Source organism: Gossypium raimondii, chromosome 3, assembly GCF_025698545.1.
Source record: "Gossypium raimondii isolate GPD5lz chromosome 3, ASM2569854v1, whole genome shotgun sequence".
NCBI classification, from domain to species: Eukaryota; Viridiplantae; Streptophyta; class Magnoliopsida; order Malvales; family Malvaceae; genus Gossypium; species Gossypium raimondii.
In genome coordinates this window covers 27,135,217-27,207,305 of record NC_068567.1, presented here as the reverse complement: position 1 = coordinate 27,207,305, position 72,089 = coordinate 27,135,217, and the positions used below count along the sequence as shown (strand labels likewise).

Below are 72,089 nucleotides of genomic sequence, written 5' to 3'. Positions count from 1 at the left end.
AAGAAACGAGAAATATCATTGAAAAAAAAAACAAAGAAGGATCACCTTTCGAACTTCTTTCTTTTCAATTTCTCTGAATTTTTTTTACAATATGTGTGTGTGTGTTTTTTGTATGTTTTTTTTCTGTGTGTTTGTAACCGATTACAAAATCTTGTCCCTTTTTCTTTTATAGGCCAAAAAAACTAAACTAAAAAAATCAAAAGAATACAAATTTCTTTTTCTTATTTTTTCTTATTTTTTCTTTTTCTACCGATTTCTGCCCCTCTTTTCGTTCGTTTTCTATTTTCTGCTGCGCGGTTGCTCGTCTCTTGCAGGTACAGAGAGCAGAGGTGCGGACGTGGAGGTACGGAGGCGATGGCGCATGCGTGAGGGCCAAAGCTTGGCACGTGCGGGGAAGCTAGGGCTGCTGCGGTGCTGGGGCTTACTTGCTGCTAGGGTTTCGGCCTTGATTTGGGCTGGGTATTGGGCTGGTGTTTGGTTTGTAATGTTTGGGCTTAGTGGGTCTTGAAACTTTAGGCTAGTTGGGTCTACTAGGATTTGGGCTTGTTGATGTAAAGGACTGGACTGTGTTAATTTTTGGACTTTTAATTTTTAATTTGGTTTTATTTTATTCATTTGTTTATTTGGTTTATTTCACTAACGGGCCGGACAGATTGGGCCTATTACAATTTTTATGTCCTAATTTCATATTTTCACATATTTCATTAATTTATTAAATAACTACCTAGTTTTAACAACAGATTTAACTAAAAAGGTGATAAATTGCATAGGAAAAATCATATATAGTTTTCCGTTTACACATCCCCAAACTTAAATCATTGCTTGTCCTGAGTAATGTTTATGCACAGAAAAATGTCTTGCTAAGTCAAAATTGCTAATTGTGTAAGCAACATGAATCTTTGTCCCATAATCATGCATTAATAACTTCATGCTTATCGATCTTCTTTATTAACAAGTAATTTATATACAAACATTCCTTAAGATTATACTAAGCTTCAAAATATGCCAACACGAATCATAGTTTGCATGTATGTCACAGCCATAGATAACATTCTTCATTCAACATAATTTTCTATAATCAAGCAAACAATCACAAGGCTTATTTATGATCTTCATATGTTGAACTTAGGACTTCCTCTCCACTAATGTAGGTGACATAATCATCAAATACACAGGTCTTTTATAAGGTTGTAATGGGGCTCGGTTAAAGGTAGGGATTTTAAGAGATGGAACATTTCAGTTTAAAAATCTTAACCTTTAACTTTGTCTTAGTTTTCTCGTAATACAACCTTTTTCTTTAAGTGAACTTTGGAACATTTTGAACTCGAACTCATACATTTTTCCTTTTTTTTTGGAGACTGAATGAACTTTTCTTCGCTTTTTTTTAACGCATGAGCACATACATCTTTATGAAAATTTCCTCAAATGTTGATTCCTAAGCCAACTTTAGTTAAGATAGGTGCACAAATTTAGGATAAATTTAAAAAGATGATAATTGGCTTATAATGTAGGCTCATTGCAAAAAAAAAAAAGGCCTTTAAGCTCACAATTATTGTTTCAATGGTCTAATATCATAGGGTTGGCTTGAAAAGGCTCAAACGATCCAAAGAAATAGTGCCTATATCATTAAAGATATAAACCTTCATGCATGTTTAATCTCAAAAGAACTAAGTTTTCATGGCAAACATTACTAAGGCTAAGATCATACAAGTGTTCCATTCTTTATGATAACATACTTTCACTTAGATAAAATCATCATTCATACTTGCATACAAAAAATCTTAGTAACAAGAATATCTCTAAACATTCATTTATTAAAACATACTTATGAAAGAAATGATTAAAACATACTTGAAAAATTTAAAAGTTTAAGCAATTTATTTGCCTTACCCCCTTTAAAAAGAAGCAATGTCCTCATTGCAAGAACAAAGTAATGAATGAAAACTGGACACCAGGTAGGGTTGTAAAGAAAGAGAGGTGAGTCATTAAGACTGCTTAAGTATCAAGTCTTCCCTAATAACCCAATACTAGACATGTTCATTCCCATTAACACATCATTTAGTCTTATTCTTTCTAAAGAAGTGCTAAGTTTGTTCATGCTTGCTAAGTTTTATTCTGCAGAAATTAAATCCTAATTATGAAACAAATAAATTCCTAAGGACTTAAAAATAATTAAATAAATAACAGGACAAGAATCCCCCTTTTATTTTTTCGACTCATTCCCTTGTATTTTTTAGCTCTATCTCTACTTGCATCGTCAGTATCTTCCGTCCATGTCTCAAAGATAGTATCTGAGAACTCAGGAACAAAAGTATTAGAGATATTCTTAAAAGTATTTTGAATTGAGTCATCTTTAATTTTTGCATATTTCCAGTAAGTTTGTTTTTGATTATGCATGAACTTACACATATCCATCAACATTGACAACTCCGATTTCCTTGAAGTACTTGCAGAAGTCGGTATGACAGTTGTAATTCAGGTTCAACACTTAGCTTGACTGGTTCTCCTTTTGGCTCAACATTTAGTTCAGGAATGTTTGGTTCCTTATCAGATTCTTCCTCTTCAGTGTCTGTGATAGAATTAGCTTCAGTTTCAGTTCCATCTGTTGACTCCTCTGTATCCAGTTCAGTTGGCTCTTTTTGCTTGCCTTGATTCAGTTCATGCACCCTCTCTACTAATCTTTCAAGATCATAATTTGTAATGCATCCTTGAATATATTGCCCCTTCAAATTTGCTTGTGTTTTAACACGGGCCTTTAAGCAAAGTGAAGTGATTAATGATGGGAAATAAGCACTTCCTGCCTTCATTGAGAATAATTTTCCCAACATGAATGGACTTTTCTGTCAAAATTCCATATAACAAAAGCATCCGTTCCATTGAAATGGTGGAACTATGTGAGATAGACATAAAACTGTCGTGAACGAAATAAAATCATACCTTTGCTACTGGTTTTAAGTATTCTCTTTGACAAGAATGGCTCCCATACTTTCTTATAATCCATTGGGATCCCGAATTTGTCACAACATTAAGCACTTGTTGAAGAAAATCCCAATTGATATTGTTCATCATAGGGTAGTACTCATCTTTTTCAACATCAGGTAAATTAAACAAATCATTGATGGACTTAGAAGTAAGAGGTACCTTTTTCTTTCGAACGATAACTTCAGTAGCATCTTGCGTAGTCAAACTAGCATAGAATTCTTTAACTAGTTCATCATCGGGAAGTGAAGGAGCATCACAAAATCATTCCCACTTGAGAGCATTGGTTTTCTTTCTAATTGGTACTGTCGAAGCCATTTTTTGATAATGGTGATCGACTTTTATTTTGAAAATGAAAATGAAAAAACGAGAGTCACCACCGACATTTTTTGAGGTGTGATCGGATTTCCTTGCAATTTAATCGTTTTAATAAAATGTTTCGATTTTATTAAAACAGTGATTTTAGTCTGCGAAATTCGAGAAAAATAGATTCGGGAGTCGGTTAAATGCGAGGAAGGATTAGCACCCTCGTCACGCCCAAAACTGGTACATAATTGATTAATGAATGTCTTAATGTCAAAAATTGAAAATTTCGAAGAGATTCAAAATACGATCCTTTTATTAAAATTGCTTAATTGATTTTTTTTAAAAAGGGCGTATTTTATGTCAATCGAGAAAAGAATTATATCCCATGAGTTAGGACACAATATCTTAAATCTTGAAACGAGAATAAACACCAAAAGTTTTATTTATTTTAAAGACATTTGATTATCTCGGGTTTAAAAAGAAATCATATTCCATAAGTTAGAACACGATCTTTTTATTCCCGAGATTATTTAAAAAATATGTTAAAAAGAGGGTTCGTATATTCAAATTTATTGAGAAAAATTGAAACCACATAAGTTAGGGAACGACTTTTCAATTCCAAAATACAAAATATTGCTTATTTCTTTTAAAGGTTTTTGAATAACATCGAATGCGACATTTAAACGATGTGTATTTATTTTGTTTGGAATATAACAATGAATAGATATGGCTAAATACAATTCAAGATATTATTAGAATAATAATAGAATGACAACTCGAATAAAATTGATGAGAACATAAGATAAATAGAAATTTGATTAAGGATTGAAATGATGCAAATAAATAAACAAATTAAACAATTTGAAATAATACAAAATTTTAAGATAAATAGATACACACGTAATATTAAATTTAAATATCTTAAAAGTAAAAATGAACAAATAGATAAAATAATATTAAACTTAGATATTTTAGAGTAAAAAATGATAAATCAAGTGTGAATGATGTTGAATCTAAATATTTTAAAATAAACAAAGAAAAACCAAAAAATAAATAAAAATTATTATTAAATTATGGTATATATAAAAACACAAACAAACAATAGTAATAAATAGATAATGAAACTAAACATATCAGGTTCAAATTGAAATAAAAAAATTAAAGGCTTAAATCGTAATAAATTAAAATAGAAGTGGCAAATAGGGGACCAATTGGAATGCGCGCAAAATAAAGGGGACTAACTGGGAAATTATCCCAGGTCCTCTAATCGCGCCATTCTGTAAAGGATCTGAATGAAATAAAAATAAAATTATGAGGGGAGATTAAAAATAGAAAAAAAGAAATGGGACCAAATCGCAACAGCCCATAAAACCGGAAGGGGCCAGTGCACAAATAACCCATTTTACAAAAAAATGCAGATCCTCTAACAGGGGAGGGTCGAAAATCGGGTTAGGCCAAAATGACGCTGTTTGGCCCTGCTGTATAAACCAAAATTTTTTTAAATCCTTCATTTCTGCTTGAGTTATTCTAAAAGCCCGTTTGAAACCCGTCACACGTGGAGCAAGGGTCTGAGGCCAAAACCCCCGAAAACCCGGCCAAATCCGATGGAGCAAGAAAGAAATGCGTCGTTTTATTTCCTTTTCTGGCATGGCCTTCGGCGATGAGTTTTCTTCCTTTTTTTTAGAAAAAGAAATAAAATAACCAAAAATGAAAAATAAAATTAAAAAGGAATAAACAACTACCTCTAATTTTTTTTTTGTTTTTTGATTGCTATTTCGGTCTCTGTCTACATTGATCGTGTGTAAAAAATTACATTCAGTTAGGGCCTTTCTTATAGCTAAAAATTACAACTGTTATTTTGTTTTCTTTGTTGTTGTCGTGTTGTTATTTGCTTGAAGATACAGAGGCCGTACGATGGTGACATGGAGGAGCGACACGCGTGGGAGAGGCAGCGGCTGTGATTTGTTGTTTGGTTGCTATTTAGGGTTTTTTTTTTGTTTTCAATTTGGTATTAGGGTTTTTTTGTTGTATTGGGCTATAATTGGGTTGGGTATGTAAATGGACTTAAAGAAAGTTTTAGCTTTATTATGTTTTATTTTTTGATCTGGACCAGGTCAAAATTGGCCTATTACAGCTGCCCCTCTTTGCTCATTGTCGTGTAACGAGAATGGAGCAAAGAAAGAAGGGTCAATTTTACCTGGTCGTGCCGAATCTCAAATTTTTGGTGATTCTTTTCTTCACGTAGCCTCGTTCTAACATGCTGCAATTTCAGGGAGAAGAGATTTGCAGCTTCGATCTACTCCGCTGGAACTTTAAAAGATAAGAATTTGTAACTTCAATTTGCTCCACTGCAACTTCAAGGAGATAAGGCTGGTAGCTTAAATCTGCTCCACTACAACTTCAGGAAGATAAGATCTGTCATAGTTTGTAGCTTTAATCATTCCATCGCAGTTTAGGAAATAAAATCCATTGCCTTCGTCTACTCATTGTAAATTTAGGGAGATAAGGCTGGTGGCTTCAATCTGCTCCACTGCAACTTCAGGAAAATAATATCCACCATAATTTTTAGCTTTAATCTATTCCACTGCAACGCCAGGGAAATAAGATCCGCTATCTTCAGTCTGCTACGCTGCAACTTCAGGGAGACAAGGCTGGTGGTTTCAATCTGCTCTACTGCAACTTTAGAAAGATAAGATCTGCCATAATTTGTAGCTTTAATCTGTTCCACTGCAACGCCAGGGAAATAAGATCCACTGTCTTCAGTCTGCTCCGCTGCAACTTCAGGGAGATAAGGCTGGTGTCTTCAATCTGCTCCACTACAACTTCAGGAAGATAATATCCGCCAAAATTTGTAGCTTTAATTTGTTCCACTACAACACTAGGGAAATAAGATTCGCTATCTTTAGTCTGCTCTGCTACAACTTCAGGGAGATAAGGTTGGTGGCTTCAATCTGCTCCACTGCAACTTTAGGAAGATAAAATTTGCCATAATTTGTAGCTTTAATCTGTTCCACTGCAACGCCAGATAAATAAGATCTGCTGTCTTCAGTCTGCTCTGCTGCAACTTCATGGAGATAAGGCTGGTGGCTTCAATCTGCTCCACTGCAACTTCAAGAAGATAAGATCTGCCATGATTTGTAGCTTTAATCTGTTCCACTGCAATGATAGGGAGATAAGATTCACTGTCTTCAGTCTGTTCCGCTGCAACTTCAGGGAGATAAGGCTAGTGGCTTCAATCTGCTCCACTCCAACTTCAGGAAGATAAGATCTGCCATGATTTGTAGAGTTAATCTATTCCACTGTAACTCCAGGGAGATCAGATCCACTATCTTTAGTCTGCTCTGCTGTAACTTTAGGGAGATAAGGCTGGTGACTTCAATATGCTGCACTGCAACTTTAAGAAGATGAGATTTGCCGTAATGACTTCAATCCATCCCACTGCAACTTCAGAGATATAGGATTTGTAACTCCACTGATCTGTTCTCTAGGGAACATGACTTGTAGAATCCATTTCACGGGCATATTTATGCTAAGTGATTAGGATGTCATGATCAGAATGAATCAAATGCTCCTATCTGGATGTGTACAGAATGTTATTTTTGGAGAACGATCCCTTGTTAATGCTTAGGTTATCATTGCTCTTTGTTCATCAAAGTTCTATCACTGACGCATTAACCTAACTTCTTGTTCGGCTGGTATCTTCGATAGAAAACCCAAAGAAATAGTCTCAATTTAGACTATTCTTTCTCAAATGTTTCCAACACTTAATTTTGGTTAGTTCTAAATAATAGTCCTATTTCAGGCCCTCGTACTATTTAGAAGCTTTCAGAGTAATATGCAGAACTCCTTTTGTTTGAATATTATCAGTCTATTAATCGTTATTTCAATGAAAAATGCTTGAAGAGGATTATCATAATGGACAAGATAAAATTTTATTAAGAGCAAAGCTCAAAATGAATAAAGTAATCTAGATAGAAAATGTTGTTGAGATACAAAATGAATATTATAAAAATAGGTGCCCCAGATATCGTAGCATGAGTTTTTCCGCACAAACTTCTTGAGGACCCTTTTGAACTTGATATGTGTTTCGAAGATTCAAAATGTTTTGTTGATGCCCCAAGATGTAGCATCCCTCCTTGTTAATTTGAGGAAGACAAGACTACCACATGCCCTATCTTTGATCAAAATTTGAGTCGCCCTTTTTAGGTTTTCAACTCAAACCCCTTTGGTCTCAAGGTGCCGTTTGTGGGTTTTTGCCTTGGCCTCTCCTTTTTTTTTGGGGACTCAAAGCACTCTTTGAGGGTTTTTGCCTGTCTTTTCCCCCTTTTTAGGTGAAGTTGTTCTTAAGTGAATCTGAATTTAAAGGATTAGGCAAGTTTTTACCATCCATCTCGGCAAAAATCAGCACTCCTCCGAAAAGGCCTTTTTTACCACATAAGGTCTTTCCCAATTTGACATTCATTTCCCTCTAAAATCCTTTTATATGGAAAGAATATTTTTCAATAATAGGTCCCCCTCATGGAATTCTCTCAGGACGAACCTTTTTGTCATAAGCTCGCATCAGTCGTTTTTGGTACATCTGACCATGACAGATAGCCCTCAACCTCTTTCCTTTGGTCAAGTTCAACCGAATCCATTTTGCTTCTTTTAATTTTAGTTCTGAAAAACTCAGAGAGAAGGAATCTCGACTTTAATGGAAAAATTGGGATAAGCTAAAGAGAAAGTCGTTGCCCCGGTAGAGGTTTTTGTTTTTTTTTGTTTTTGTCCTCTACTGCCGTTTATTTTAGTGTGATAGGGCAATGAGTTATGGTGTCTGATCTTGAATTGACTGCAGACCTCCACTATTATGCTATTGTTCAAATTCAGGCCATTATCAGATATGATTCTTTCTGGCATTCCATACCAACATATGCTCTCATTTTTCAAGAATTTGCTGACTGTCGACATATGAAGCAACTTCCACCCACTTAAGAAAGTAATCGATGACCACAAAGATGAATCGATGACTGCTAGAAGCTTTTGGCGACGTCGGCCCAATGACATCCATGCCCCACATAGGGAAAAGCCATGGATTCCACTGATTCTTTGTAAGGTATGATCTGTTCCTCAACTTGTTCTAACATCTTTAACAAAGCAGGAGATAAGTTACAGTCTTGGTCATCTTAAAAGCCTTGAGGTTCCTCTAGACACATATCTTGCTCAAAAGGAGGTTCTGAGTCAATAGCAGTGTCACTCATATCATTGATATCTGGAGACATATTATAGGGACGAAGGAAGATCCAAAGAACAAAAGAATCTAAGAATATTTATCTGTATAGTATGATTATGAATGAAACGTAAACAATAAAAGAAGATTTGCTCGAAGTGAGAAACAAAGATGCATTTTATTAAAATAAAGATGTTAGACATAAGCCTATCTCACCAAAGCATTCTTATTGCCCCTAAGCTTAGAGAAATAAGTGTGTTTTGGACATTACTCCGAATTAGCTCTAAAAAATACAGGGATCCCTTCCACAGTCCCATTTTTCAAAACACTCCCAGGTACAAAGGGTTAATGCCTGAAAAAATTTCTCTTCCAATTCTTTCTTCGGATATAGCATTGACGCTTCAATTTCAGAACATTCTTTTTGAGCCTTTAGTATATTCAAAGAATTCTAGTTCCTTATTATCTATCAGGCCTTGCACCAAGGCTCAGAATTTATTGCACTTTTCAATCTCGTGCCTCTATTCATCATGCAACTCACAGTAGTTCCTTGCTTCTCTAGGTTTCTCCCCTAAATCCTTTGTGATTAATCCTCCTTCTACAATTTCTTCCCAAACCTCTCTCAGCAGGGTTTTCAATTCTGCGATATTCTCTTTGATTCTCCTCTCCGTGTGCTGAGCTATTGTGTTTACTCCCTTATCAACATGGTTGGGTAATGGATTTTCTGCACAAACGGATCATCAAATTTGACAATGCCTATATTGATGAGCTTTTCGACCATATTTTTGAAAGTGGTGGAGTTTTCTATCCAGTGCCCCGTGATTCCTACACGGTATTCACATTGGGCATTTGTGTCATACGATTTAGGGTATGGGGGTTGTATAGGTGTTAGGTAGAAAGGGGATACTACATGTGCATCAAATAAACTTTGGCACAACTCCCCAAACGTGATTGGGATAGGTGTGAATCGAAGTTTTTCTGAGTTTGGTCTTGGATTAGATTCTTGCCACGAGGAGATCCAATGGCTAGTAGTAATCGTCCTTAGCTAGCTTGCCGTAATCGGCTTTGAATAGCCCTTATTATATTATTCACCTCATTTTTCCTCCTCATCGGGGCCTTTAAAGTATTGATTTGGGAGCTCCACTCTCACCTTTTTTGTTTGTAACGATCTTCAAATTGTTTTGGGAGCTCCACTCTCACCTGTTTTTGTTTCTGCTAGACCATCAAGGACAACAGGATTGGTTAGATTATCCCCCGGGTTAGAACCTGAACTTGTCGGAAAGTTCACCAGTGTTGAGGTACCAGTCTGGTATTGGGGTCTGATGTTAACAGACACCCTTTGTGGATACGCATCTAGTTGTGCTTGGCTGTTTATTGGGGTAAAGCCTGGAGGATTAGCAGGGTCCATGTTATTGTCCCTAGAATTGACCGCAAGGCTCTTTCCTTTTTCAAACCCTCCAACCAGCAACTGGGTTAACTGGGTCATCATATTTCTTTTTAATTCTAGCATCTGATCCCTCATATCTTGTTGAATTTGGGCCAATTACTTTTGCATCTGTATTTTCATTTGCTCTAATCTCTCTAACCTTTGGTCCAATTCTTTAGTTTTACGGCGGGTACCATAGCAATATTTTGTTGGTGGATTTTTGTTAGTTTCTTGGGTAACTGTAACAATTTTGATTAATTACGGTCCTTTTATGAAATTTTGCATGGAATGAAATGTAATGCAGATGAATCGAATGAATGCAAAAAGAGACATTGATTCTTGATTCAATTCTGTTAGAACAACTTTACTACAAAATAAACCTCTTTACATAAAGCGAATATATATACGGATTTTCCCTAATACTCTAGGCGAAGACATTGATCCTTTCCTTCATCCAGATGTTAAGATAAACCTTGCGAATTTTCCAATGGATGTCTCTACTACTCCTTTTTGCTTGATCTGGGTCGCGACTCATTACTCACTCATCCTCGTGATGCTTATTAGCTTCTTTAAAAAGGTCGGGACGTTGACAAATGTTGAATAATCTTTGTCAACTTGAATCTTCGGGCAACGAAGTAAAGTCATGTATTTCTCCGTTAGACTATCACCCTTCTCTCGTTATGTTTTCTCGAAACATATTCGGACAGCCGTATTATCTTCCACTTTATCAAGAAATCCATTTTCCATGACAAGCTCTCTATTTAGCAACTGAACGTGAACCATCACCTCTTTTCTATGATGAAAATGCAATGCAGTCATAACCAGAACAAAATGAAACAGGTTAGTACCAAGCAAAAGCAAGCAAGAAAAAAATAAAAATAAATAGAGCACCTATTCGGGTGACCACTAGGGGTTCGGCGTGGTTCTACCTAGGGTAGGCTCTTTGGGCTTATTATATGTGGTTCGGTTCTAAAGTAAAGGTACCTAAACCAATAGATTCCTCGATCCTCACCCGTTATAGGCTCATACAGACCGAGTTTAGTTCAGGGGAATACATTTCCCTATGACTATACGGAGATGAAAATCTCACGAAGGTATAGGTACGGATGTATCCCGAAAGCAGTCCACTATCCTATACGAAGGTGAAGACCTCACGAACGAAGAGGTTCTCACTCCCACTTAAAAGGGTATAATCGAGTGATCATGTAATGCAATGCAATCTGCTCCACTACAACTTCAGGAAGATAAGATTTGCCGTAATGACTTCAATCCATCCCACTGCAACTTTAGAGATATAGGATTTGTAACTCCACTAATCTGTTCTCTGGGGAACATGACTTGTAGAATCCATTTCATGGGCCTATTTATGCCAAGTGATTAGGATGTCATGATCAGAATTAATCAAATGCTCCTAACTGGATGTGTACAGAATGTCATTTTTCGAGAACGATCCCTTGTTAATGCTTAGGTTATCATCGCTCTTTGTTCATCAAAGTTCTATCACTGACGCATTAACCTACCTTCTTGTTCAGCTGGTATCTTCGATAGAAAACCCAAAGAAATAGTCCCAATTTAGACTATCCTTTCTCAAATGTTTCCAACCCTTAAGTTTGGTTAGTTCTAAATAATAGTCCTGTTTTAGGTCATCGTACTATTTAGAAGCTTTCAGTGTAATATGCAGAACTCCTTTTGTTCGAATATTATCAGTTCATTAATTGTTATTTCAACAAAAAATGCTTGAAAAGGATTATCACAATGGAGAAGATGAACTTTTATTGAGAGCAAAGCTTAAAATGAATAAATTAATCTAGATAGCAAATGTTGCTGAGATACAAAATGAATAAGATAAAAATAGGTGCCCCAGATATCGTAGCAAGAGTTTCTCCGCACAAACTTCTTGAGGACCCTTTTGAACTTGACATGTGTTTCGAAGATTCAAAACGCTTTGTTGATGCCCCAACGTGTAGCATCCCTCCTTCTTGTTAATTTGGGGAAGACAAGACTACCACATGCCTTATCTTTGATAAAAATTTGAGCCGCCCTTTTTGGGTTTTCAACTCAAAACCCCTTTGGGTTCAAGGCACCCTTTGCGGGTTTTCGCCTTGGCCTTTCATTTTTTCTGTTGTTTTTTAGGACTCAAAGCGCCCTTTTAGGGTTTTCACCTTGGCCTTTTCCCCCTTTTTAAGTGAAGTACTTCTTAACTGAATCTAAATTTACAGGATTAGACAAGTTTTTACCATCCATCTCGGTCAAAATCACCTTCTTCATCCTCCAAAGGGTCAAGATCTAAAGCTTTCACCAATGGATCTTCTTCAAAATTGCTTTCCATAAAAACCAAGGTTTCTATTTCTTCCATAACTGAACACTCCTCTGCCAGATTGGGAAATTTCATCGCTTTAAGAATGTTAAAAGTTACCTGATCATTTTGAACTCGCATGGTGAGTTCTCCTTTCTACACATCAATTAACGTTCTTCTCGTGGTTAAGAAAGGTCACCTAAGGATGATCGACACTTCCTTGTCTACTTCAAAACCTAAGACAATGAAATCAGCAGGAAAAATAACTTTATCGACTCTTACCAAAACATCCTCGATCTTTCCTTCGGGATATGCTACAGATCGATCTGGTAGTTGAAGCGTCATAGTTGTAGGTCTTACTTCACCTATCCTTAACATCTTTAAAATAGACTTAGGCATCAAATTGATACTCGCTCCTAAGTCATACAAAGCTTTACCACATTAAGATTCACCAATGTTACATGGTATAGTAAAGCGTCCTGTGTCTTTCAATTTCAGTGGTAGTTTATTCTGCAGGAATGCACTGCACTTATTTGTCAAGGCAACAGTCTCATACTCATTTAGTCATTTCTTCTTGGACAATATATCCTTCATAAACTTCACATAATTCGACATTTGTTCTAAAGCCTCTACCAATGGAATATTGATGTGTAACTGCTTCAGAACATCCAAAAACTTCTTGAATTACACCTCTTATTTCTGCTTGTGTTGCTGCAATCTTTGCAGATATGGAGGTGATGGAACTTTTGGTTGAACTGGATAGCTTTTCAAAGTAGGTAAATCTGCATCCAAAGAAGATTTTAAAATATCTAAATTCACTAAGTCAGGGTTTACCTTGTCAGACTTTGTAGATTCTGATTCATTTGGTGTAGGAACTTCAACAGCTGGTTAATTCTTCTCAATGGGATTATCTTTGACATCAATCAATCAAGGTTCTAGAATTTTACCACTTCGTAATGCCACTGCCTTGATATGTTATTTACCCAAACTTCTTGGATTCTCAGTATTGCTCGACAAGGTTTCTTGCGGTCTATTATGTAGCTCCGTAGCTAACTGACCCATTTGGTTTTCCAAATTTTTCAGTGTTGCTTCTTGCCTTTGGATCAAAGCATCATTCTTTGCCATGGACGCTTTCAACAAGTTCTCCAAACTGTTTGACACCTCAGCTTGAGGTGGTTTTGAAGCTTGCTGATTATACCCTTAAGATTGGTTGAGTCTTTGCTGCAATAAGTTGTTGTTCAATCCATTTCCTTGGTTGCTCCAAGAAAAGTTAGGATAACTACGCTATGAAGGATTGTAGAAGTTGAACTGGGGTTCTTGTCCACTCCTATTTTGATATTGGTTCCCCACATAGTACACTAACTCGGGATTTGATGGACAATTCTCAAAAGAATGACCTTCTCTATAGTACACACAGGAAACTACTTCAAATAGACTTGATGGTTGAGCTGCAGAATTATTAGTACTATTAGCGGTTAATTGTTTTAACATAGAGGAAACTGACGATACCTGAGCTAATAATGAAGTGAGGGAGTCAACTTCATGAACTCCGACTACACATCTTCCTGAAGCAGTTCAATTTGTTGGCCATTGATAGTTATTACTCACGATCCTCTTGATGATCTCATAAGCTTCATTATAGGACTTAGACAAAATTGCACCATTTGTGGAAGCATCTATCATCAATCTTGTATGTGCATTGAGACCATTATAGAATATCTCCAACTGGATACAGTGAAAAATCCCATGATGATGACACTTACGAAGTAACTCATTGAATCACTCCCAAGACTCATACAAAGACTCGTTATCCAATTGTTGGAAAGTTGTGATCTCCTTCCTCAACTTAGCGGTTTTGCTAGGTGGGAAATACTAAACCAAAAATCTCTCTGCTAATTGAGCCATACTCGTGCTCAATCTCGCAAAAAGTACGAAAACAACTTTAACTTTAGCGCATCATCGGTCACACCGACTATCTTGAATGAATCACTCACCTCCATAAACAACCGAAGGTGAAGATGTGGATCTTTCGTGGGCATACCACTAAATTGGCCCACTATTTGTAGCATTTGAAACATCACTAGTTTCAATTCAAACTGGGTTGCCTTAATATTTGGCTTTCTAATTCCTGGGTTTAACTCATTGAAAAATGGCACATCATATTGTTTGATGCATCGATCCCTATCATCGACAATAAGGATAGGATTTTGTACATGATCGGCTTTATTACCTTGGTCTTGATTCTGATTTCCAGGGTCCATCTCGACTTGTCTTTGAGCATTTCGTTCATGTCTTCTTTGTTTGAAAGTTCGCTCAATTTCAGGGTCTACAGAGAGTAAATCGATAATTCGATCAATGCTCATAAACACCTGAAAAGAAAATCACAAAAATTAAAAAGAATAAGTTAGTAATGTTAGAAATAAATCAAATTGAAAATAAATAATTTCACGAAAAAAATGACTATGGCAACAATTGACAATCCCCGACAACGGCACCAAAAACTTGTAACGCTTAGGTTTGTGCAAGTGTACACAGTCGTTATCAAGTAATAAGTAAGTATCGAGTTATCGACAGGGATTGTATTAGTGCTAAGTCACTTAATTTTTAAAATTATATTAACAATTTGGTAAATAAAAACACAATATAGTTGAGAAGTGGTGATTAAAATATATTAAACTAAATGCAATGATCCCTAATTTCAATTATCCTAAGTATGCAAACTATATGATTGGAATAGATTTTAGTAAAACTAAACACAATTTGCAACAATTATAACATAAATAAACTAGTACAATTACTTTAATTAAACTTAATTTGTTATCAACATGTAATAACATTCGGAAAAACATTTCATGGCAACTCGATCTTTCATGAGTTTGGAAACCACATTAGGTCCTTTTGGAATCCTTTACTTAGTAAATACGCATTTTACTGATCCTTATTTACTAAGGGTTTCTTAGCATTCTTGTGAGGTAACAGGGATGAGTTAGGTTTGAAACAATTTAATCACACAAATCTAAAAACTATGCAGATAACAGAGCTTGGTTAGAGTTGTTATGCAACCTACAATTTAATCGGGTTAGGATCTAAATTGAGCATGCACATTTCAATTATGCGTCCATTAGCCGTCGTCTGGTTAGAATCGCTCAGCTAATTCAATTGTATTTCAATCATGTATGAACAAAATGTAGACTTGATTTTAATTGGAAACATGATCGATTAAGGCACAAGCATTATAAGTATGAATCAAATAAATATTGTTTAATCAAAACAATTATCCTAGCTTAAATAAAATTAAGCTAACATTGTTGTAAACAAGAACAAAGAACACATAGCAAACATCTTTATATTAAGTTAAAGAAAAGAAAGATTAAACCCAATTTAGAGTGGCTGTCACCCAAGACTTTGACTGACGAGACTCCTTCGTTCCTTTGCTTTGCTCTTTTGCTGATGGTTCTCCAAGGTGGCCGACCAAGGGTTTTTTAAGAGGCTTAATTTCTAAAATCTCTATGAAGAGATGATGCTAGGCGTGGGAATGGAAAAGGTTAAGAGAAAAAGAGAGAATAATGCTTGATGGATGCTTGAGGGATGATGAATGAATGGATGAGAGGGTCTTATTTATAGGTAAGGAGAGAGAGATAGTTTGCTAAAAGTAGGAGTTTCCATCTTTTGAAGCATCTTCCTTTAGTAAGTTGAGCTAATTTTTCCTTGATTTTTGGTCAATTTGAGTGCCACAACAACTCAAGATTGAGACTCGGTCAAGTGCAAATCTTCAGGTAAATCTCTAATTTGTTCAACTCTTCAAGGACCTTGTGCACTTAAACCAAAAAGTGGTTTACGGACAACCATGCACAGCCAAATTTTGGGTTGACTTGGTCTCAAATTTGAACGGTTTTATAATCCAGCAAAGCTATCAGACCTGTCCAAAATAAATCAACAAGTTAGAGGATCAAAGAATTAAATTTATCCAATTTAATTAATTAATTAAAACCCAAATTATTAATGAAATATTTTAAAATGAATTATTAAATATAATTTTATATTTTATTATTTAATTTAATCATGCATGGACCACTTTATATCTTAAAGAATATAATATATTCAAATTGATATAAAATAAGCCATTTATTGCATGAAAACTATAAAATAAAGCATAAAATCACATTTTAATAATTTATGTCCTAATTTCATATTTTCACATATTTCATTAATTTATTAAACAATTACTTAGTTTTAACAATGGGTTTAAGTAAAATGGTGATAAATGACATAGGAAAAATCCTATATATTTTTCCGTTTACAATTTCCTCAAATCCTGACATGTTTGGAGGTCAGAATCAATATACCCGATAGGTGTAAGATCTCCTCCAGAATACACAAGCAAATAAACCCTTGTTCTCTGTAAATACTTGAGTATACGCTTAACTATTTGCCTTCATATTAGGTATGGATTTGCCTGATATCGACTTACCAAATCACTATGAAACAAATATCTGGACGTGCACACAACATGACATACATGAGACTTCCTATTGCAGAAGCATAAGAAACATTTCTCATATTTTCTCTTTCTACTATTGTCTTAGGACAGTTCTCCAAAGAAAGATGAAATCCTGATACAGAATGTTGAGTTCCCTTCTTTGAATTGGCCACTGCATAATGTTCCAATATCTTGTCTATGTATGAAGCTTGTGAAAGTGTTATCACTTTGTTCTTTTGATCCCTTAGGACTCGAATTCCTAGAACAAAATTAGCTTATCCCAAGTCCTTCATGCTTGGGTTAACTATAAATCGATGACAATGTCCCTACATCATTCCTAATGAGTAGAATGTCATCAACATATAAAACGAGAAAGACTACTTTCCATCTCTAATTCATTTATAAACACAAAGTTCATCTACATTTTGCTCAAATATTTGATTCCATGAGTGGGATGCTTGCTTAAGACCATATATATGAATCTAAGCAGTTTGCAAACTTTATGCTCATTTCCTTTAGCTATATATTCAGTGGGTTGCATCACATAGATACTCTCTTCAATATAGTCGTTCGATAATGTTGTTTTGACATCTATTTTCCAGATCTTGTAATCGAGAGCCGTTGCAATGGATAACAATATGCGGATTGACTTGAACATGACAACCAGAGAGAAGCTTTCTTCGTAATTGATACCTTCTTTTTGAGTATAACCTTTTGTTACAAGTCTAGCCTTGTAAGTTTCCACTTTTCCATCTATATTTTTTTTCCGATCCACTTACACCTTATGGGTTTTATCCCTTTCGGTAAGTTCACAAGTTCTCACACTGAGTTAAAATTCATAGAGTCCATCTCAGCTTTCATTGTTATCTCAGAGCTTGGAATCAACAATCTGCATCTCTTCATCATATGTAAGTGGGTCATCATATGTGAGTGGGTCACTATCTTCCTATTTGGTTGACTAACTGTTTAAAACAATTTTGCCAAATTGGAAGAACTCAGGCCTACAGGAGACCCTTCCACTGTGACGAAGCACCCTATGTTGCTGACCATTTGCAAGTCTACTATTAGGAGTTGGTTCTGGAATCGTTTCTATAGGGCTTTTTGTATTTCCCTAAAGTTCCTTGAATACTTGTTTACTTTGAGGTGTGAAGCCATTCATGTAACTTTCCTCAAGGAAAGTACCATGAGTTAACACTATCATTTTTTTCTTTTTCAAGTTATAAAACAAAACACCTATTGTTCCTTTTAGATATCCCACAAACATGCACAATTCCATCCATGAATCCAAATTCCTCGCACCTTTATCCAATATGTAGGTTGGGTATCCAAAATCCTTAAATGATTTATGTTTGGCTTCTTATCGTGCCAGAATTCATATGGAGTTTTAAATACTGCCTTATTTGGTACATTGTTCAAAATATAATAAGTTGTTTGTAACACATATCTTCAAAAAGAGATTGACAAATTTGAATAACTTAACATCGAACAAATAATGTCTAACAAAGTTCGATTTCTTCTTTTTTCCATTCCATTCTATTGTAGAGTGCCCAACATTGTTAATTGGGATAGAATATACTTCTCTATGAAATACCCTAAGAACTTATCTAATAAATATTCCCTACCTCGATCGGGCTAAAGTGCCTTTATGGGCAAACCCAGTTGTTTCTCCACTTTTGCACGAAACTATTTGAATTTATCAAAGGTTTCACTCCTATGGTGCATTAGGTACACATACCTATATATGGAATAATCAACAATAAATGTTACATAATACTTGTAACCAACTCTTGCACTAACGTTTATGGGCCACATACGTCAGTGTGCACAAGTTCTAAGGGTTTTAAGGCCCTTGTTCCTTTTGCATTAAAAGATCTCTTAGTCATATTACCTTTCAAGCAAGATTCACATTGTGGAAGATCAATTTCCTTAAGCGAACTTAAGGTGTCATCTTTTAAAAGTCTGGTGATTCTTTCTTGGTTAATATGACCAAGTCTTGTAACACCCTTAAGCCGTATCTGTCGCCAAAATAGGGTTACGGAGCATTATCGTATAAACATAACAAGAACATACATTTCAAACATTGATATAAACATAACATTATCCATTCATATACATGCATATTGTCCCTTAACCAAGCCCTTGGGGCCCAAGAAATACGTTAGAAACAATTCGGGACTAAATTGGAAACATTTGGAACATTTAAGAAAAAGTTAGAAAAACTGAACTGCAAGGGTCAAACGGCCATGTGGCTCACACGGCTGAGACACACACCCGTGTCTCAGGTCGTGTAACATTCAAAATAGGGACACATGGCCATGTCCCAGCTCATGTCTATGCCCGTGTAACTTTCGAAGTTGGGTCACACAGCCAAGCCACACTCCCGTGTGTCAGGCAGTGTAACTCTCAAAATGGCCACACATGCCCGTGTATCAGGCCTTGTGCTAGGCCTTGTAGCCGCCTGACTTGCAAACCTTAAAACCTACAATGGACAATGACCGAGTCCCATGGCTGTATGTCACACACGGCTGAGTCACATTGATGTGAGCTTGCCTACGAACCAAATGGAGAACGAACAAGAAGCCATCAAGCTGCCCATTGGTCCAATAACGCGAGCTAGAGCTAAACGATTCAAAGATGCTATTTTAGCAATGGAGGAACGGGTTGAGGAAAATGATAGCAAGGAGTTTAAAAGCAGCTTAACATATTCAACTTCTTTGAAGTGAATTTCGTTCTAGCTAATTAATTTGATCTTGGAATTTAGACCATTTAAATAAACATTTAAATAAGTTTCATTACGCTTTTAAATATGTCTTAATTAATTTAAGTGTTTAATATGTCTTGATTTAGTTAAATTAAAGATGTTTTGATGTCATTTAGTTTGTCTAAACTATTACATGTTTTAAATTTGTCCAGCCGAATTTATGTGTTATGATTTGTTAATATTTAAGTTGTCTCAATGTTATTTGGGATGTTCACATTATACTTTAATTTAGTTAAGCTGAATTTGCTTGAAACTAAGTAAGTTCATGTGTGTTTTTAGGTGCAGCCGAATTTGAAGATGAATTGGGCAGATTCATGCATGGAGATTCAATGAATTTGAAGATGCATGTGCGGTGATTTAATGCATTAAAGTGATTAATTTTTGGAGTTTTTCAAGGCAACTATTCGCCAAAGTGACCAAGCTTTTCATCCTTTCAAGATTGGCCGATTCTCTTCTCAAGGAAGTATAAAGGCTGTTCACACTATGGTTGTTTGGTTCAGCCATGTTCACACCTCATGGCCTTTCAAAACCATCCGTTCACACTTTTAAATGGTCGTTCAAATTGCCAATTAATCTTTGGTAATTTTTCAGCAATAGTTGCTTCATGAATGACCCCATTATGTTCATTGACCGAACCTAGCCTATTCATGCACATCCAAGATGTTCAAGGTGCATTTGCCCATCTAGAAGATGACCATTGGAGCTCTCATTCACCGAATCTACATGGGCTAATAATTTTGCATTCATGCTGAATTTTAGTTCATTGTTTACTTAGAAACTAAGTCTTGAATTTGTCCATTCGGTTACTAGTAGAAAGGCTATAAATAGTTGTTGAATTTCTTGTAAAAGGACTTTTGACAATTTCGAATGAAATATCATTTTAGTGAGGCAATTCACTCTCTTTATTCTTCAAAGCTCAATTGACTTATCTTTACGAGTGGCGTCAATCTGACTTTGTTTCGAACTTATCACCATAAGGTGTGGCGTTCCAACTATACCGAAGGTTCCTATTTTGCTAAATAGAGGGTCTCGGTTTTATCTACCATTTCTTTCCTTTTCTTTGAAACCTTTAAGCCCGAGTCCTTATTTGCTAATAAGGGTTCGTTCTTGTTTCATTGGAAACCACTTATCCCCATTTTGCTTCCTAAACCATTTAAAACCAATATAACTCATCGTATTGAATTTGAACTAAATCGACACTACCTAAATTTGATCGGGAACATAATACGACTCATCAAATCATCTGAATCGAGCTCGTATTAGTTGGTATCAGAGCTGGTTAATTTAGGTACGTAAATTGTAGTTTCAAAAAAAATTGAAAAAAAAATAAAAAAAAAATCGAAAAGAAAAAAAATTAAAAAAATTGCATACGGTCTAGGTGCGGACGAAAAGATGTGAAAGATCCGTAAAAAAAAAAGTCTGGAGACACTTCAATAGAAATTTTTCCAAAATCACATTCTACACTCCTTAATATCCCTCTTGGTGAAATTTCACGTTATTAAAAAAAAAATTTCTTCGTTTCCAATTAGTGAATCCATTTTATACGCCACATCTTTGAACCTTTCTTTCTTTCGAGCCTACCCTAAACCATACGACTTTCCCTTGCAAACCCCTTGAAGCCGACCCACAAGTGTGGATAAATCTAAGTAGCTTTTCAGAATATCGAGAGTTGGATTTTAGAGGTAAAAGGCAAGAGAGTACATCAAGATAAGAGCCGAAAATAAAGTGAAACACGAGAGGAGTGAATTCTTTTCTTGTGAGAGAAATTGTGAGGTTTTTGTGGTGAGGATAATTTCTTAATTTTAATCATCATGTCTAGGAGCCCGGAACGACGAGCAACAAGTGGAGGAGCCTCAAATGCCACTGGTGGAGGAGTTAATCTTCAACCAAGGAGAAACGTTCCCGGAGGCGGAGTGCCCGATCTACAAGTTCAAGCAATCGTGCGAGAAATTTCTCGTTTGTTCCAACCTCAATTCGATTCCCTTCATGAACGAATGGAACAAATGGAGGAACGAAGCCAACGTGCGAACACCCCTCCTATTCCGAGAAGAGAGCGAGAACGTCCATGGCAATATGCAAATGATCTATATGAAGTAAGTGACGTTGAAAGTGATCGAGCTTCGCGACAAAGTGCAAGGCGACAAGGCCAACGAGCACGGGGACCAAGAGATCGAGAGAGGACCGATGATGATTTAAAGAACATTAAAATGGCAATTCCTGCTTTTCAAGAAAGGTCGGATCCCGAGGCCTATCTTGAATGGGAGAAGAAGGTGGAGTTAGTTTACGAGTGCCACAATTAATCGAAAAGCAAGAAGGTGAAGTTAGCTGCTATAGAGTTCTCCGACTACGCCATAATATGGTGGGATCAACTCACGATGAGCCGAAGACGCAATGGCGAACGTCCCGTGTCTACATGGGCGGAAATGAAAGCCATAATGAGAAAGCGATTCATTCCTGCTTACTATTACCGGGAGTTGTATCAAAAGCTCCAAAGCTTAACTCAAGGCCAACGAAGCGTGGAGGATTACTACAAGGAAATGGAAGTGGCCATGATCCGCGCCGATGTGGAGGAAGATCGAGAAGCCACCATGGCTCGATTTCTCGTCGGCCTTAACCGAGATATTGCAAATATTGTGGAGCTACACCATTATGTCAAGGTCATTGATATGGTCCATATGGCCATAAAGGTTGAAAAATAATTAAAGAGAAAAGGTACGTTCCGTTCTTTCCCTAATACTTCTTCTACGACTAGGTGGGGGCAAGGGTCCAGCAAACGAGACTTGCCGAGTCGAAATAAAGAAGTAAGTGGAGCTACCAAATTCAACAAACCAATGGACAAATCGAGTAAAGGAAAGATGGATGCCCAACCAAATAGATCTCGAGACATCAAATGCTTCAAATGTCTTGGAAGGGGCCACATCGCAAGCCAATGCCCGAACCGGAATGCGACGTTTGTTCGAGATGATGGTGAAATTGAATCTGAAAGTGAACAAGAGAACGAGGCTGTTGAACAACTCGAAGAAGAGGAAGACATCGAACAAGCCGAGAATGGAGAAATCTTGGTTGTGAAAAGAAGCCTTACTTTGCAAGGTGTCGAAAATGATCAACAACGCGAAAACATCTTCCATACGCGATGTCAAGTGCAAGGTAAGATTTGTTGCGTGATAATCGATGGGGGAAGTTGTACAAATGTGGCTAGTACGTTGATGGTGGAGAAACTTCGGATTGGCCACCACAAACACCCCATCCGTATAAACTCAATGGCTTAACGATGGTGGAGAATTGAAGGTAACAAAACAAGTGCTCATTTCATTCACAATCGGAAAATATCAAGATGAAGTGATGTGCGACGTTGTACCGATGCATGCAGGGCATCTTCTTTTGGGACGTCCGTGGCAATTCGACAATCGAGCAATTCATGATGGTTACACAAATCGATTCTCTTTTAAGCATATGGGACGAATGGTGACGTTAGCTCCATTATCACCGAAACAAGTGTACGAAGATCAACTCAAAATGAGGAGTTCGATTGAAAAATCAAAAGAAATCGAGAGAGAGCAAAAAAATGAAAAGAATAAAGAAAAGAGTGAAGAAAAGAAGAAAAACAAAAAGATGAGTGATAAAAAAAGAGAGAGTGATTCAAAAGAAAAAGAAATGAGTGATGAGATTGAAAAAAAGAATTTGTTTGTAAAAGAAAGGGAAGTTTGAAAATCGATGTTATTGAAACAACCATTGTTGGTTCTTTTGTACAAGGAGAGCTTGCTTGGCACTAACGAATTTGATGACAAGTTGCCCTCTTCTATTTTGTCTGTGTTGCAGGATTTTAAAGATGTTTTCCCCGAAGAAATCCCGAGTGGGTTGCCACCTATTCGTGGAATTGAACACCAAATAGACTTGGTGCCGGGGGTTGCTATTCCGAACCGTCCTGCTTATCGAAGCAATCCCGAAGAGACGAAAGAACTACAAAAGCAAGTGAACGAACTTCTTGAAAAAGGCTATGTGCGTGAAAGCCTTAGTCCATGCGCCGTGCTTGTTTTGCTCGTTCCGAAGAAGGATGGAACGTGGAGGATGTGTGTGGACTGCCGTGCAATTAATAAGATAACCATTAAGTATCGCCATCCTATACCGGGATTGGATGATATGCTTGATGAACTAAGTGGCGCAAGTTTGTTTTCAAAAATCGATCTTAAAAGCGGTTATCACCAAATACGGATGCGTGAGGGAGGCGAGTGGAAGACTGCTTTCAAAACAAAGCATGGGCTTTACGAATGGCTCGTTATGCCATTTGGCTTAACGAACGCCCCAAGCACGTTCATGAGGCTTATGAATCATGTTCTAAGACCTTTTATTAGTAGATTTTGCGTAGTATACTTCGATGATATATTGATCTATAGTAAAAATTTGGATGAACATGTTTTACATCTAAAGGCTATTTTGGAAGTATTGAGAAACGAAACCTTGTATGCTAATTTGAAGAAATGTGATTTTTGCACTAACAAGGTTGTGTTTTTAGGTTTTGTTGTTAGCTCGGAGGGTCTTGAAGTCGATCAAGAGAAGATCAAGGCGATCCAAGAATGGCCCCGTCCGACGAATATCTCCCAAGTTCGAAGTTTCCATGGATTAGCAAGTTTTTACTGACGATTCGTGCCAAACTTCAGCACCTTAGCCTCACCCTTAACTGGGGTTATTCGTAAGAATTCTAATTTTGTATGGGGAGAGGAGCAAGAAAAATCATTTCTAAAAATTAAAGATTGTTTAACTCATGCACCATTATTAGCTTTGCCTAATTTTGATAAAACTTTTGAGTTAGAGTGTGATGCATCAGGTTTAGGTATTGGAGCCGTGTTGATGCAAGATGGACGCCCTATCGCGTATTTTAGCGAGAAACTCAACGGTGCCATTTTAAACTACCCGACGTACGACAAGGCGCTCTACTCGTTGGTTCGAGCCTTAGAAACGTGGCAGCACTATCTTTGGCCCAAAGAATTTGTAATACACACCGACCACGAGTCCTTGAAGTATCTAAAAGGGCAACACAAGTTGAATAAGAGGCATGCTAAGTGGGTAGAATTTCTCGAATCTTTTCCATATGTTATTAAATATAAAAAAGGTAAGGAAAACGTAGTGGCTGATGCACTATCTCGAAGGTATGTGTTGCTAAATATTTTGGATGCAAAATTGATGGGGTTTGTATTCCTTAAAGATTTATATGTCAACGATGCTGACTTTGGTGAATTCTTTAGGTTATGCGCAAAAGGAGCCTACGAGAAGTACTATCGACATGATGGGTACTTGTTCCGAGAAGGAAAGCTTTGCATACCCCAAGGTTCCGTACGAGAAGTGTTGATTGAAGAAGCCCATAGCGGAGGATTAATGGGGCACTTTGGTGTTGCTAAGACATTAGCTACATTGCACGAACATTTCTTTTGGCCCAAGATGCGACGAGATGTCGAACGATTTTGTAATAGATGCATTGCGTGCAAACGAGCTAAGTCACGAATTAAGCCCCACGGTTTGTATAAACCATTACCTATTCCCGAAACCCCTTGGTCTGATATCTCCGTGGATTTCGTGCTAGGTTTACCTAGGAGTAAAAATGGCCGAGATTCAATATTTGTGGTTGTAGATAGGTTTTCAAAAATGTCCCATTTTATAGCATGTCATAAAACTGATGATGCCGTTAATATTGCTAACTTATTTTTCAAAGAGGTGGTCAGGTTGCATGGCATGCCTAGGACAATCGTGTCCGACCGAGATGCGAAATTTCTTAGCCATTTTTGGAGGACACTATGGGGGCGTCTTGGAACGAAGCTATTGTTTTCAACCACTTGCCATCCGCAAACGGACGGCCAAACCTAAGTGGTCAACCGGATTCTGTCTACATTGCTTCGAGCTATTATTCGGAAGAATTTGAAGGCTTGGGAAGAATGCTTACCACATGTGGAGTTTGCGTATAATCGAGCTGTTCATTCAGCTACCAAATTTTCTCCTTTTGAAATTGTCTATGGTTTCAATCCATTAACTCAACTTGATTTATTGCCATTGCCTTCTAATCAACTTGTTCATGTAGATGGGAAGCGCAAAGCTGATTTCGTCAAGCAATTGCACCAATGAGTTCGAGACAATATTGAGGCCAAGACCAAGAACTATGAGCAACATGCTAACAAAGGTCGTAAGCGAGTTGTGTTCGAACCGGGAGATTGGGTTTGGTTGCATATGCGCAAGGAGAGATTTCCTATGAAAAGGCGATCCAAACTTCTTCCGAGAGGGGATGGACCGTTTCAAGTCCTTGAGTGAATTAACGATAACTCCTATAAATTGGACTTGCCTGGTGAATATAATGTTAGCGCGACTTTTAACGTTTCTGATTTGTCTCCGTTTGATGCAGATTCCGATTTGAGGACAAATCGTTCTGAAGAGGAGGGGAATGATGTGAGCTTGCCTATGAACCAAATGGAGAATGAACAAGAAGCCATCAAGCTGCCCATTGGTCCAATAACGCGAGCTAGAGCTAAACGATTCAAAGATGCTATTTTAGCAATGGTGGAGCAGGTTGAGGAAAATGATAGCAAGGAGTTTAAAAGCAAATGAACATATTCAACTTCTTTGAAGTGAATTTCATTCTAGCTAATTAATTTGATCTTTGGAATTTAGACCGTTTAAATAAACATTTAAATAAGTTTCATTACGCTTTTTAAATATGTCTTAATTAATTTAAGTGTTTAATATGTCTTGATTTAGTTAAATTAAAGATGTTTTGATGTCATTTAGTTTGTCTAAATTATTACATGTTTTAAATTTGTCCAAATAGAATTTATGTGTTATGATTTGTTAATATTTAAGTTGTCTCAATGTTATTTAGGATGTTCAGATTATACTTTAATTTAGTTAAGCTGAATTTGCTTGAAATTAATTAAGTTCATGTGTGTTTTTAGGTGCAATTAATTTGAAGATGAATTAGGCGATTCATGCATGGAGATTCAATGAATTTGAAGATGCATGTGCAATTGATTTAATGCATTAAAGTGATTAATTTTGGAGTTTTTCAAGGCAATTATTCGCCAAAGTGACCAAGCTTTTCATCCTTTCAAGATTGGCGATTCTCTTCTCAAGGAAGTATAAAGGTCGTTCACACTATGGTCTGTTCGGTTCAGCCATGTTCACACCTCATGGCCTTTCAAAACCATCCGTTCACACTTCTAAATGGTGTTCAAATTGCCAATTAATGCTGGTAATTTTTCAGCAATAGTTGCTTCATGAATGACCCCATTATGTTCATTGACCGAACCTAGCCTATTCATGCACATCCAAGATGTTCAAGGTGCATTTGCCCATCTAGAAGATGATCATTGGAGCTCTCATTCAGCCGAATCTACATGGGCTAATAATTTTGCATTCATGCTGAATTTTAGTTCATTGTTTACTTAGAAACTAAGTCTTGAATTTGTCCATTCGGTTACTAGTAGAAAGGCTATAAATAGTTGTTGAATTTCTTGTAAAAGGACTTTTGACGAATTTCTGAATGAAATATCATTTTAGTGAGGCAATTCACTCTCTTTATTCTTCAAAGCTCAATTGACTTATCTTTACGAGTGGCGTCAATCTGACTTTGTTTCGAACTTATCACCATAAGGTGTGGCGTTCCAACTATACCGAAGGTTCCTATTTTGCTAAATAGAGGGTCTCGGTTTTATCTACCATTTCTTTCCTTTTCTTTGAAACCTTTAAGCCCGGGTCCTTATTTGCTAATAAGGGTTCGTTCTTGTTTCATTGGAAACCACTTATCCCCATTTTGCTTCCTAAACCATTTAAAACCAATATAACTCATATTATTGAATTTGAACTAAATCGACACTACCTAAATTCGATCGGGAACATAATACGACTCGTCACATCATCCGAATCTAGCTCGTATCACACATGCCTGTGTAGACATGAAATTGACCAAGATCAAGCCATTTTGCATCACCCAAATCAAGCATGTACCTAAAAACATTTGTGCACAATCTCAAAGCTTCAATACCTTACCAAAACATGCATAAAATGACCAATTCAATAGACCATTATCATACAACCAATATGCCATACAAGGCACCTTAATTAAAATAATTTAAACATACCTAAAAAAGTACACTTACCATATCTCAATCATTCATATATAATTCAATACCACTTCCAAAATATACCATAATTATGAACATTAGAACTTCTACATGAACATACCATTTGGTCAGTCAAACGTGCATCATAATTTAGCCATATTAACACATACCAACATGGAATAAAAAGTACCAAAATAACATATACATGGAAAACTTATCAACTAACATTCAAACACAAGTCCACCTATACATGTCATTATAACCTTGGTCAAAACATAAAAAACTACCGATATAATCACTGGATAGTGTGATTGATCTCCGATGAGCTTCCAAACTGATCGAGCTTTTGATTATCTATAAAACATGGGAAAGAAAACTATGTAAGTTTGTAATGCTTAGTAAGTTCGTAAAACATGAACATAACTTACCATTTCAATGCATAACCTTAAAATGAAGTATGATATAATCCAATCATAAGTTTGGCACAAGCCTAAGCACCATTAACAACACATGTTAGTGCATTAGCACATAATTCACTTGAATTATCATAAGGTAAGATAGGTATACATAAGCACACTACTTTTGAATTCATCCTTTTCATGAACATAGATATACTTTCATTGAACATTTCCATTTTAAACCTTTTCATATATTCATGACATAGTTCATTTGAACACTTACCATTCCTTTCCTTTTCATGCCTATTGAACCACTAAGAATATCATCGGATACGTGGGAAATCTCACACGAAGTGTGCTAAGCCTATAACCATAACATTTCTTTTTCCTTTACATTGTTGCTCACACGAGCTATGAAATGGGCCTGCTCACACGAGCTGTGGGTCAGGATGTAAGCTACACAATGTTACTCACACGTAATGTGGAGTAACCGCAACAAATGCAGGACCTCAGCCATCGGTAGGATATACAAGACCAACACCTGAAACATAAAACCCTAATGACATGTCATTTGTATCCTACGGATTCCTAGGGTTCAAACGGGGCTCGATAGTCGTCGTGACATCGTTGGATTTCCATCATTTAATTTCATGGCAAATAATTCATGAACATATAGATCAATATAGCATTAAAATGTTATTTAATCATACAAACTTCCTCGACAAATAAAGTATAAAAATGTAGTTGATCAATCTAAGGCTTTCATTTTTTTCCGATCTAAATCTGTACAAGGCCTATCTTGATCTAAATAACCAAATTCAATCCATTTAATACATCTATTATTCAATTAGGACCATATTTCATATTTTTGAAAAATTACTATTTTGCCCGTAATATTTTAACCTTTTACAATTTAGTCCTTAAACTCAGTAAATTAAAATCTAAGCATTTTCATCCTTATTTCTTGCTAGATAAATTCACTAAAGACATCTACTAACTCATATCAATCACCCTTTCATGAATTTAACATAAAATTTTATAATTTTTACAAATAAGTCCCTAAATGACAATTTCATCAAAAATCCCTTTACAAAACTTGTTTATTTAACAACAAGGACTCATAATCTTCCATCAAACACTAAAAACCATACAAGAATATTCATGAAAAACCCTAAATCTTTATCAATTTTGCAAATTAATCCCCCAGCTAGCTAGGTTAAGCTACAACGACCCCGAAAACATATAAATCATTAAAAACGAGACAAAATTATGCTCACATGCACTAGATGAACTTGGTGGAATGTCTAGCCCTAGCTATGGCTTTCTTCTTCACCAATTTTAGGTGGAAATAAAAGTTAAAGAAGATGATGCATTTGTTTTTGATATTTTACTTTAACTTATTTATTAATTTATTTTATTAACCTTTCATTTTAACTTACAAATCACTTAATTTATGTCCATCTTTGTCCGCTAACAATTAAAATGGTCTAATTACCATTTAAATCCACTCACATTTAAGTTTCATAGAAATTAGACTCCTTTAGCTACTAGAACTCTACTTTTACACTTTTACAATTTAATCCTTTTCACGAAATTAAGCATGCAAACGTCAAAATTTCTTAACGAGATTTTAATACGATGCCAAAGGTATGCCTCATTAGAGGCATAATTTTTAAGTCTTTTATTTGAAATTTTAGTTTCAAGCAGTATGTACATCCTTAATTTGAGAAAATAGAGATTATTTGACACCTATTCATTACAAATAAGTTTATGATTTCTAAATATTAGAATACTATTATTAAAGGTCATGATCAAGTCGTCTTTAAATAAACATGGAATAAAAATCAAGTTTCTTTTGAAACTTGGTACATAGAAAATGTCTTCTAAATAATCTTCCTAAAACGTCTTCAACTGCCACACTTGTCGCATTTTTGGTCCAAAACCGTATGCTCTTTTCTCTAAGATCTTTCGTTTCTTCGAACCTCTGTAGAGAAATACACACATGATTAGTGGCTCCAAAATCGGTGACCTAGTGGTCTACTGAATCTTCCTTTAAGCAAACTAACATAAAGAGTTCCATACATTTTCCCTTAATGGCTAGGTAATCCTTCCACTCTTTGCAGTTTTCCTTGAAGTTCCCTTTCTTGTTGATAAAGAAACATTTAGACTTGAATAAGTCTTTTGGTTTATTGGTTCTCTTCCTTTCCACTTGAATTGACCCAGAGGACTTAGCCTTGTTTCTTTTAGCTTGCTTTCCCTTCCCTGTAGAGGAAAAATCAACAACTAAGTTTGTTTCTACCTTTTAGACTGGTTGAATGCCATTCAACATAAACTCATAAGATTGTATTTCCCTCATGAGTTGTGTAAGCATCGAATTCTTGTTCCCAAGGTTATATGTGGCTCTCAAGACTGTAAAATCCTTGGACAAGCTTTTGAACACCTTCTCTTTTTACGTGTTCTGGTCTAGATTGGCCTTATTATTCGTAGCCTCGACAAAGTATCGCATAAGAGTAATCAGATGGTCTTTGATTAGAGTGTCAGGCTTTTACTGGGCATTCATCAAACTTTTTATAGCTGACTATCGAGCCAAGGCAACTTGGCTTCCGAACGTGTCCTTTAGCGTCACGCCCCATAATTTATTTATTAAATTGTGCAAATTTGTATCACAAGGAAGAAAAAAGGCCTAGTGGTTTAGTATGTTAATTAATTGCTAGAGGTCTCATGTTTGAATTCCCCTACACTCCATTTTATTTAAATTTCTCATCCTAGCCGCAATTGTTGTCCATTCTAGAAGGTCAACACTCCCCCTTTACATCAAATTCTTTCCATAAAAGGGGGAGATTCTCCTTCCTTTTGTTGAGTCAAACTTTTCTTCCAAAGCCCCTTTTTTACCTTTTTTTTTTTTTGCAAAATCCCCCTTTTCACTCGCTTTGCCCCCAAGTTTACCCAAAATGAGTTGTTGACTACCCGACTGGCCCTAGCTCTCCCTAAACCTTATTTTTATCATTTTGTTACTCCCTCTTTTTCTCTCCCCTCTTCTTTTTATGTCCACCACCTTCTCCTCCATCGTTTTCGGCTTTTTCTATTTTTTCAAAATTTTTGAAGCCATTTTTCTTCAAACCTCTTCCCCTCCTCCACCATACTCAGCAACCACACTTTCCCTTCCCCACCACCTCTAACAGCTTATTTTTAGTGAAATTAGAATAATGGTTTCAGGACCACAAATTCGAGTCTATAAGAATAATTATTTCAAAATTATTTTATGGTTTACCGTATGATAGAAATATCGTATAAAAATTTTGTTAAATTTTTTTTACCTATTTCATGTTTCATTAGATGGAAAGGACCAAATTGTATAAAATGCAAAAGTTGAATTCTAGTAGCTAAAGGGATCAAACAACTATGGAATTCAAAATTTGAAGTCCTTATATGGTAAATAGACCATTAAGAGAAGTTAGTAGATAAGTATGATGATCCATCCATGATGATCCATCCATGGAAAATTAATTAAAGAAAAGGACTAAATTGGAAAGTAAAAATAATAAAAGATGATAAGTGGAAACACAAAGATTTATAAACTTTTTCATACCTAATTTTACTTAAAATCATGTATTTTCGATAGAATTTTGTCATAAAATAATTAATTTTACAAAATAATTAAATTGTATTAAAATTCAAACATGTTAACTTTTAGTAAATTTTACAATTATTTTTAGTGAATTTTGATTATTTTTGACAGATTCGTACAAAGGGCGAAAATTGACCCGGCAGACACCGTTAGAAGAACAAAATCGAGAAGCAATTTGAAGTAACAAGGAAAAATAATTTCTAGCCTAAGACGGTCCAAATATGTGTATTAATTCATAATATAATTAATTTTAATTTATTCCCAATTTAATTTGGGCTAAATAAATTAATTTTAATTAATTATGGAAAAAGGGCCCTGTTCAACCAAAAGTGAGCGAACCGAACCAGCCACCAATTGGGCAACATAGAACCATTCAAATGCTGACCCAAATCAGCATTTTATTTGATTGAATGAGCTGCAAAAAGGCCCTTGGAAGACTTTCAAATTGCATTCAAACCTCACCTTAAATTAAGGCCTTACAGATTTGCCCCAGGCTAATTTTAGCAAAGTTGAAAGTCTCAACTTTGCCATGTAGGATGGCCGGTCATGAGGGGGCTTTTTGGTTGGTGGAATTTTCTATTTTTAGCAGCCATCCTCAACTATATAAACCCCCCTTTGTTGCCCATTCAAATCATCCATCATCCCATCATCTCTCACTCATTCATTATTCCTCAACCCTCTTAGCTATCTTTCCCCCTCATCATCCTAGCATAAGGATTTTAGCAATTAAGCCTCTTAAAGAGCCCTTGGTCGGCCACCTTGGAGAGCCATCAGCAAAGAAGCAAAGCAAATGAACGAAGGAGCCTCGTCAGTCAGAGTCTTGGGTGACAGCCACTCTGAATTGGGTTTAATCTTTCTTTTCTTTAATTTAATATAAAGATGTTTGCTATGTGTTCTTTTTTCTTGTTTACAACAATGATAGCTTAATTTTATTTATGCTAGGATGATTACTTTGATTAAATAATATTTATTTGATTCATGTTTATAATGTTTGTGCCTCAATCGATCATGTTTTCAATTAAAATCAAGTTTGTATTTCGTTCATACGTGATTGAAATGCACCTGAATTAGCTGAGCAATCCTAACCAGACGATGGCTAATGGACGTATAATTGAAATGTGCATGCTCAATTTATATCCTAACCCGATTAAATTGTAGGTTGCATAACAACTCTAGCCAAGCTCTGTTATCTGCATAGTTTTTAGATTTGTGAGATTAAATTGTTTCAAACCTAACACCTCCCTATTACCTCACACTAATGCTAAGAAAACCTTGGTAAATAAGGATCAGTAAAATGCGTATTTACTAAGTAAGGGATTCCAAAAGGACCTAATGTGGTTTCCAAACTCATGAAAGATCGAGTTGCCATGGAATATTTTTTCGAATGTTATTAAGCATGTTGATAAGAAATTGAGTTTAATTAAAGTAATTTTCCTAGTTTATTTATGTTATAATTGTTGCAAATTGTGTTTAATTTTACTAAAATCTATTTCATTCATATAGTTTGCATACTTAGGATAATTTTTATTAGGGATCATTGCATTTAATTTAATATACTATAATCACTACTTTTCATCTATATTGTGTTTTTATTCATCAAATTGCTAATATAATTTTACAAATAAAGTGACTTAGCACAAATACAATCCCTGTGGAGGCAATAACTCGATACTTACTTATTACTTGATAACGACTGTGTACACTTGCACCAACCCTAAGTTTCTCCGTTCTTCCTTCTTTCTTGTAATCACCAATCAAGGTTGCTATGAACACTCAATTGCTGCTCCAAAAAGGCTGAAGAAGACCCCTTTCCCAAGAGGATAAATCAGCACAAGAGCAAGGAACTTTGAATGGGAAAATGAGAGAGAAAGTAAGAGAGGAGAGAAGAGTTGTGAGAGAAGAGATGTGAATGAGGGACGATTTGAATGGGCAGCAAAGGGGGGTTTATATAGCCGAGGATGGCTACTAAAAATAGCATATTTTAGCGGCCAAAGAGCTCCCTCATGGTCGGTCATCCTACATGGCAAGGTTGGGACTTTCAACATTGCTAAAATTAGCTTGGGGCAAATCCGTAAAGCCTTAGTTTAAGGTGAGGTTTGAATGCAATTTGGAAGTCTTCCAAGGGCCTTTTTGCAACTCATTTAATCAGCTAAAATGTTGATTTGGGTCAGCATTTGAACGGTTCTGGGCTGCCCAATTGGTTGCTGGTTCGGTTCGCTCAATTTGGTTCAACTGGTGCGGTTCAACTGGACACTTTTTCCATAATTAATTAAAATTAATTTATTTAGCCCAAATTAAATTGAGAATAAATTAAAAGTAACTATATTATGAATTAATACACATATTTGGACCGTCTTAGGCTAGAAATTATTTTTCCTTGTTACTTCGAATTGCTTCTCGATTTTGTTCTTTTAACAGTGTCTGTCGGATCAATTTTCTCCCTTTGTACGAATTTGTCAAAAATAATCAAAATTCACTAAAAATAATTGTAAAATTGACTAAAAAGTAACATGTTCAAATCTTTAATAAAATTTAATTATTTTATAAAAATTAATTATTTTATGACAAAAATTCTATCGAAAATGCATGATTTTAAGTAAAATTAGGTATGAAAAAGTATATAAATCTTTGTGTTTCCACACCCCCAAACTTAAATCATTGCTCATCCCAAGTAATGCACAATTTTCAAAAAGAATTTCTCATAAACACTTTTGAAGAATTCCTTCAGAGCAACTTTCTGCTCAAAATTATGAATTTAATATACTTAGGCTCAAAAATAAGAAATTTGATAATTATGCTACTTAAGTATGCATATCATTCAAATTACATCCAACAACTATTATAATAGCAAAATTAGACTAAATGCCTCTTTAACAAAGACATGTTAACCCTTACCAATTTGATTTTTTTATTCCCTTATTCAAGACTAAGCTGCAATCATTAAGGTTAACTTATGTCTTCATATGTTGATCTTAGCAATTCTCTCCACTAATTTAGGTAGCATAGAAACTTGAATCAATAGGTCTTTATTAAGGTTGTAATGTGGCTAGGCTATGAGTAGGTAAATGACAGATAAATTTTGGCTTAAAAACCCTAGACTCAGTGTAAAATCGAACCTTCAGAATTTTTACCTTCGATACACCAACTTATTTTTCTATCACATGCTCTTTTGTACATCTATTTTCTTTCAAGTACATGTTTTTTTTTCAAATTCAAATTCGAGCTCTTTCTTCATGTACTACAATTTTCGAGCAATTGATACTTCTTTTCAATCCCCCCAAACTTATTTTCAAACGATATTCTGAATAGTACTGAGTCTAGTGTTTGGGACAATTTCAAAGATAATGAAGAGAAAAGTGATGGCTAAATATTACAAAGGTCCAAATAAAACTAGGCCATATAGTCTCAAAGTTGGGTTTCAATGGATAATTTTATGATGGTCGGCTTGAAATGCTCAAACAGTCCAAACAATAATTGCCTAAGTCATTTTCAATATTCCATGTTTCCTAGGATTTCGCCTCAAGAAATTACTAAGTCAATTCTAAAAACTTAAACTTTCATGCATGCCTAATTTTTTCATAGGGAACTAAAAAAAAATTTATGGTACGAATTTGAATGCTTTATTAAAAATACATTCATATCATTATTAAGCTGACATAATAACTTATTGAAATAATAGAACTTTCTTAATACTGAAGTTTAGCATACTTAACAAAATTTCAAATTATTGAACAAAATAAATCCTAATCATAATTAAAAGAAAATTTTATTTTGAGCTTAAAATGAACAATGTCCTCATTGTTTAAAGTGAATAGATACTATACACTAGGTAGGATTTTAGAAAAGAGGAGGTGAGTCAAATTGACTGCTTAAGTACCAAGCTCTCTCGAAGTCCAATCCTAGACATGTATATACCTATTGCCACACTTTAGCCTTTGTGACTTGTTTTGTTTTATTGTGAAAAAAAAAATTCCTAATTAACCTAATCCTAAAATAACTTAAGAATAAAAATAAAATAAAGTTGAGGTCCTCCCTTTTTTATTTGTTTGTCGATCCTTCTGATTCGACTCATCTTTTGCTTCATCATTATTGCCTTTGCATGAATCACTTTGCTCCCTCTTAGAACATGTACTTCATGGTTCAAATATGAAATTTGGAAACTCAAGCACAAAAATAAATGGGTCATTATAAATTTTCCTAAGGGCACTCCTCATCGAGTCATCCCTTATTTTTGAGTATCTCCAGTAGGCTTGTTGCTGCCGTTACATGTGTTGCATTAAGTCCATCAGCTTTGATAGCTCATCACAAAGATATAAGCTAGGCAGTGGAGCTCCAAACATTGAGGTTTCTATATTAGGTTTAGCTTCTGGTTCTATTAGTTTCGCCTCATTAGGGACTTCAGTTGATTGCTCTGGCGGGATCTCTATGGGGTCATCTTCTGCTTCTTCGAGATCCTCACATTCTTCAACTTGTTGACGTAAAATAGAATCTCCAGCTACTCGGTAAAGGTCCCAATCGGTGATTGTGCCCTGACTATACCCTATCTTCTTTACGTTCGCAAGAATTTTTACTTTTAAGCATAGAATTGTTATCGTAAAGGGGAAATAGGCTGGGCCAGAATGTCTAACGGCACAATTTTGCATTTCTCTTAGGATGATTTTCCCACATCAATGGTCTTTTCAGTTAGAATTGAGTATAATAGGACCATTCGCTCTAATGAGATTGTAGTCCCACGCGAACTAGGCATAAGGCTGAAGCGGATGAAATAGAACCATACCTTCGCAAGTGCTGTCAAATATTCTTTTCGAAACTTGTGGATTCCTTTCTTTGACACATTCCACTTAGAACCTGGAACTATAAGTTCCTCGAGAATTTCTTGTAAATTTTTAGGCTTAATGTTGCTCAAAAAAGAAGAATATTCATCATTTTCGAAATTAGGTAATTCATAGAACTCATTAATAACATTTGAATTTATTGGTACCTTGATTCTGCGAACTAGAACTTCAGTCAATTCGCTTGAGGTTAAATTTGCATAGAATTCACAAACTAGTTCCTCATCCACACTTGGTCTCGTTCACAAAACAATTCCCAATTGAGGGATTCAATAACTTGACGAATACATGCCATAAAGTCTCCGTAGTTGCTTTCCTTCAATGTGAAGCCTTTCTCTAAATCGATCTGTTGATTTTTGAAGATACTTTCATATCTTACTTTGGCTTCTTCACAGTGGAACTTATTTTGTGTTTCATCGATTTGAGCAGAGGCACGAGTTCTCTTGCGAGGCATGATTAACCTGAACATAAAATGGGAAAAATTATTTTCTCAAAAATTTAATTAATAAAAATTATTAATAGTTCAATGATTTGAAAATTTAAATAATTGAATAAAATTAAAATTCAAGAGAAAATTCAGTCTTACCACCCTTTTTTAAAAAATAATAATAACTAAAAGCAAAAGAGGTCGATTTAAGCTAGGTTGGAGGATTTGGCTAAGGATGGGTAAAGGTGTGTGCCGCAGAAATGTTGGAAGGCTACTAGGTGTGTGGGCAGATGGTACGGAAGCGGGCAGCAACACACAGCAGGGGTTACACGCAAGCAGTAGCGTGCGGGACCTTTGGCAAGCAGACCTGATGCGTTGGGACGTGCACAGGTGTGGTGCACAGGAACAGGACACAGCCTGGGCGACTGCTGGGGCTGGGGCGTATGGTGTGCTGAGGCTGCTAACCAAGCAATGTGCGGTTGAGGCTTGCTGCACTAAAATGATTTGGTGCTTTCGAGTTTTGAGTGATGAATGAATGGGGGGAAGTAAGGGTGGAATTTATAGTGGGAGAAGTCGGAATTAGAGTAGAATTCTTAGAGAAATTTAGTAATTTAAATATTCTAAGTCTAGTCCTACTCAAAGTTAACAACAATTAATAATGAAATTATCAATTGCTATTAAATTATTAAAACAAGAATAACATATGATTAAAATTAAACTAATCCTAATTCTATGCTAAGTTGATAAAATTAATATATAAATTATAAGAGATATAATTATATATTACAGTTTATCATATTTATATAAATATACATATTAAAATATTTTTTAGATGCCTTTTGGAAATATTTACAAAAGAGGCACTGGTTTATATTATTTATGAAATTAGCAACCAAATTTTAAAAATAATTCAATTAAGTCCCTAGACTTAATGAAAATTTGAAATTGAGTTGTAATTTAAAACTTGGATCACAATTTGACCCTTTTATTTGAAAAATTAAAAATTTATTTTGTCATTCAAGGAATAATTTCTCGAAAAATTATGTAAAAATCAATTCCTAGGAAGATTGGAGGGGTAACAAGCGATCCCACTTAAGTTCCAATCTCCTGGACAGAATTTATTTAAACATAATAAACCCGAAAATATACGCTAAATAATTTATTAAAAATAAGAAAATTTAAATATCTAGTAAACTGAACAACATTTTATCCCATTCAGGTTTTTCTCCGTAGTAATGTTTTAAACGCTGAGCATTGGCTTGGAAATTACCTCTCTTACCTTGGAGTTTAACAACTCTATATGGATAGAAGTGATGAATCGTAAATGGACCGGACCAACGTGATTTTAACTTAACCGGGAAGAACTTCAATCTGGAATTAAATAACAAGACTTGCTGATCTGCTTCAAATTCTCTAACTCGAATGTGCTTGTCATGCCATTTCTTGAGTCTTTCTTTGAGTAATTTGGTATTTTCGTATGAGAACATTCAGAATTCCTCTAGCTCATTCAGTTGGAGCATCCATTTCTCTCTAGCAAGCTTAAGATCCAGGTTGAGTCGTCGAAGAGCCCAGTAAGCTTTGTGCTCTAACTCCAGAGGTAGATGACAGGCTTTCCCAAAGACCAACCTATAGGGTGACATTCCTAATGGTGTCGTGTATGTTGTTCTGTAAGCCCATAAAGCATCATCTAGTCTTTTGGACCAATCTCATCAGTTCGGGTAGAGTACCTTCTCAAGTATACCTTTGATCTCCTTATTTGCCAGTTCAGCTTGCCCATTTGTCTGCGGATGGTAAGCTTTTGCAACGTTGTGTTTCACTCCGTGCTTGTCTAATAATCATTTTAACCACTTGTTCACAAAATGGGATCTTTCATCACTAATGATAGCTCTTGGGGTTCCAAACCTTTTGAACACATGCTTTTGCAGAAACTTCATCACAACCTTAGCATCGTTTGTCAGATATGCCTCAGCCTCGACCCACTTAGACACATAGTCTACTGCTACTAGTATATACTTCTGATTCCAAGATGGAGGAAAAGGACCAAGAAAGTCAATACCCCATACATCGAACAACTCTACCTCAATGATGTTTGTTCGAGGCATCTCATTTCTGTTGGTGACATTTCAAACCCTTTGACATCGATCACAGCTCTTCACGTAAGCATATGCATCCTTGAATAGTGTTGGCCAAAAGAATCTAGCATGCAATACTTTGGCCCCTATACGTGTACCTCTGAAGTGTCCCCCACTTGGAGTTGAGTGACAGTGGTATAAAATCTTTGGTATTTCATCTTCTACCACGCATCTCCTGATCATCTGATCTGCACACTTTTTAAACACATATGGCTCTTCCCAGAAATAGTACTTCACATCGTGAAGAAAAATTTTCCTTTGTTGATATGTCTTATCAATTGGAATCAAACCACAAGCTAAATAGTTAGCAATATCAGCAAACCAAGGGGTATTATGGACATGATTTACCTTCAGGATATGTTCATCTGGAAACGTCTCCTGAATTGGTATAACAGGAGAATTCCCTTATTGTGGCTCCAATCTAGACAAGTGATCTGCTACTTGATTTTTTACTCCCTTTCGATCTTAAATTTCTAGATCGAACTCTTAAAGTAGAAGTACCCATCGAATCAACCTCAGCTTAGCGTCTTTCTTTGCAAGTAAATACTTAATTGCCGAGTTTTTTGTATAGACAGTCACTTTGGTACCTACCAAATAAGATCGAAACTTGTCGAAAGCAAACACAATAGCAAGTAACTCTTTTTCTATTACCATATAATTCAGTTGAGCTCCTGTTAGGGTTCGACTTGCGCATTAGATGGGATGAAAAACTTTGTTCCTTCACTGGCCCAAGACAACTCCAATTGCGAAGTCACTTGCATCACACATCAATTCGAATGGCAAATCCTAGTCTGGTGTGACGATTATGGGCACCATGACTAATCAACTCTTCAAACCATTGAAGGCTTTTAAGCATTCCTCATCAAATTTGAATATAGAGCCTTCTCCAATAATTTGCATAAGGGTTTAGCAACTTTGGAAAAGTCCTTGATAAATCTTTGATAAAAACCAGCGTGGCCCAAAAAGCTCCTAACACCCTTTACAGATGTTGGAGGTGGAAATTTCTCAATAATGTCTACCTTTGTTTTGTCTACCTCGATCCCATGTCTCGTTATCCAATGCCCTAGAACAACTCATTCTCGTACCATAAAATGGCACTTTTTCCAGTTGAGTACGAGATTCGTTTCTTCGCATCGCCTTAGTACCTTAGTTAGATTGGCTTAGAAATCATCGTAAGTATCTCCGAGTACTGAAAAATCGTCCATAAAAACTTCCAAATATTTCTCAACCATGTCAGTAAAAATAGAAATCATACATCTTTGAAAAGTAGCAGGTGCATTGCATAAACCGAATGGCATGCGTCTAAATGCAAACGTATCGTACAAGTAGGTGAATGTCGTTTTGTGTTGGTCTTCCGGTGCTACTGTAATCTGATTATACCCTATGTATCCATCGAGAAAACAGTAGTAATCTCGTCTCACGAGTCTATCCAACATCTGGTCCAAGAACGACAAAGGAAAGTAATCTTTACTAGTCTCCTTGTTCAGCTTCCGGTAATCGATGCAGATTCTCCATCCCGTAACCATTCTAGTCAGTATCAACTATTTGTTCTCATTCTCTACAATCGTGATACCTCCTTTATTGGGCACACACTGGACCGGGCTTACCCATGAACTGTCTGAGATGGGATAGATGATATCCTCATCTAACCATTTGATGATCTCTTTTTTTACTACGTCCTTCATGATGGGGTTCAGCCTCTATTGTCCATCGATCGTCCCTTTTTTTCCATCTTCCAGGATAATCTTATGCATGCACACAGATGGACTAATACCACAAATATCGGTTATGGTCCATCCGATGGCCTTCTTAAATTGTTTCAGAACTAAGATAAGTTTCTCTTCTTGCTTAGTGGTTAATTCTGCTGAAACAATCAGAGGCAGAGTAGAAGCGTTACCTAAATAAAAGTATTTTAAATAAGAAGGTAATACATTGAGTTCTAATTTAGGTGGCTCCTCGATCGACGCTTTTGGTTGGGAATAGTCCCTCTTTTCTAACTCCAAAGATTAAATCCCCTTTGATTAGCTTCTAGCAAAGCTAAGTATTCATCCTCCTCTTCATCATTTAGAGGATCCAATGTCAAAATTCTTTCCAATGGGTCCTCAATACATTTGAGTTCCTTCTCCACTATTCAACCCTCTAAATCAGACACTGTAGAGCAATCATCCATTATGTTAGGAAATTGCATAGACTTAAAGACGTTAAATGTTACCTGATCATCCTGAACACGAATAGTGAGCTCACCCTTCTACACATCAATAAGGGTCCTTCCGGTTGCTAGGAATGGCCTTCCTAGGATGATTGGTACTTCTTTGTCTGCTTTAAAATCTAGAATTACAAATTCAACAGGAAAGATAAACTTATCTACACGTACCAATACGTCCTCGATATTTCTTTCTGGATGTGCTAAGGATCGATCTGCTAGTTGAAGCGTAACTATAGTTGGTCTATAATCTCATATCCCCAACTTCCTAAATATTGACATAGGCATCAAGTTGATACTTGCACTTAAGTCACATAATGCCTTACCATAATATGTTGCTCCAATGTTGCACGGTATGGTAAAACATCCAGGATCCTTCAATTTTTGGGGTAGTTTGTCTTGAAGATATGCACTGCATTCCTTCGTCAGAGCTACCGTCTCAAATTCTCCAAGTCTTCGTTTCTTAGACAAGATATCTTTTATGAACTTGACGTAGTTCAGCATTTGCTCAAGTGCTTCAACCAACGGGATGTTGATGTGAAGTTGCTTGAGTACGTCAAGGAACTTCTTGAATTGAATCTCCTGTTTCTGTTTCTAAAGTCTTTGAGGGTAAGGTGGTGGTGGTTTCATTACTGGGACTGATTCTGGTTTATTCGTCTTTAGCGGTAATTCTGCATCTAATGACATTGTTAGTTGATCAGAATTAGCTAGTCCTGAGGTTATTTTGTCGGGTTTTGCAGATTTTGTTCTGGTGAAACTGGAATTTCAACACTTGGTTGAACTTCTTCTAAATCTTGAGCGTCAGCTGGCTCCTTTTCAACTTCGACAGTGTTGGGCTCTACTGTCTTTCCGCTCCTAAATGTCAATGCTTTACAATGTTCCTTCCCCAAATTTCTCGAATTCTCTGTGTCACTACGTAGAGCACCTTGTGGTTGGTTTCTGAGTTCAGTAGTAAGCTGGCCCACTTGATTCTCCAAATTCCTTAGAGTGGCGTCGTTTTTCGCCATGTATGCCTTTAGTAGATTCTCTAAGCTATTGGATGGTTCTGCTTGGGTTGGTTTCCGAACTTGTTGGGGGAAACTAGACGGCTGAGTTGGTCTAGGTTGGGCGTAAGTGTTACTAGTTCCAGCCCCTTAGTTACTCCAGGAAAAATTTGGGTGATTTCGCCATGATGAGTTATAAAAGTTAGATTGCAGTCCTTGCCTCCCTAGGTTTTGGTTTTGGTTACCCATATACGGATTCAGGGTTCGATGGACATTCTTCAAACAAATGTCCTTCCCCACAATACACATACGCTATATTCTCAAATTGATTAGGTGGTTGGGCTGCAAAACTATTAGACCTATTAGTGGTAAGATTCTTAAGCATTGAGGATATTGAAGATACCTGAGATGCGAGTGAAGTGAGAGCGTCCACTTCATGTATTCCAGTGACTCGTCTTCCTGACGCTGCTCAATTGGTTGGCCATTGGTAATTGGTGCTGGCAATCCTCTCAATAATTTCGTAAGCCTCATTATAAGACTTAGAAAAGAGAGCACCATTAGCAGAGGCATCCACTACCATCCTCGTGTGAGCATTGAGACCATTATAGAATGTCTCAAGTTGAATACAATGTGGGATTCCATGATGAGGGCACTTTCGTAATAACTCTTTGTACCTTTCCCATGCTTCATACAGGGACTCATCATCTATTTGTTGGAAGGCAGTGATCTCATTCCTCAACTTGGCATTCTTGCTCGGCGGGAACTTTCGTAATAACTCTTTGTACCTTTCCCATGCTTCATACAGGGACTCATCATCCATTTTTTGGAAGGCAGTGATCTCATTCCACAACTTGGCATTCTTGCTCGGCGGGAAATACTTCATGAGGAATCTCTCAGCTAACTCTTGCCATGTAAAAATGGAGTTTGGTGGCAATGAGTTCAACCAGGCACAAAACAACTTCAGTCGTAATGCATCTTCGGGTACTCCGGCTAACTTGAAAGAATCTCTAACTTCCATAAATAGTCTTAAGTGAAGATGAGGATCTTCAGTAGGCATTCCACTGAATTTGCCCACAGTCTGAAGCATCTAGAACATGACTACCTTCAACTCGAATTATTGTGCCTCAGTTTCGGGTCTTCTAATACCCGGATTAAGATCGTTAAATAATGGCACGGCATAATGTCGTAAAGCTCTGTCCCTATCATCAACAATAAGGATAGGATTTTTTCCTTGATTCATATTCTCAAAGTTTATCTCTTCGATCCTTCTCTGGTTCGCTTGTCTTCTTCGCTGTCGAAAGGTTCGTTCTATTTCAGGGTCCACAGGGAGTAAGTCAATAATCTGGTCAATACTCATAAACACCTGAAATAATCACAGAAAGATTAAGTAAGTAAATATTTAAACAGGAAAATAAATAAACCAAAATGTAAAAACAGATGCACAAATAATGACTTTTTTTTAAAACAGTCCCCAGCAACAATGCCAAAAACATGCACATATTTGGACCGACTTAGGCTGGAAATTATTTTGCCTTGTTACTTCGAATTGCTTCTCGGTTTTGTTCTTCTAACGGTGTCTGCCGGGTCAATTTTCGCCCTTTGTATGAATCTATCAAAAATAATCAAAATTTATTAAAAATATTTGTAAAATTGACTAAAAATTAACATGTTCAAATTTTTAATACAATTTAATTATTTTATAAAAATTAATTATTTTATGACAAAAATTCTATCGAAATGCATGATTTTAAGCAAAATTAGGTATGAAAAAGTATATAAATCTTTGTGTTTCCATTAAGTAATTAAATAATGAAAATATCATCTTTTTCATCGTCTTTCCCAAATTATTTACATGGAAACCCTAGCTAAGAGAAAATAATTCAAGCAAGCGTACTTGGCTTAATTGGATCCGGATAAACCAAATAAGGAGCTAGATCGAGGTAAAGAAAAAGTAACAGATTAGTAGCATACAAGTTCACGAACATTGTTGAGGTAAGTTTGTGTAACTAAATTGAGAGTTTATATGTGTTAATTGAATTGTATGTATGTGTTTGTATTACTGTCATGTATATGAAAGTATTTACATATCCGACAATAATCAATAAGTATAAAGTCTTGTTTGAATATATGAAATTCGATGGATAGAAGATTTCCCGTATTGGTTGTGGTCCTGCATATGTTGTAGACACACTGCAGCTCGAAAGAGCATCCCGTTATTAGCCCTCTCGAGCTTTTGGTTATATGGTTCTTGCGAGCTTCTTATTAATAGCTCTTCGGAGCATCCCGATTGGTTGTGATTTTGCATAAGTTGTAGACACACCACAGCTCTTATGAGCGTCCCGATGTATGGCTCTTCATGAGCTTCTCGATTAAAGGCTCTTTATGAGCTTCCTAATTAATGGCTCTCCAGAGCTACCCGATATGACTCGTTTGAACTTCTTGATATATGGCTATCCGGAGCTTCTCGTTAATGGCTCTTTGAAGCTACCCGTTATAGGCTTGCATGAGCTTCCTGATTATAGCTCTTATGAGCTTTCCGTTATACAGCCCAGATAAGTTTCCCGTTACATGGCTCATATGAGCTTCCGATTATATGGCTCAAGGGAGAGCTTCCTATTTATGTGCTTGTATGAGTATTCTCGAATATGAATTAACGGTTTACAATTTTGTACACTTCATGTGTACTACCCTTGTTTCCATTGATATTTTAAATGATTCAACGGGTAAAGTTCTAATATGAGATGATATGAATTCAAGATGAATTACTATGAGAAATACTTGAAATACAAAGATATGATATTATTTGTATATGTTCATGGACACTTGAAGTAATAAATACATGCATGTGGAAATTGAATATTGATGAGTTCATTCATGTTCTCTGTATTTATGTGAATTACTTACTAACATGCTTGATGAGGTTATGTGCTAGGTTATTGGCCAAATTGGTTTGAGCATGTTTATTTGCTTACCATAAATGTGAATTTAATTCGTAAGTTAAATTCTTGTTATACGAACTTACTAAGTATTAAATGCTTACTCTGTTTTAATTCCTCTGTTTTATAGTACTCGGAGGCTCGTAAAGGTTGAAAGCTAGTCGGAGCTACATCACACTATCCCTCGGACTCTTTGGTATAAATATAGTAAACTAATTTCGGTTCTAATGGCATGTATAGGCTAAATATGACCAATAATGGTAATGTAAATGTTTTATTGTAAATAGCCATTGGAATGGCTTGTGATTGATATATTATGATAAGTTATATATGGTCTTAATGTGTTTGATGAGTCTTGAAATGGATAAATGATGGAAATTATATAGGTATGTTGATAAATGGGTTAAGATGATATGATTGGTAATATATATATGTTATGTGATCAATTAGGTAATATAAAAGAATGGACATATGGGGAATATTGATATGAATTGAACTTGAATTTGGCTTGATTTTAATGGTTGGTAATGCTTTGTGAATATGATAAAATGTGAATGTAGGTGGAAGACAAATTCGGTGAGGAATAAGGCTTGGAAATGACCTTATTTTGTCCACACGGGCGTGTGTCTCACCCGTGTGTGACACATGGCCTAGCACATAGGCGTGTGTTTTGGTCGTGTGTCCCCTACATATTAAAATTTCAAAAACGAATGCTCAGGATTTTTCACACGGGCGTGTGACTTGGCTGTGTGACCCAAGTCAGAGAGTTGCATAGGTATGGACACGGACTGGGACACGGCTGTGTGCCCTATTTCAAATGCCCACATGGCTTGACCATACAGGCATGTGTCCCCTGCACCTTGGAAAAATTTTGAGATTTTGGTAAAATTCTTTGAGTACCCGATTTAGTCCCGACCTATTTCTAATACATAATTTGGGCCTTAAGGGATTAAATGAGGGGCAATATGATTGTATATGATTGATTTTTTATATGATTTATGAATGATATTAAATGTTTGTATCTAATTTATAAATTTTGGTAATGCTCCATAACCCTGTTTCGACGACAGATATGGGTTAGGGGTGTTACACCGCCATCATCGTCGCACTACCATCGCCGCGATGCCGCTGCCGTCGGCCATCGTCAATTTTTCCTATTTTTCTTCTTTTCTTCTCCTCTATCTAAAAATTCTCTTGTAAACTCCTAAATCTGATTTTTCGTTATTAAAAATCATCTTTCAAATTTTTATTTTATCTAAACTCTTCTATTTTCCAATTATAAGGCCTAATCCCTCTCTTTGATTGGATTTTCGAGATTTTGTTGCCAAGCCCTTTTCTCTCCGTTTAATCATAAGTATAAAGAATTATCGTAACCATTATACTTTTGTTGTATTATTTTTTATTTAACAAGGATCTAACTATTCGATTTCGTGCCTTATTGAAGAGTATTCATAAATCCTGGAATACGTGCATCAACTATAGAAAGGGGCGATAGTTGACGATCTTTTTGCGTAAGTGGTGCTGAATCAATGTTATTTTATTAAGGGAATGTTATTATTTTGTTAGATTGATGCCAACATGTATTTTGATTTAACATAGTGACTCAAGGAAATTAGATTCATCTCTTTCAAAGTGGAATCGAGATCTAATCCATCAAATCTAAGGTGTGGGGATTGAAGAGATATTATTCGATATTAATGATTAAATTAATAATAATTAAAATATTTTTAAGTGTATTACTTATGGATATTTGATATTTAATATATGAGATTATCGAAAACAAGTGTATTCATAGAAATCGGTAAAAATTGATAGCGAAGATAATAAGTAAGTAAATCCAAAATTCTATTATCGTGGCGTGATTGGTTTATTGAATAATTACGTGATGTATGATCATATATAATTTCCATCACTCATGTCATGTGATTTATGGCTCATAAAAATATGATATACCGACTTATATGAAAATAATATTTATTATTAAATTTTTATCTAAGGATTTGTATGTTGATTATGCCCTAATATGATGTTTGATTTGCATGATAAAGCATGCTATTGTGAAATTATGTATAAAAAATATGAGACCTTATTCACATGTTAAGCATGCCATACTCTAATAATCTGATTCGTATGTAAAACATGCTACTGAAAAATCTGTTTTGTTGCCATAACACATGCATGAGGTGGGAAAAAGGTACGGAGGAAGTATCTGGCAATAAATCTACATTTTTGGTTGCTTGTCCACAATATTCTGTATCTGGCAGTAAATCTACAATATCTAGTGGTTCAACCATATTTTGGTGTGTTATTGATTGGATGAGTTCTGGGGAACTCTTTGTGTTGTGTAGCGGAGTTGGGTAGGATTCAATTTCTAATATTTGTATTGTATTCTAAAAAATATTGTATTGATTTTGCCACTATACAATCTGCCATATCTGATTTTATAATTGAGTAATTTATTTACGTTATGGACTGATTAATATGATGTTGTGATGAATTATTTTGTGAAATAATTGTTATTTGAGACCAACACTAAGCATTTTAAGCTCACCCCCTTCAAACTTTGATTTTCAGATAAATGAGGTTAGGATGGGCTTGGCTATAGAGGTACTCTTGGTTATCTTTTAGAAAATTTGCAAGTAATGCTATTGTACATTTTTGTTTTTGTTCATGCTATATGGACTCTAATTTTGGGACTTCGGTTTGGATTTTGACTTGGGAACTTTGGATAATGTTTTAGGGTTGTTTTTGAAAGATTTGTTATGTTAAATTATGATTTAAATAATTTGAAGAAATAAAATTAAAATGATGGATTATTTTTATAATAAAATTTATTAGACTCCAAGTAACAATTTTAAACTTAATACTCGATTTTCGAAACCCATCACAACATGTTTACAAAATCAATGATTTCTAAAGTATCAATATCAAAATCAATGACATTTTTATTTTAAACATAAATTCAGATTTCTAACACAATTAAATAACACAACCTTAAGTTTTTGCAAAGGGACTTTTAAGAGATAATTTCTAAAATGTATTATTAGGCCATCATCATGGCCAATGTAATCTTCAAGAATTAGCCGTAACATATGGGTTGGGTCTAGGGGTTACATCTAGTTTGACTAGAATCATTTTGGTAGTCTTACAACTCTGTAGTTGCTTACAAAGGGTGCTGGTCACACTTGCCAACATATCGCAATGAGTTATCTCATTAGACTCCTCCCAACATTTTCTAGCCTCAACTTGAGTGACTGAAGGGCATTTATTATCAATGACTATTTTTTGTTTCTCACAGTTCAGGACAATCATAAGGTACCTTTTCCATTCCTTGTAATTATTTCTTTCCAGTTTTTTCTCAATGAGTATATTTAAGAAAAGAGTAGGTTCCACTTTGAACTGAAAATAAAATATCCATTCATTAATATCTTTGTATTAAGCAAATATTTTGAAAACATTTAGCAACTTACGATATGCATTAAGATGATGAATACATCTTACATTGTACCTTAAAAACATTTGTAAGTCATTGCAATGATAATTCTTACACTCATTGAATCAAGTCATTGTGGGGTAATCTTAATCAACTAGTAAGAACATGGATTTCCATCAAATTAGTATATGAACCTAATTCCTTAGGCATTCACATGTACTAATAATAATTTAACATTTAACCATCAATCTAACTTAAGTAGAGCTTCGTACAAAGTTACTTAACTAGAAGATCTTGAGTGTATAACGATCAACTCAACACCTTTCACATCATGTAACACAAATGAGTAATCATCGGACAATCTCACCAAGTAACATGTTGTGACTAGTTGTCCTTTTTGAATAAAAACTTGTTATATTGCATGATAATACCTACAATAGTGTAACACCACTAACCTGTATCTGTTACCGGAATAGGGTTACGGAGTGTTACCATAAAAAAGGAAACTCAATTAGTTTATTTTTAATATTTCATAATCATTGCAAAATCCAATCAAATACATGCATACCGTCCCTTATTCAAGCCATCGAGGCCTTAGAAACACTTTAGAAACTATTCAGGACTAAATCAGAAACATTTGAAACATCAAGGAAAAAGCTAAAAAAATTTAAACCGCAGGGGTCACAACCGTGTAACTCTCGAAATGTAACCTTTAAAACCTATAAGGGACTTATGGTCGTGCCACATGGCTGTGTGTCACACACGGCTGAGACACACGCCCGTGTCTTAGGCCGTGTGGGCAAGAAATAGGCCAATTTTGAACCATTTCTTTCACCCTTTCAAAACATGCACTTACAAGCCATTTGCACTTTTAACCAAAGTATCAAAACATACCAAAACATGCATTTTAAGACCAATTCAATAGGTCATTTATCCATACAACCAATATGCCAAAAGGCACCTCAAACATAAATCATCAAATCAACCTAAACATGTGTACATTTACCATTTATCAACTTATTTTTTTCCATGTCAAAACATATCATAATTGATACATATCAACCATACCATATTAGATTCATGCCATGTCAAAGTAACATTATCATTTGGACCATTTCTCACATGCATCAAAACCATATAAATGACACAAACCAACCATTTACAAATGGTACCAACCAATTGAAATTTATATACCATATTTACATCGTGCACATATAGTTCAAAACTTTTCCAAAGTAAACCATATCTTGACCATGTTGAGATCAATTATCACATACCACTTTGGCCATTTAAAGATACATTAACACATACCAAATTTTGTCATTCCAAAACATGCATCAATTTGACCATATTAACAACAACCGACAAGACATCAATAATACCATAAGTACCTCAAATCCAAGAAAACATTACATGCCATAAACATCAACTAAACATTAGACATAAGTCCACCTATACATGCCATTATAATCATGACCAAATCATCAAATTCTACCGATATAATCATTGGATAGTGTAATAGATCTCCGACGAGCTTCCAACCCGATCGAGCTTTTGATAATTTGTAAAGTAAAAGAAAGATAACCACATAAGCAATGAATGATTAGTAAGCTCGTATAAACTTTAAACATATCATTCCATTTCAATAATGAACATTATAGGTTAAGTATAAACCTACACCAATGCCTCAACATTTATCGAACCATGGTCATCAACTCACAATGGAATAAGTCTATCAACACCATATGTACTTATCAGTACTAGCATAGTAGGATTTCGTAAGACTTTGAACCCTTCTATTTACTTACTTTAGCTTAAATAACATCATCAATTCATTAATTAGCATATTTGTTCATGAACTAGGCATACTCATCCATAACATACGTAAACTTCTCACATACAAGTACATCTTCCAACTCATCATTCCCTTTTATTTTATCATATTTCACTTCAACTATGAACTTACCATTTTCATTACATTTTCATACTCGTTTCCTTTGCATATTACAAGACATAAGCATAACATCAACCATGACTATGAATTAGTGCATTTAACATAGCTCTTTTGGAATCAACCACATGATAAACAATTTCAAAAGAAATTACATACTTTAATTTATACCACCTTTTCATGTACACAAGCAAATTACCAATTGAACACTTACTGTTTCAATGTATTTCGTTAAGACTAAGCATGATATAATGCAATCATAAACTTGGCACAAGCCTAAGCACCAACAACAACACATGTTAGCATACTTGAACATAATTCATGTGAACTTAAAATAAATAACCATTATACTTGAGCATGATCCAATTGGATTTATCATCCCTCATAACATATCATGTTTTCCACGTATCACCATTTCAATGAGTTTCATACATACATGTATTGGTTTATATTGAACACTTTCCATTTCATTTGTATAATACATAAGACATAAATATAACATTAACCATAGCTACAAGCTAGTGATTAAACACATAACTTAGCAATATCATCACAAGGTAAGAAATGGTACATAAACATAACATCACTTACATCATACTTTTCATAATCATGAATGATCATACTTTGATCATCGATACATCATACCCTTCCATAATTGTCATAGTGAAATCAATTGAAACCCTTACTGATTAATCCCTTTTCATGCCTGTTGAAACATTTAGAATAACATTGGATACACGGGAAAGCTAACACAAACTGCATTAAACATATAGTCATAGCTCATACAAGCTATAAATGAGCCTGCTTACACAAGCTGTCAATTGGAATGTAGCTACACAGTGCTGGTCACACAAGCTGTCGAGTATCTACAACAAATGCTGGAACTCAGCCACCGGAAGGACATTCAGCACCAACACTTGAAAGATGATAACCTGGGTCTGCTCACACAAGCTGTTGATTGGAATGTAGCTACACAGTGCTGCTCACGTAAGCTGTCGAGTATCTGCAACAAATGCTAGAACTCAGCCACCGGAAGGACATTCATCACCAACACCTAAAACATGATAACCTGGGTTTGCTCACACAAGCTATCGGTTGGAATGTAGCTACACAGTGCTGCTCACACAAGCTATCGAGTATCTCCAACAAATGCTGGAACTCAGCCACCGGAAGGACATCAACACCAACACCTGAAACATGATAACCTAGGTCTGCTCACACAAGCTGTCGGTTGGAACGTAGCTACACAGTGCTGCTCACACAAGTTGTCGAGTATCCGCAACAAATGTCAGAACTCAGCCACCGATAGGACATTTAGGACCAGTACCCGAAACATGGAAACCCTAATGACATGTCATTTGTATCCTATATATTCTTAAGGTTCAAATAGGGCTAGATAGTCATTGTACGTCATTGAATTTCCACCGTCTTTTTACTCGATAAATTGTATAATAACATAAATATACATTGATTCATTTTCAATAGAACCATACATTAGACATTCAATTTAATCAACCATTAAATGATAATAGTTCATACAAACTTACTTAGCTAAATTGCGAAATAACTAAGTATAGTGGTTTTTGGTAATTTTCCATTTTCCTTAATTTTCCACTCGATCTTGATCTAAATTAATAATTTCATTCAATTTATTATTTTAGATAGTAAAAAATTTATTTTATGCAATTTAGTCATTTTGGCATTTTACACAATTGCCCCTAACATTTTACTTTTATTCAATTTAGTCCTTGAGCCTAAAACATACAAATTAATCATTTTAATGAAACTTCATACTAGCCAAATATTCATAGCCTCCATTTCAGCCCATATTTTAATAATTTCACATCAAATCCTTGTACTTTTATTAATTCAACAATTTAATCCTTAATCGACAAATTCATTAAAAATCACTTAACAAAATACTTTTACATAACAATATCTCAAATTCATCATTTAACATAAAAAATAACTAGATTCATCAATGGCAACATTCAAAATCTTTAACAGTTTCAAAATCAAATGTATGGGCTAGCTGGACCTAGTTGCAACAATCTAAAAAACATAAAAATTATTAAATATGGGGCTAAAACGGACTTACATGCATCATCCAAAGCATGGCCAAATATTAAGCTCTAACTATGGCTTCCTTCTTCAACAAATTTCAGTGGAACCAAAGTTAAAGAAGATTATGACATCTTTTAATTGTTTTAATTTTCTTTTAATAAATAAATTACTAATTTAACCTTTGTTCTAATATCAAAATTCACCTATTTAATGTCCACCTTTGTCCATTATTTATAATAATGGTATAATTACCATCTAGTTCCTTTTCCTTTATTCAATAAATCATTTAATCACTCCAATCAAATAGTGATCAAATTTTACACTTTTTTACGATTTAGTCCTTTTTGCTTAATTAACTATCGAAACATTAAAAATTCTTAGCGAAACTTTAATACCACCTTAATGACACTCCGTAAATATTTATAAAAATATTTATGACTCGGTTTATAGAAACAAGGTTTCGATACCTCATTTTCTAAAACCACTTGACCTTAAGGTCTTACCACTTGATCTTAATTACTCATTCATATCACAAAAATTACCATAACAAAAACCTTTTTAAAACCATATTTCACTCGTAAATATTAAATAATATTTACGAACTTATTTGTCAGATTTGTGGTCCCGAAACCACTATTTTTGACACCACCAAAAAATGGGTTGTTACAAATAAGGTCGACCAACTATCAGACAATAACAAGATAATTCTTCTTACTTTCAAGAAATTTTCTCAATGAGATCCACATGGAAATCCTACTGTAAGGTAGTTAAATTGTCATGCCATTAGTAGAGACCATTGATGGAAGTTGTAGGTCTTGTTTAGGGACCTTCTCCCACTTAATATTTTAAAAATATGCAAGGTTTTTAATGTCCGGTTTCAATCATGAATGATCAATATATGCATGACAAGTACATGTGGCATTTTTTCCTTAAACTATATGGCATGCTTAATATACATATGCATGAACATACATTCACAATCAAATAAATATTATCATGATGTCATAAATAAACACATTAAATTTAAATGACTCTGACCAACCAAAGTTTCCACGATCTCATCCTAGAAAAATTTTTTTGAGTTCACCACAAATCATACTTTGTATCTTCTATTTTGCCACCACGAAATTTCACTGTGATATCAGTTCACGTCACTGTCATTTTTCTGTTTTCATCATTGCGCCGTCATTATTGAGCTGCCATCGACCATCTCTGAGCTACTATTGACGACCATTGCTAGCCATCGTCGGACCATTTTTGGCTATCGTTGAGCCATCATCGACCACCGCTGGACCGTCGGATGTCAGACCATCTTCAATTGCCAGCTACCACCGACAACCTCTGTTACTGGACCATTATCAATTTTTTGTCAATTTTTGCTAGGTCGGGCTTGCATCGTCTCGATCAGTTTAGATGTATCTCAATTTTTTGGGTTTCGTCTAAATTATTGATTGCATAAGTCTTAATTTTTGTTTTTGGCTCACACAATTTATTCTAAAATAATTAAATAAATAAATTTTGCATGGAGATGATAGTTCACTATCTAATCTACATACTCGAAAATTAATAATAATTACATTCAAATTTCTAATAATCACAACTTTTCTAAAATTACTTTATCATATATAATAATGTAATAACATACATTCATTCATATACATATTCCTAAACATGCTGATAATTATAAAAATGTCACATCTTATCAAAATTAATCACACATGAAAAGAGAAAAATTTTTGTATCTATTTATACTATAAACATAGCACAACCTGGCTCTGATACCAATTTTTGAAAAAAAATCTAGTTTGAAAATGATTTTCTTGCATAGCGGAAAAATAAAACTTTGATAACTGAGTCGGTTTATAATATCTATAGTAATAAATTTTTCCTAAAATCACACCTGTGTTTTGGGCTAACGGATCCTTGTCATTCTAGACTTTCAACCAAACAACCTTCTCCATTATTCTCGTACCACTAACTGCTTCGAGTGTCTGCTCGAACAAATTTGAATCAAACATAGAACCACAAATTATTTACTTACTTTTAGTAGGAAAGTAGAACTCTTTCTCTAATAGAAACAGGTAAAAGTGTTATTCTCAAAAAAATAGAATTTATACTTAGAAATAAATTTTTACTATTTTCGGATAGAATAACAATATCTCAAAGTTGTGTGTAACTTCTTGTATATTTAGCCTTACTGGGGTCATCTATTTATAGGGAGAAGAAGTGAAACCCTTATTGAATTAGTATAAGTCTATTTAATAGAAAAACAACTTCCTAGTTGAACTAGGAGAGAGAGAGGGGAAACAACCCTAGTTAAATATATTATGGTTTGCTATTTTATGTATACAACATGAGGGTCTTTTAGGCCTCTCCCGTATCGTGTTCAATTATAAGTGTTTCCTTTGGGCCTCTCCGGTATCGTGTCCAATTATAAGTGTTTCTTGGACTTTTAACCCAACAATTTATAATTCAATCCAACACATACATATTTTTCTATTTTCTCAAAATAAGCATCATGAATTAATTTTAATTAATTAATTAATTAATTTCCTAATTAAATAATTTTCTCAACTAATTACGATTCCGTTAAAATCATGACAATTTTCTGTAAAAGAATCTATGAGAAAATATATTTAATTTGTTTACATTCAACGGATTCACAATGATTAATTAATTTAATTCCATTTTGAACTTTAATTAATTAATTAATTAATTAATTAATTGAAAAATCATAAATTAATTCTTAGGCCATTTCCATACTAAGTTAGAAAACCACATTCATTTTTGAATGTTTCTCATTTCTCTAACTTTATCATTTCTATTCATTTGATTCAACATGCAATTCATTTCTGGTTTCAACGAGCTAGTGAGGGACCGATTGGACATATGTGATTAGGGCTCAAATAATCTATAATCAAGTTCCAGCTTTTCGCCTACTAATTATAAATTCATTTAGTCACGAAGTCATTCCACTGTAGTAATGTTATTGAGCTCTCCCTAGTGATAAATCATTATGAAAGTAACTTGATCAGTGCTTGTCCAATGGCCTTGTCATAAGTGTGTTACCCCCATAGGATATCCTTAATCTCTATAGGATAAATCTGCTCTCCCAATATGATCATATTTTATCTCATGGTAATCATTATCTCTTCCTTCATGAAAAGTCAAATACTATAAAATAGAAAATAAGTCATTTATCACAAAGATGAATGACCATGGTCACGTTTACTTTTCATTTATCATGTAATGAAAATGAGAGGATATCATTTACCCATGTCTTGAGCTATGAATTCCACTATTGTGAATGATACTACATACTGAAGAAGTCGTATACCCAACGTACTAGCTTTTGGTTCCTTATCTATTTGAACTTAGGCTCTTACATCAAAGTATATGAGTCATGCATACATATCCCATCATCCACTTAGGATTAAGGTATGCCATACTATGAATGTCACAAGTGAATAAATCCATAAACAAATTTATGATCTATTCTACTTGGATCCAATCTGATGTACTGCCAGTCTAGTCAGCCACATTTATGTCTCTATCTTCTGGAAGTCATTCACTCCAATGCCCAAGACAAAGCATCTCCCCAATTGGACTTGATAGACGACATATTAGTCTTTCAATCAGTTGCTCATTTCTGATTAGACTAAAGACATGTTTAAGTTCGTCTGTTAATATAAGTTGTCTTTTTGTATTACGATTCAACCACTTAATACCGCTTAATATTAGTTAAACATTAGAGAACCAGTGAGTTAATATTTGTTTCTATTTTTCTTTACATGCAAAAACCACATAATGACAATAAACAAAAGGTATTGATGTAATTCATGAATAATTTTACTAATCAATTTGTTTGAAAAAATTACAAGTGTACAAACGAATATACTACAATTAGGGCATTAGATCCAACAACCAATCGATATTATATATGGTGTATTTGGAATTGTTAAAGTTGGAATAACTTTGGTATGAAAATGTGTTAATATGTTTGGATATATTGAACTTGTACCTAATGGTTAATATAGAAACAGGTGGTAACGTCGCGACAACAGGCTCTCAACGTCATGATTTGAAATCAACAGAGAGTGGCATTGCGACCTTAGACTTTTGATGTCACGACGGCACTAACTGTTTTTATAAGGTCGCGGTGTGATATCAATGGTGTCGCAACTTCAACCTGATAGTTTTGAAATTTTACATCTTAGTCCTTATTCGACCTCGGGTTATCTAAAGAGTTTTTCATAAGCTCGTATAAAGCTCAAATATAATTGTAAATCATGTTATGATTTCATAACAAAATCAATAGCATGTATGACTTGTTAAGTTTGAATTGTAACTGATAGTAGTTGCTCCGACAATGAATGTGACATCTTGTAGCTCGGACTCGAGGATTGGGTTGGGCATAAGGTGTTACACAATTACTCTCATCTTCTTTTTATTATTATTTTTTTCAATTCTAAACCCGTAAAAATTTTCTCCTCCATTATCAAAATGGGAGTTGCTCTTAATTTCATGCATATTTTGTTATTCGTTACAACATTGTTTATAACTTATATATTTCTGTATTGCGTAAGGGGTTTTTGTATCCTTTAGTGATTGGTTATTCCACATAAGTTTCTAGTTTCTAGAAGCTATCAAAAAGACCATGATCTCTACATATTTGAGAATTCCTTTAGGTATTTTTAGTATCGTTATATATATATATATATATATATATATATATATATTTAATATAAGTTTGTGAAAACTATAACAAAATACCATCATCTCTCTCGATTACCAAATGCCTTATACCAAATAGTACAATTCCTTGTGTATAACTATATCTCTGACCAGATAACAAATGATTTCTAGTGATCCCAAGATTTCTAACCAAATTTCATATTTCTCAATCAATTCAAGAATTCTTATTCCCTCACGTGCTTGAATCTGCTAAAAAACAAAAAACACCAACCTAAGTTTTAACTTATTTTATTTTTCGGTAATTACTCTCCTCTTCTTTTTATTATTAATTTTTTTTTATTTTAGACCCACAAAAATTTCCTCCATTATCAAATGAGAGTTGCTCGCAATTTCATGCATATTTTGTTATTCGTTACATCATCTATAACTTAGATATTTTTGTATCGCCTAAGTGTTTTTTGTATCCTTTAGTGATTTAGATATTCCATATAAGTTTTTGGTTTCTGGAAGCTATAACAAAAGACCATGATCTCTACAAATTTGAGAATTCCTTTAGGTATTTTTGGTTTACCCTATAGATTTTGTTTTTCAATTTAAGTTTGTGAAAGCTATAACAAAATACCATCATCTCTCTCAATTACCAAATGCCCTATACCAAATAGTAAATTCCTCTTGTACAAGTAATACAAAAATCAAAACGTTATATTAATACAACATCATTTGTCTTATATGTCACATCAATAAGTAATACAAAATCAAAATCAAAATAAAAATATAAAAAATCATAAAAATTGAAAAAGAAACATAGAGTATCATGGGACGGTCATGTAAGTTATTGTGTTTGAATATTTAACTTTTAGTCGGTATTTTCGTTAAAAAAATCATTTAGACTCTTTTTCAAAAGGTCTATCAAATTTGATTCTTTTTAAAGATGGTGAGCTAAATTTAACTATAAAAGAAATAAATGCGAAATTGATCTCTTATTGGTTAAATTTGACATTAAGTCTTAAATAAAATAAATTTTAATTTAAGTCGATAGAATTCAATTTTGAAAAATAATAAAATTTTAAAGCAACTCAAATCCATAAATATCTCCATCTGGAAAGTGTTTTTTACGTACGTCTCAAAAATCCATTTTATTATTTAATCTTTTATTTATATATTGACAATTAAACTATTATTTATGAAACAATCTAAGCTGACTTAAACCAAATTGAATCACTAAATACATAATTGCATTTTCGATATACTTAGAACCAGAAATTTCAAATCCAACCTATTTCTGCATTTCAAAATGAAATTTAATTTAAAAAAATAATATAACAATTGGTCCAAAACTGTAACATAAATCCTACCAAAGCAAACACAAAGGGCCACCAAACAGATTAATTCATTTGACAAAAAACAATTCCAGATATTATATCTTTAATCATAAAATTTAGACAGTAGCTTGGGCTGCAAGCCTCTTCCTGGCTTCCTCAATGATGGACAATTTGATACCCTTGCCCTTTGGAAGTGACACCCATGGCTTCGTTCCTTTACCAATCGTGAAGACATTGCCTAGACGAGTCGCAAACTCGTGTCCAGCAGCATCTTGGACATGGATTGTCTCGAAGCTACCCTTATGCTTCTCACGGTTCTTAATCACTCCAACACGCCCTCTGTTTCTTCCTCCAGTGACCATGACAACATTCCCGACATCAAACTTAATGAAATCTACAATTTTGTTGTTCTCTAGGTCAAGCTTGATGGTATCGTTAGCCTTGATTAGAGGATCTGGGTAGCGGATGGTGCGTCCATCGTACGTATTAAGGTAGGGGATACCCTTTTGACCAAATTGGACAGACCGAACTTTGCAGAGCTTAAACTGAAAAGTACGAGTCCAATGGAACAAAGCCAATCAGATAATACAACCAAGCCAAAAGGATCAGATTAAAAGTGAAACTTAACCAATATTAGACAACCATAGCAGGAAATATAACAAATTGTGGTCCCATTGATACAAACCTTGGTCTCATCACTGGTGATGGCATGAAGGCAAAAACGACCTTTTGTGTCATAAAGGAGGCGGAAGTCCTCACTCGTCTTTGGAATCGATACAACATCTGGTTAAGATTCAAAGAGACAAAGGTAAAGGGAAAAGGTACAAATAGGAGTCAAAATCGTGGAGGAATCATCAATGTGACTCTAGAAAACAAGCCAAAGAACAATGCCTAAATAAACCAGCCTAACTAACATATTTAAAAAACTAGAACGAAAATAGTGTTCCATCAGGAGAATTTGCACAAACTGATTTTAGTGTAGGGTCTCAACATGTGGAAATCGAAGAAACTGAATTTATACCTTGTATGAGTTTGTTAATTGAGAAAACAAAAACTTCAATAGATCCAAAAAGGCAAAGTGTACATACCCATGAAACCAGCAGGGTATGTTTTATCCGTCCTAACCTTCCCATCTACCATAACATGCCTTTGCATAAGAATGGCAATCACTTCTCTATATGTTAGAGCGTACTTTAATCTGTTTCGCAGAATGAGAATGAGCGGCAAGCATTCTCTGGACTTGTGTGGTCCAGATGACGGCTTGGGTGCCTGCATGAACAAAGATTCAAAACAAAATTAAAAGACAGCAGTACTGAATTGGTGAAAGGCCAAAAGGTTCATGATGAAAACATACAAATGCACCGCCAAGCTTGTCAAGCATCCAATGCCTTGGAGCATTGAGCCTCTTCAAATGTTTCTTTAACCCTCTAGTCTGTAAAGACAAGGAAAAAGAAAAAGTTCAGTGGAAACCGCAATGCTATAGACTTCAAAGCAGAATAGTTAAAAAAAAAAAAAAAACTTGGCCCAAATCAAACACAACAGAGAGTCCAGAAAATAAAACAACAAAACCATGAAATAACTTGAAATAAAGCATATATAATGAAACTTCACACCATTTAGAAACTACTATAGAACACAATCAAAAGCAGCTATTCGATCTGAGACCCATTTCAGAAACTAAACTTCCAATTTCTGCATCAGACACAAAGGAATATCTAAAAGTATAAAATTGTTACTGCATCCACCAGCTAAAATCAACATTATGAAACAAGAAGAAACAAAATTTTCATTTTCTTACACTATAGAAATGCTAAAAAAAAAAATTGTTAAAAGCATACAGTGATTCAACTGACTGATATTAAAGAAACTGACCATTTCGGTTGGTCTGGAAGCAGCTGTTTCCGCTGAGAGCCTTCAGCGTTCTTTAGGAAGATGCCAGCGGGAGGAAATCAAAACCCTAATTTTGTTTTACCTATTTATTGCGGTAATTTAGGGTTTTAGAGATGAATTGAGCGGGCCGGATTGAGACCCAACTCCTTTTTATCCTTTTTTTTTTTTTCATTTTAGATTAGATTAAAAAATATTAATGCTCAAACTATAACAATTTTAAAATTTAGTTACTAATTTTTTTTCTGATAAGTGGTAACTAAATTAATATTTAGTTGCTTAAATTGCCTCAACCTTTACTTCATAATATATTTTTTTTCATTCTTCACCATTGTTACTTAACTTCTCTCAAGAAAAACCCTAGGAGTAAATTTTTTTAGGAATCTAAGAAAGTGTAAGAAAATTTATGGCTTTAAGGCCTTCATCTATTAGATCATGGTTTTAAATGAAGAATCCTTTGAAATCAAGTGAGAATTAGGGCTCAGCAAAAACAAACTGATTAAATTAAAAATAGACCTGAATCGAAGTATTTTGTTGACTTATGGAATGTAAGTTTAAAATTATAGTTACCTAAAATCGAATTAAATTATATTTTTTAATACATAACAATTTTAATTTTTATGATATAAAATAAATATTTTATATTTAAAATAGTTAAATAATTTATTTCTTCAAAAATCATTGTTTTAGAAATACTTATGTGAAAGACATTGAAATTTTGTCAAATAATATTCAAAAGCCTTATATAAAGCACATTTTATCAAAACACGTCTAAAAATCAAAACAAAAAATTAATATAAAAAACTGAGAATCGAACCAAGCCAAACCAAATATGATGGACAATTCAAAAAATCTAAAAAATTTGACCAAAGTGAACTACCATAGTGAAAATACATCAAATCAAGTTTTGAATTATTAATTAGAGAAAAAATGCACACCTTTATTTCTTTCATTTGATCTTGGTTTGATGATTTTTTATACTTCTTGTGTGGCATTGGTAAAGTTATTGTAGATTTGAAAATTTATTTGGTTGATAGGTATTAGTTTGGAGGTGGTTATAATCCTATCGAGGTGGTTCTTAAAGGTTTATGTTAAATTGCATTTATATTTTAGTGTCAAGTGTTAATGATGTTTAAAAAATATTTTAGTTTGCATTTAGAAAACAGTTCCGTTCCAACTATAGTTAGAACATAAATGAACAAAAAGGTTAAATGCAAGTATCACAATGAGCAAATTAAGGAGAGATAACATGCAATGTTTGTTAATGCAATTCAAATATAACGATCCTACATCTGCGAAGCCTTGCTCAATGAATAATTTTATTCAACAATCGTCTGGACCATCTATTGGCTTAAGCCCAATCTACCCTTACACAAAAAAAGTAATTATGGTCCTAACACTGACCCCAAATTGTCAAAAATCACTCACTCAACTACCTCACAATACAATAAAAAAAACTCTCCAAATAATGCCTAGAAGAGTATCACAAAATAACCACAAGAACACAATAAAACTATCAACAAAGACATTAAAAAATAGCACCATAAGTGGCGCTACAAGCAACCTATTTATAGACTGATACAATAGTCCATTGAACAGAGTTTGATAAGCTTTAAACTCCAATTTAAAACCTAAAATTATTCTGAAAATTTATTAAATAAATGTCTTTATAAATTAGTCTTTCAATTACTTCAAAACTCTTTCAAGATATAATGATAAATACTGTCTTCACTTTAAAATTTTTAATATGACCAGTTAAAGAGTTGGAGAGTCTTAGTCGGACTCCAACTGTTATTTTGTCAAACATGCCATTCCTTAGTAGGGAAAAAAAAGGCCAAACTCCCATGAGGCCGAAACAACCCATGACACAAGTAGAAAATTCGTTCTTGTTCTAATAGAACATGAAACGAACAGGTCAAAAACCCTAACAATTTTGATCTTGAAATTCTCAATTTTGGATTTTTTTGAATCTAGAATTGGGTTTCTACTAGAGTGATGGAAAATAGTGAGGAAGAAGATAAAATCATCTTAAAATCAATTTGAAGGCTTTAAAATAATCCTAAAATCATTTAGAATCATTCTACAAGTGATTGCAGGTGTTTGGACTAAATATGAGCATCAAAGAGCTCAGAACAACATAATAACACTATCCAAGGGGCTAAGTGTCATACATAGCTTATATGCATCGATATATAAGATTATGTATCATTACTTAGGGGCAATGTATTAGAACTTAGGCCCTACACTATAGCTTTTTAGCTACAACCTTTGAAAGTTTTGATACATAAAACATATGTTTCGAAACTTTGGTCACTAACTTGTAAAGTTCCAATACATATAATCAAGGGTTCGAAACCTTGTTATAAAGGGTCTAAAATTCAAGTTTAAAACTGTAACACCCCTTATCTATATTCGACATCGGAATAGAGTACGAGGCATTACCAGAATACATGCACTTGTAAACGTATTGAACCGAGTTATAAAATTCCATTAATTATTAAAAATTTCAAATTATTAACATGCTTTTATAATTCTTCATAATATAAATAATACAACATTTCCTACCAACCACAATCGAGCTTCCGATAATCATCTCACTACATCTAATAATTGTACATATTACCAATAATAATTCAATTTCAATAATAAAACACATATCTATATAATATTCATCATCAAATAACATTCACTTTAATTAAAATTATACAGAATATAGTTCATACAAACTTACCAAGCTAAATTGCGAAATACCAAAATTTAGGGACATTTTGGAAATTTTCTATTTTCTCAATTTCCATCCAATCTTGATCTAAATTAATATTTCCTTCAATTTACTAATTTAAACAATAAAACAATTCATTTCATGCAATTTGATCACTTTTTGACATTTTACAAATTTACCCTTGAATTTTCACATTTGTTCAATTTAGTCCTGAAACATTTAAATTGGTCATTTTAATGAAAACCCATGCTAGTTGAATAATCATATATTTTCCTCCTCCTCCTCTCCATTCCACATCCTTAATGTATATAACATGCTTATAGGTAACATTATCTATAATTTCACCAATTACTTATATATTCATCCAAAGTCATCCACTTGAGTCATAATCACTAAATTATTTATATCTTGAGCTACAGAACTCAAAATTAAGATCCGTTAATTTTCTCTGAAACTAGACTCACATATATTCTTATCATAAAACTTTCAAAATTTTTGGTTTAGCCATAAGTACAGTTTATTCTTTAAAGTCATCCCTGTTCTGCTATCTGACAGTTTCGACCCTTCTTCACTAAAAATTAACTATCTCCTCGTACAGAATTTGAATGATGTTACCGTTTATTTCTATTAAAAATAGACTTAGTAAGGATTTAAACGTATAAATTTAAGCCTCTAATTATTTTTCTCCAATTTTTGATGATTTTCCAAAGTCAGTACAGGGGAACCCGAAATCATTCAGACCTTATCTCACAAAACCTATAATATCTCATAATTTACAATTCTATTGCTTACACCATTTCTTCTATGAGAAACTAGACTCAATAAGATTTAATTTCATATTTTTTCATCCTCTAATTCAGTTTATACGATTTTTGGTAGATTTTCAAAGTCGACTCATCTGCTGTTTCAAAACTATTTTAGTGTAAAATGTTGATTACTAAGTCTATAACACTCTTATTTTCCTTCTCTACACTATTTCTCAACACTTTCTCTTATTTTCTCTTCACTAACATATCAAGAACATATAACCTTATATAATAAAACTCTACATTAACATCAATCTCATATTTTTTAATAATATCAAACTCAAAATATATTGAAATCATGATGTTCTTACCTTGCTCAATTGACTTCAATCTTTAACTTGATTTTCTCTCTCCTCCAGCCTCTATTTCTTGAATCTAACTTGATATTCTAGCTCCCCATAGTCTCCTTGTCAATTTTCTCTCTTGGTGGCTATGGAAATTTCTTTGATTTCTAAGTGAAAATGGTGGACTTTTGGTGAAAGGACCGAATTGTAAAGAAAACAAAGCTTTCTTTCTTCTCCTCTTCTTCTCACGTTAATGCATGCAAAAATGGTAGGGATGGATGCTTTTCATCCTTCTTTCCACATATATATACTACATAAATTAATAATAATAAAATAATATCATTTAAAAAAAGCCAAATTAAAATATTAATAAACTAATATTTATTTATTTATTAATCTAAAATATCTCCAACATCATCATTATCTTCTAGATTTCTCTCTCTTCTAATTGACCATTTTGCCCTTTATGATCTTTTAAAATTCCATCCTTGAGTCATCACTTAATTTGGTAAAATTGTGATTTAGTCCCTCAAACTTCTTCACCTTTTTCAATTTGGTCCCAATCCATCCATTTTTCTTAGTTTCTAGATTATTCCACCCTTAAAATATTTACACCATTGGTCCTTCAACTTTTTCATATTTACACTTTAACCCCTAAACTTTTGAGTATTTACTCTTGGGTAACAACACTTTTCTCACTTTTGCGATTTAATCCTTTCTTGAATTAATATGTTATAATATACTTCCCAATATTGCCATAACTCAAAATTACCCCTTTTTAGCACTTTATTTCCTTATTTTACTATATCAGAGATATTATCTTACTTTCCTTATTGTAGAAATTTTCGGGGTATTACAAAAACACCTCTAAGTTACACCAAAACACCTCCCAATCATACCATCACACAATATGCATGAAATTTTAATTAAATATCATGAAAACTCAACTCAAAATATGCAATCCACTCAAACCACATCATCTCATCCAAAATATTCGCAACTTAATTATGAATTGAATTCAAGACTCAATAGAGAAATAACATGCATGCTATAATTTTTTACAAGCTCACTCAAAGATACATGCACCAATGGGGTGAAATTTATTAAAGACAATTCAACCAAGCTTCCAATTTTCAAGCCCAAAAGGTTAATCAACTTGCAACGAATTTCTGGATGGGATCTAGATAGTTTTAAGAGCTATCTCTTAGCTCTGAAATGCACTTTGAATCACTCAATTTCAAGTTCAGGAGCTCAAGTTATGATTGTCTTAGCGAAGATTACGCATAAAGAATTTTTTCACGGGATTATTACGAGAAATTATGAGTTTTGGGCTTTGATTCAAGTTTGAATCATTTTGGGTTCGAGGAGTCGTATCAAAGATGATGGGTAATTAGTTAAGGTTGTGTGAGGGTGAGTGGAGGGAGTCGAGAGGATGGTGGTCGGTGATGGAGGGTGCTAGTGAGAAAACCCTTTGGTGTGGCCAAGATTGATAGAGGTGCTAATGATCGAGGGAGCTTTAGGTGGTATTGGTGATTGCTGTGGAAGAATTTATTGAACTTTTGTTTTCTCTTGTTTCTTGTTTTTTTGCAGCCCAAATTTACTAAAATTCTAATTATAAAAAAAATATATGAACTTATCTATTGTAACACTAAAACAAGTTGATTCCTTAGAGACTAATCAGCAATTTAGTTTTTTACCGATTAATTTCACTTCGATTCGATTTTAGATCCAAACAAAACAATTATTTCATATCACCAATCAATATCAAACATTTTCATACCATACCATGATATGCATGATTTCATATAATTTTATTTTTCGATTCCCTTTATATTTTATTCACTTTAGTTTTTGAACCCGAAATAAATATAACTTTCGATCCCTAACTTGATTAAAATTTGATTTCATTTATTTTATTAGGGACCTTATAATATCTATTTCTAACATAATTTTATGACAAGTTTTACATTTATTCAATTTGGTCTCTAATGTAACAAAGTTAACAATAAGCTAAATTAACTTTACAATTTAGTCCTTATCATATTCTAAGCTTAAAATCTATCAATTATTAGCCTAATTCTTCAATAAATTAACAATGGTAACTTCCTAAAACTTTAAGAATTTTACAAATTGGTATATGAGCTATCTAAATCAAGCTCTCATGACCTCAAATCCATAAAAATTACAAGAAAATGACTTAAATTTACCTACTAAATCAAGGTCGAATGGTTTTAAGCTTCCTTATCTTTTTCTTCTTCATGGACGATAAGGAGATGAAGATGAATGATGAATTTCACATATTTTCCCACTATCTTGGTTTATATAGTTTTCTTAAGGTTTAATTAAATTAATTTAATTAACATAATCATGGTTTATCTTTAATCAATTTTAGTAATTTTACCATCATCATCCTTTTTCTCCTATTTAAAAATGGTCCAATGTCCATTTAGGACCTTTGGATAATTGCTATATTAATCCTCAAGCCTTTTGTCAAATAAAAATCTATAGCAATTAAAATTTTATAATTTAGTCCCTAAGCCTTAACTAACTATTTAATTGACAAAAGTGCTCGACCAATCTTTAATATATTTTTACATTAATTAACTAGAACAAGTGGTGGTAAATGTGCCTTGGTGGCTATGAGATGCACTTTAAGTCATCTTTCGAGTTGGAAAACTCATGTTTGACCCTTATAAATTAGTGAAGAGGTTCATGATTGGAGATTGTAAGAATTTTTATATGTGTGATGAATTATAATTAGTATGTATGAATCATGATAATGTGGGATTTCCATAGAACTACTTTTCCATTGTCCCCTAAGTCTGCATATGAGCAAGGGTAAGAGAAAAGTTTAGGAGTTGTGAATAATAGAGGATTAATTCTAAGACATTGGTATTTGGAAAAGACTATTAAAATTTCTCACTTGTATAGAATCTGTTTGATAAAAATAAGGCGATTCTAGCAACTTGTGAGGCTTATAGTTAAGATAGAAGTTTACATTCTTTCTTATGTGTATGTAGCTCAGTTTTGAGACTTTGTGACTTATGCTTGAGAGAAGTTTAGTATTTGGTTTTTTGTACACATATCTTGGATACAACTTTGAGAATAGATTCCGAGTTTGGAAATTGTAGTAAATTGTTGCATATGTGTAATGCTTTGTGAACTTTTAAAAGTCATGGTGGGAAGGAAATTCAAATTCTTAGTATTTATGTAGTAATGTTCATGAATGTTGAAGTATGTAAGAAGGAAAACATAGTATGTTGCTTTAAGGTTGAGCTGACCTTAGGGTCATGGATGTTTAAAAGAAGATGAACTCAAGTAACTAACGGTTACCCTAAGGCTCCCTTGGTGCTACAAAGTTTGTAAAACCTAGAAGGTAGGATTAGGAGACATCACTCTAGTCCAAAACTAAATAGGGATCTAAGAGTTCTTCTAAACCATTCAATGAGCCTGACACCTTCAGGTGGTCAACCCTATCACCGAGAAAGATCTTAAAGACAGTTGAGGATTGTAATAGTAACCAAGGTTAGTAACTTTGGTAAGTTTCAAAAATAGTAACGACCAAGAGATTTACTGAGGATATTAAAGTGAGATTTGACAATAACTTTGGACTTGAAAATGTGAAATCAGTTGATATGAGAATGAATGCTTTGATTAGAGATGTAACACCCCTAACTCGTATCCATCGTCAGATTAGAGTTACGAAGCATTATCGTACAGTCAAAAATATTTAAACAATATTTCATTCACTCACATAAACATATAATATATCAATCATACATGCACATTCTGTCCCTAAGTCGAGCCCTCGAGGCCCTAGAACTACCATAGAAATAATTCGGGACTAAATTGATAGCATTCAGAAAGTCTAAGAAAAAGTTAAAAAAAATTGAAACCAAGGGTCACATGGCCGTGTGCCTTACATGGTTGAGACACACACCCGTGTCTCAAACTATGTAACTTTCAAATTAGGGACATACGGCCGTGTCCCAACCTGTGTCCTCACCCGTGTAACTCTCTAAGTAGGGTCACATAGCCATGTCACACGCCCGTGTGCCAAGTCGTGTAACTCACTGACTTGTATGTAAAAGAAACTTCAGGAGACACACGCCCATGTCTCAGGTCATGTGGACCTAAAATTCACCTAAAACAAGCCATTCCCAACCCAAATTCATGCATAAACACTTGAATAATTTGTGCACACCTACAAGGCATCAAACCATACTTAAAAATGTATATATTTTCCATTCCAAAAGTCCTAGTGCAACTAACCAATATGCCATTCAAACGCACCTCAAACACACATAATAACACTTACCTAAACATGCGTTTTTTACCCCATTTCAATCACCAAATGCTAGTTCAAAACTTATCAAACATGCTACAAACTGACCATTATCATACCAATTCAAAACATACCATATGAGCCATTCCAAACATGCATCACAAGTTAGCCAATATGACACAATCCAACAAGGTATCAAATGGTACCAAACAAGATAACTTGCACAACTTATACATATCAAATCATTCTTTAAACATTCAACTAAACATCATTATAAGTCCACCTATACATGCCATTATAACCTTGGCCAAAACATTCAAAAACTACCGATATTTATGCTGGATAGTGTGATAGAGCTCTGACGAGCTTCCAAATTGATCGAGCTTCTAATAATCTATAAAACATAGGAAAGAAACTACATAAGGACTTACTGCTTAGTAAGTTTGTAGAAAATAACTTACCGTTTCATTCACATAACCATAGGAATAAGTAAAATGTAACTCAAACCACAAGCTTGGATTTATAAATAACTTATTTGGATTAAACATATGATAAGTCATTTCCATATGAAAATACATCATTTGATTCATTCATCATTTTCATGAGCATATACATAATTCCATTTGAAAACTTACCATTTCAATCCCTTTTCTTGCCTGTTGAACCATCTAGAATATCATCGGATACTCAGGAAAGCTCACACGAAGTGTACTTAAACATATAACCATAACCTTTCCTTTACATCATTGCTCGCATGAGCTAAGAAATGGGCCTACTCACATGAGCTGTGGGTCAGAATGTAAGCTTCACAGTGCTACTCACACGAGCTGTGGAGTATCCACAACAAATGCAGGACCTCGCCCATCGGTAGGACATTCAAGAACAACACCCAAAATATGAAATCCCTGATGACATGTCATTTATATCCTATGAATTCCTAAGGTTCAACCGAGACTCAACATCCGTCAAATCATCATAGCTTCAGTACGATTATTATATCATCCCAAAAATTAGGGGTTAGTAGAATCGGGTTTGTGAATCAAGAGAAAGTAGTCATGTAACACCCCTTACCCGTGTCAGACGCCGGGACAGGGTATGAGGCATTACACGACTTAAACATAACCAATCATACAAAACCGAGTCATGAAATTTTACCAAAATTAAAACTTTTCATATTTAAAGTCCCTAATATGGGCTTATGAGACCCAATACATACTTTGAAAGTGGTTCGAGACCAAACCGAGAACTTTTGAAAACTTTGAAAAATTTCTTGAAAAACAAGGGCACACGCCCTGAGCACATGGCCATGTGGCCAGCCGTGTGGATGAAAGTTAGGCTATTTACCAAGCCTTTTTCCATCCAAACATTTACACTTATACCAAATTTATCAACACACAACATGGCATTATCATAAACGTACAACTTAACCAATAATAGCAAACATCAATGGCCTTATACAAAATGAACTATTAAATAACATAGGCCAACATTTTAGGCCAAATCAATTATGACACATAAAAAAATAATCAAGTCCTTTATACATGCCATAATTCATAATATTGCTTTCAAAATACCAAAAGAGTGTTGATAGTGTGGATGGATCATCGACGATTTCCGTACCTCGAGCTAGCTTGGTGACACTATAAGACAAGGGAAAGAAAAGGGAGTAAGCATATAGCTTAGTAAGTTGGTATGTAAATAATAAAAAAATTATTAATATGCTTTTATCAATCCTCATAATGTGTTCTCAAGATAATACAATCATATTTGCACATAGTTTCACTATTCACTCATGTTCATATCAAGCTATCTACACGAGTCATAGTTAATAAATTATTTATATCTTGACCTACGGAACTCCGAATTAAGATCCGCTAAATTTCTCTGAAACTAGACTCATATATCTTCTTCCCATAAAATTTTCAGAATTTATGGTTTAGCCAATAAGTACAGTTTATTCTTTAAATTCATCCATATTCTATTGTCTGATAGTTTCGACCCTTCTTCACTAAAAATTAATTATCTCCTCGTACGGGATTTAGATGATGTTCCCGTTTGTTTGCATTGAAAATAAACTCATTAAGAATTTTAAACATATAAATTATAACCCATAATTATTTTTATACAATTTTTAATTATTTTCTAAATTCAGAACAGGGGATTCTGAAATCACTCTGATCCTGTCTCATAAAAATTCAAATATCTCATAATATGAAATTCTCTTGCTTACACCGTTTCTTCAATGTAAAACTAGACTCAATAAGCTTTAATTTCATATCTTTTTCAACCTCTAATTCAATTTTCAAAATTTTTGGTGATTTTTCAAAGTTATACAACAGCTGCTGTCCAAAACTATTTTATTACTAATTTTACTCTTTCATGTTTTCTTTGTATTAACTTTCATTTACACACACATAACACCAAACATGTCCATAGCTAGCCATTACAATAGCTAGCCATTATCAAATATTTACAAGTCTTCATAGTCATACTTACTCAACATCAACCTTACCAAAATTCGATCACATATCGAGCACATTGCTCATGAATATATAGATACACATGTACCTACACTCATTCATCACATAATCACAATCATTTACACTTAGTCATTTCCCGTTGAACACATCAGAATATTAAACGATACATCAAAATATTGCACATAGTGCCACACTTGTAGCTAAAGCTACTTCACATCACTTATCACACATAGGCTCGTTCTCGAGCTATTCACATTCGCGGGTCTGCTCACACAAGCTGTCAGTCATTCGTAACTACTCAGTGATGTTCACACAAGCTGTCAGGTATCCGCGACACATGCAGAATTACCCAGTCACTGGTAGAACTTATAAGACCAGCACCCGTATTCTCTTAGTCACAATTTCACATAGTTTTCACATAGGTTCCTAGTGACATGTCACTTGTAACCTATTCTACTCTTAAGGTTCAACCGAGAAATTTCTCACTTTTCGATATTTTGTCAAATATATCAAATATTCAGCCACATTTCACAAAATATATCAAAATATGAAATCATAAGTAAAAATGATGCATTATTTACATACAAAATTCCCTCGGTCCAAAATATCAAATGTTTGCGTCTTAGTCCACAACTTTGCCTTTTCCCCAATCAAGGTCAATTCCTCGTCTTTCTTGATCTATAATAACACATTTAACTCATTTAATGCATACATTTTCAGTTCAGCCCCAAAAACACCTTAAGGAAAAATTACATTTTTGCCCCTAACTTTTCATATATTTACAGTTCTACCCCTAGGCTCGTAAAATGAAAATTACTCATTTTTCTCATTACTCAAGCTTAGCCGATTCATATTCCCTCTTATAGTAGCTCACAATTTTCACTAAATCACATTTTTTTTCTTTTTTTACACATATTTTACAACTTTTACAAATAAGTCCTTTTATGCAATTTCACTAAAAATCACTTAGTAAAAGTTGTTTATTACACTTTAAACTTTTATATTCTACCATAAAACATCAAAACACATGCAAGTCATCCATGGGTAAATTTTTAAACACAAACCCTA

The 72,089-nt window shown here is 34.4% G+C and overlaps 1 protein-coding gene and 2 non-coding genes across 3 annotated transcripts; 2 read left to right on the top strand and 1 right to left on the bottom strand.

Moving 5' to 3' along the window:
• The first annotated feature begins 13,951 nt into the window (after window positions 1-13,951).
• On the top strand, window positions 13,952-14,058 carry LOC128040229 (small nucleolar RNA R71). The gene has a single exon (XR_008194887.1). It is a non-coding gene; the product is annotated as a small nucleolar RNA R71 (small nucleolar RNA).
• A 28,733-nt stretch (window positions 14,059-42,791) lies between these two features.
• LOC128040304 (small nucleolar RNA R71) lies at window positions 42,792-42,898 on the top strand. Its single transcript, XR_008194960.1, has one exon. It is a non-coding gene; the product is annotated as a small nucleolar RNA R71 (small nucleolar RNA).
• A 15,600-nt stretch (window positions 42,899-58,498) lies between these two features.
• On the bottom strand, window positions 58,499-60,578 carry LOC105793960 (40S ribosomal protein S4). Its single transcript, XM_012622877.1, has 5 exons — window positions 60,430-60,578; window positions 59,912-59,989; window positions 59,646-59,826; window positions 59,243-59,340; window positions 58,499-59,102 (listed from the first exon to the last, which is right to left on the bottom strand). Exons 1-5 carry the CDS (start codon window positions 60,430-60,432, stop codon window positions 58,674-58,676), a joined length of 789 nt encoding a protein of 262 aa, XP_012478331.1. The 5' UTR covers window positions 60,433-60,578; the 3' UTR covers window positions 58,499-58,673.
• Window positions 60,579-72,089: the final 11,511 nt, after the last annotated feature.

What these genes read in the sequence shown, in the direction of transcription:
- LOC105793960 (XM_012622877.1), bottom strand. An exon ending in ACAAGCTTGGCGGTGCATTT is followed by an intron (nt 59,827 to 59,911) that starts GTATGTTTTCAT and finishes TTGTTCATGCAG; the next exon opens with GCACCCAAGCCGTCATCTGG. An exon ending in ATACCCTGCTGGTTTCATGG is followed by an intron (nt 59,341 to 59,645) that starts GTATGTACACTT and finishes AATCTTAACCAG; the next exon opens with ATGTTGTATCGATTCCAAAG.